General features: G+C 43.7%; 1 long non-coding RNA gene across 1 annotated transcript; it reads left to right on the top strand.

Annotated features, from left to right (window-relative positions):
- The first annotated feature begins 9,153 nt into the window (after positions 1 to 9,153).
- On the top strand, positions 9,154 to 57,726 carry LOC116270796. Its single transcript, XR_004179033.1, has 3 exons — positions 9,154 to 11,566; positions 54,404 to 54,570; positions 57,231 to 57,726. It is a non-coding gene; the product is annotated as an uncharacterized LOC116270796 (long non-coding RNA).
- Positions 57,727 to 69,886: the final 12,160 nt, after the last annotated feature.

The following is a 69,886-nucleotide window of genomic DNA, read 5'->3' as shown; positions in this document are numbered from 1 at the left end:
TGAGACTTCTTTATGGAAACTCTGCCTCTAGGAGAAGTAGCTAAAAGTCTGAAAACTAATATTTGATGTATCATAAGGGGATAGTTATTCAATTCTATTATTAAATTTAAGTTTTTGTGAAACAGAACATCTTCAGTGTGGAAGAGCTACACAGAATCACACTGAATGACTTTAAAGACATTTATTTCAAAGACTGTCATGTATCACACTGGTTAACAGTCACTCTGGATACAATTTTCTTTAAAGAGACCACTTCATTCCACTACAGCCACTTCAACTGCTTCCTCAATGGCTTAGAGAGGTCCAGGGGTGTTAGAGAGTCAGTGGGAAGCCATCCTAGAGATCATCAAAGTCTATCTTCCTCCTTTCTCAGAAAACAAATACCTGATGGTGTTGGTGCTTCCCTTCTCAGAATAGTTGTGTTCCCTCAATCATACACAGTGGATGTTTTATACACAAAATTGTATTCTGATTGCATATACATACTATGCTAATGAATCACCTGCCAATCCATTTGTAGAGTGCTCTGTCTGTAGAGTTATAGAAATATCAGTGTTCGCTCAAGCAGGGCACATAGGGCACAAGATGATCCATTGAGATGGGAAAATATTAGGATTTATATTCATGGTTATGTTTATTTGAAACTAGGAGAAATACTAAGTTTTACTAGTGTTTGCTACGTGGCCTGACCCCAAAGGTCACTCTGGGTCATGTGTCATGGGTGGTAAGCATGGGAGCGTCAAAGTGGTAGTCCATGGCTCTCTCACTGACTTCTTGGCCTTCAGTGTATTACCATGTGCTACAGTTTCCCTGCTATAGGAGGTTATCAACTCATCAACACGGTTCATTTGGCAAAATCTAGATCCTTAAATGATACGATTTTTACAATACTTTAAAATTGGCTGTATATGTTTCCAGATTTTTTCCCCTAAGCATCTACTAACAAATAGTTATATGTATCAGAAAACAAAAAGAGAGCTGGGCAGAGTGGCTCAAGCCTATAATCCCAGCACTTTGGGAGGTCAAGGTGTACAGATCACTTAAAGCCAGGAGTTCAAGACCAGCCTGGCCAACATGGCAAAATCCCATCTGTATAAAAAATACAAAAATTAGCTGGGCGTGGTAGCATGTGCTTGTAGTCCCAGCTACTTGGGAGGCTGAGGTAAGAGGATTGCTTGAGCCCAGGTGGTTTAGGCTGCAGTGAGCCATGATCACACCACTTCACTCTAGCCTAGGAGTCAGAGTGAGACCTTGTCAAAAAAATAAATAAATAAATAAATAATAAAATAAAAAACCTCAAAAAACAGAAAGAGCTTCATAATCTATATACACCTCTTTTCTTCATATGGTTTGGGCATCTTTTCATGTCACTATATATAGCTCTACCTCATTTTTCCCTATCTTATTCCCTTAAATATTTGCATAGAATTCAGCAGTCATCCCTCTCATTACAAGGTTAATTTGTTCCTAAGAAAATTCATAGGGTGAATTTTCATAAATGGAAAAGATAATTACTATTTCAACTGATGGTACACAGTTACCGTACAAGTTCAGAAGCAAAATACACACGATTCTCAAAGTTATAAAAATTTTTTAAAGACCAGTATAAGAGAGACAAAGGAAACAATGCAAGTGATGCCTGAGTCTGTTACTTAAAACCTGCACCAACTATGTCACTGTAGAGAAGACAGCGTGGAGGCTGCTCCTGAGGCTCAGTATCAGTCTTTGCTAATGCAGTGAAATCCTCACAAGCCAAAGAAAAGAAATTTAATGAAAATGAAACTCCTCCTAAAGTTGAAATCTTGAACTTGCATGGGCATATTTTAGGGTGAGACTCTTTCCCACAATATGGATGCATTATAATTTATGACCCAACTGTTCATTATGTGGACATTTGGGTTCGTATTAATCTGCCAGGACTCCCATAACAAAATACCACAGACTGAGTGGCTTAAACAACAGAAATGTATTTTCTGACAGTTCTAGAACCTAGAAATCCAAGCTCAAGGTGTCGGCAGCTTGATTTCTCCTGAGGCCACTTTCCTTGGCTTGCAGATGGCAATCTTTTCAATGTATCCCTGCATGGTCTTTCCTCCCTGTGTGCACCCTGGGTGTCTCTATCCTTAGAAGGATACTAGTCATATTGGATGAGGTCATTACCCATATGACCTCATTCAACCTTAATTACCTCTTTAAAGGCCTTATCTCCAAATACAGTTGCATTCAAAATCATTAGGAGTTAAGATGAATTTTGGAGTGTGCAATTTGGTCCATAACTGAGTTGTTTCTCATATTTTTCACAGATATTCCTCACCTCACACACTCCTCAATCCACTCTAATCTCATTTCCACCCTCAACGCTGCAATGGATACTTCCCTCCTCTGAATGCCACCTGGTCAATTATGATTGTTGCTCCTGTAAACAACTACAGTGTTCTCCTTCTAATTGGTTCCATGATGTTTATCATCCCCCTGCCGCTGCCCAATCCATTCTCCCATAGACATAGTAAAATGCATTTATAATCTAATCACCCCACTCCTTATCTTGATACTCTTCCTTGACTCCTTGCTTTTAAATTAAGATGCAAACAACTTAGGGTGGTGGACAAGCCCTTGCAGGATCAGCTATTGGTCCACCTCATTCATACCCCAACGGCCTCCTCCAACCCACTTCATTCCAGCCACACGGGCTTGCTTTCATCCCATGAGAAGGGTCAAGTCTTCTCCCACTTCAGGGCATGAATTATGTCCTCTGCCAAGAACAACCTCCTCTTTGTCTGGCAAACACCAGCTCATCCTTCACATACATTAAAAGTGAGTTTCTCAGTGAAGCTCTCCTTGACCCCCACTTGTCAGGTTGCCATTGTCCCAGGCTCCCACAGAACTCTGGATTTTCTCTGCAGTGGTTATTACACATTGCAGTCACTGGAGCGACTGTTTCACACGCATCTCCACCACCAGACCAGCAGCTTCTAGAGAGCAGGGGCCACATGGAAGATGCTCATTCCTGCATCCCCAATGCTCAGCCCAGTTCCTGGCACAAAGTAAGTATTCAATAAATATTTACTGAATAAATAAACTTATTGCATTTGGCTGTTTCCTCCATTTGGAAGGCCCTTTTCATTCTCATCCATCTGGCAAGTTGAGGCCAGCCAGCTCCTATATTGCTCTGATTAAACTGTGAATTACTTTCACGGCAGGACCTGTGTTCCCAGTGCCTGGTAAAGGGCATGGTGCACACAATAAGCCTGCCAGTTGAAGCAGAACATTTTTACTTTGCTATGTATCCAGGTCCTACATCACTGCCCTGCTGAAGGTTCTTGAGTCAAGAAGCAGATGAAAAAATTATCAACCTTCTGTCTGATTCATAATGACTATCACTGGTAGTTGTTTTTTGTAGGATTTGTTTACAAATCCTACAAAATAAAATTGACAATGGCTAAGATGGCACCTGTGACGTTTGTTATGAAAAGAACTCAGAAGATTCACATCTTAAAGGTAACACTGGAAATTACAAGAAGCCAAGGAAATCAGATCTGGTTGAAATAATCAATGCAAACTAAAACAAACTGCCCACGTAAAATTTGCTCCCTACTAAACATTTATAGAGGACTGCCATTGACAGGTTTTTGGACCCACAAAATTTTACCAAAGAAAATGGAATTATGGCAGCCAGGTGTCGTGGATCATGCCTGTAATCCCAGCACTTTGGGAGGCCAAGGCAGGCAGATCCCTTTAGCCCAGGAGTTCGAGACCAGCCTGGGCAACATATTGAAAGCCTGTCTCTATAAAATAAAAATAAAAATCAGTCGGACATGGTGGTGCATGCCAGTAGTCCTAGCTAGTTGGGGGGCTAAGATGGGAAGATTGCTTGAGCCCAAAGGTTGATGCTGCAGTGAGCTGTGATGGCGCCACTGCACTCTAGCTTGGGTGACAGGGTGAGACTGTGTCTCAAAAAGGAGGAAAGAAAAGAAAATTGAACTTGCTAGTGTCAATGCCTTTTAGCCAAAGACCACCAGGACACCTGTAGTTGAACACGTTGGGTTGCATTGAGGGAGAGTACATACCGTTACAGAACTATGGGGGGTATCTTCGAAAAGGGATGTGTTATAAAGAACCTATTACTGGATTTGAGCTTTTATGGGTAACTTAAGGAGGGTCTATGAAAGTTGGATTCACCCTAGATTGCATGTGGTCAGGAAGCAGGAGCCAATTCCATGCCTGGGTATCTCAATAAATCTCATCTATAGAAAAGGCAAACTAGAAGAAAGACAAAACTAGTTAGCACGGGGCCGGGCGCAGTGGCTCACGCCTATAATCCCAGCACTTTGGGAGGCTGAGGCGGGCGGATCACGAGGTCAGGAGATGGAGACCATCCTGGCTAACACGGTGAAACCCCGTCTCTACTAAAAATACAAAAAATTAGCTGGGCGTGGTGGCGGGCGCCTGTAGTCGCAGCTACTTGGGAGGCTGAGGCAGGAGAATGGCGTAAACCCGGGAGGCAGAGGTTGCAGGGAGCCGAGATCATGCCACTGCACTCCAGCACTCCAGACTGGGTGACAGAGCCAGACGCCAACTCAAAAAAAAAAAAAAAAAAAAAAAAAAAAAGGAACTAGCAGACTAGCAGTCACTCATTTTCTCCAAGAAGGGTGTTTGATATTTTGTAAGTGGCACAGTGACCGTGTTTTTGTCTGTGCTTAGACAAAATTTCAAAGTAGATTTGCATTTGCTATGTCTCACTCTATCATACTCTCTGTAACCATATCTGAGGTTATTTTGTGATGCTATGTACAATAGGAGGATAACATGGTGGACCTATGATGCCCGGCTAGCTTCTGAATGTCGGGGTTGCCTTTTTTTTTTTTTCCTTTTCAATAAAATGAGCCTGAAATAAGAAATATCACAATGATGGAAACCAAAGTAAAATTCGACATACAAATTTTAAAGAAGTAAAATCTTTATCATGAAACTTATATGTAAAAGAATCAGTGAAGACAATTTCTATAAAATAAAAATGAATACGGATACTATTTATGTTGCATTAAAAAAACTGATCAAAGAATTGGTTTAATGGCAAAGGCTCTGGAAAATTCTTTTGCAACAGTTCATCACCGTTGATATAATCCTAATTAAAATTATCGGACTCCAGTTTTGGTGGAGATGTAAATTTGCTAGTGTCTTTGAAGAGCAATTTTGTCATATTCATGAAAATTAAAATTGCATTTGGCCTTTGACATAGAAATTTTACTTCTGGAAATTTACAGAGAAAGTTGCACGTGTGCACGTACACACAAGGATATTACCACACTACTCTAGTATTGTTTGTAATAACAAAAGATTGAAAAAATATTAATGTCCTCCAGTAAGAAACTGATTAAAATTCAGTATGAGACATCCATTGTAACCAAAGCTAGGCGGCCTTGAAAAAGTCAGTGTCGCTCAGTGACAGGGCTCAGCCCACCCTCATGCAAACCCACCCCGCGGTGTGAGGCCAGGAGGGTGCGGTCACGAGGGGCCCAGGAAGTGTGTCCAATGCTTGAAGCAGCCCCCACGCTGGCGGTCCTGAGTCTGGGTCGCGCCTTGGTGTATCTCTTTTGACGTCTACTACCCACAGCCTGGGGGAGGAAAGTGGCGGCGAGGAGCAACTGCACGCGACTCGGGACCTTGCCCTTCTCCGCGGCCAGCGTCACAATGGCAATCGCAGGCAGCCGGTCACTGACGGCTGGAAAACAAGGACCCGAGCCAGGTTACAGGCTTGGACTTCGAGCAGACCAGGGAGAGTCTCTGCGTCCTCCAGCCCCCGCTTCCCTTCCTGTCGGAGATCCTAGGCCCGCAGCGAAGTCTGCAAGTAGCTTTCCCCGACGCCCACGAGACCGGAAGTGCCTGGGCCCAGGTAGAGGAAGGACCCGCGAGGCCTCCTCTGCGCCCTCCCAGGAGTCCGCGCCGGTTCCGGCGCTTCTCCCGCGTCCTTCACCATGGCAACTTCTGGCGTTCGGAGCGTGGGCCGCGAGCCAGGTGGGTGGGGAGCCGGTGGGCTCTACCCGCCAGCCCACGAGAAGTGACGACGGCGATGGGAGGCCGCAGGGACCTGAGGGCGGAGAGAGGAGTGCAGAAAGTGCCGGGCGGCGGCTTCCGTTTCCTCTGCGGGGTTTCTGGGTGGTCGTGGATGGGAGCTGCCGGAGGCATGGCAGCCGTGCGCCTCTGCTCCGGGCAAGCTCTCCCTGCAGGGCCTGGGCGGCGGCAGGGGGCAGTAGCGGCCCGCGATGCTCGGAGGCTCCCTGGCACGGAGCTCCCGGGCTGGGGCACCTGGATCTGGAGAAGCCGAGGGCCTTGGTCACACTCAGAGCCGACGTCCAGTACGGCCCTTGCTGAGAACTCGAGTGAACAGATCTCTACCCAGCCCCCGCCCCACGCGCGCCCAACCTGGGTCAGCTCGCCCTGCCCTCAGCCACGCAGCTGGTGGCTAAGTGCGGGCTCCGGGTTCGGGCTGCCTTGAGCTCTGTGGCTCCCTCTGAAAGTGGTGATAATGATAGCAGGTATCTTGGAGTTGCTTTGAGTATTAAACCAGTTAATTATACTTAGTACAATTTCTGGACTTAGTTTGTAGCACATGGTAAGTGCTCATGGGCTTGCCTGGGGCAAATTGGTTAACCTCTCAACCTTGCCTCGTTAAAAAGTGGGGATAATAATAGTACCCACTTAATATCATTATAATAATTATAGGAGTTAATATTTGTAAAGTCCCTTGCCTTCAAGAACTTAGGACATTTTTTAAAAAACTGTTAAGCCCCTAGAATGGTTCCAGGCACATAGTAAGCTGCCTCTATTATTACCACAGTCATATTGTTGTTATCACTATGTTAAATAAAATTTATAAGAGGCTATTGGTTTGGACTGAGCCCCTGCACTATGCCCAACAGATCAACCCAATATGGAGTCACTTATGCTGAAGTTCCATGCCACCAGGCTGAAACTAAGTTGCTTATTTGACTTTCCTAGAAATTAGGAGAGAGAGACAGTTAATATAGCCAAATCCCCAAATAAACCAGCTTTAGCTGGCATGATGAGGAAGTCCTCTCTGCTTTAACCTTTACAAGGAAAATAACTTTGAAACAACCAATTCGCTTTTTGTTCTGTGTTTCTGCTTTCTTCAGCCCTTTTCTGTCTATAAAGCCAGCCTCCTCAGCTCAGCTAATCAGAGCACTCATTCTATTTTATAGAACGAGGCACTGGCTGATTCTAGAATGCAAATATAAGCCAATTAAGATTTTAAACTAAATTTCTTGTAATTTTTGTCTTTTGACAACTATTATCATCTGTTTGCATTGTGAGGTTGGAAAGGATTGCATTTGTCCTGCTACAAGGACTTTTAGCCTCTGGCAGGATTACAGAACCATTTGCCTGCATTTCTCCTTTTATTTCTCTAAGTTTTTCAGCTTTTTACATGGTTCTATAGAAGAGGCAGGATCGTGTCCTTAAAAGATCACTGGGCTGTGAGTCAGGTGGACTTTGGTCTTGGTTATGCTACTTGGGCAGGTCACTGTTTCCTCATCCATCTGTAAGCCTCTTTCAACAAAGGGTAGCTGGTATTATCTATTATGCATGTTTAGCCTTTCCGGTAAGGTAATGTATTAGTAAAAATAAATTAGCATCTGTCAGCAACTCTCCAGGGTAGTAAGAGAAGGTGGCAGGTGCTTTGAGGAAGTTACAGATGAGAAGCTATGGGATTCTGAGAAGGGAGAGTAAGCTTCTTAATTTATACTTTAATTTCTAATAAGTAGAAATGTCAAGATGTACGGGGGTCAAATGAGAATGATTCTACCCCTCCACCCCACTAAAAAGTCTGGGAAAGTGAATTTTCCCCTCTGAGGCTTTCTTATTTCTCAGTTGGAAATAAGATGTATGTTGGCAGCTACATTCATTATTGCTTGCAGTGTAATCCGGCCCCTGTATGGATTCCCAGACTTGGGCTCCTGAACTGACTTCTTCCATCAGCAGGAGCAAGAATATCATATTCACCATATTCTTCTCTCTCTCTCTCTCTCTTTTTTTTTTAGACAGTCACACTCTGTCACCCAGGCTGGAGTACAGTGGCGCGATCTTGGCTTACTTCAACTTTCAACCTCTGCCTCCCTGGCTCAAGCAACTCTTGTGCCTAAGCTTCCCAAGTAGTTACAGGCATGAGCCACCATGACCGGCTAAGTTTTTGTATTTTTTAGTAGAGACAGGGTTTCTCCATGTTGGCCAGGCTGGTCTTGAACTCCTAATCTCAAATCTGCCCGTCTTGGCTGCTTCCCAAAGTGCTGGGATTACAGGTGTGAGCCACTGTGCCTGGCCCTTTGTTTTTTGTTTGTTTGTTTGTTTTTGAGACAGAGTCTCACCCTGTTGTCCAGGCTGGAGTTCAATGGCACAGTCACAGCTCACTGCAGCCTCGTCCTCTAGAGCTCAAGTGATCCTTTCACCTCAACCTCCCTAGTAGCTGGGACCACAGGCACACACAACCATGCCCAGCTAATTATATTTTCATTTTTTGTAGGAATGGGTGAGGTGTCCCTATGTAGCCCAGGCTGGTCTTGAACTCCTGGGCTCAACGGATCTTCCCTCCTTGGCTTCTCAAAGTGCTGGGATTATAGACATAAACCGCCGCACCTGGCCTTCTTTTTGTTTTCAGAAACCCTCCCTTCACTATCAGAGGGTGAAGTCCCTATTTATCCTACTTAGGTTAATGCACTAGGTTAGAGTAAGCAGTGTTTCCTAGCAGTTATGGGCACTGGCTTTTATAGTCAGGGGATTTGAACCCTGCTGTGATTCTGAATCAGTGTCTGAGCCTCAGTTTCTTCATCTTCAAAACAAGGACAGTAATACCGAGGGCTGTTGTGATGATAGTGTGAGATCTTGCACTTAAAGAATACAACATGGCCGGGCGCAGTGGCTCATACCTGTAATCCTAGCACTTTGGGAGGCCGAGGCAGGCAGATCACAAGGTCAGGAGTTTGAGACCAGCCTGACCAACATGATGAAACTCCATCTCTCCTAAAAATACAAAAATTACCCGGGCGTGGTGGCACAGATTTGTAATTCCAGTTACTCTGGAGTCAGAGGCAGGAGAATGGCTTGAACCCAGGAGGCGGATGTTGCAGTGAGCTGAGATCGCGCCATTGCACTCCAGCCTGCATGACAGAGACTCCAACTCAAAAACAAAAAATAAAAAACAAACAAAAAAAAGAATCCAGTGGTACTTGCTAGGATAAGTGCTCAAAAAAATGTTGGCTGCTCTTTTTAAAAATATATGTAAATAAATACGGGGTCTTACTGTGTTGCCAAGGCTTGTCTCAAACTCCTGGCCTCAAGCCATCCTCCTGCCCCAGCCTTCCAAAGTGCTGGGATTACAGGCATGTGCCACCACACCCAGCTGGCTGCTCTTTTTTTAGCACTGTCATCATAGTTATTACATTGTTAGTTTACAAAAGGCAGGGTAATCTTTTGTAGTCTTTTTCTTCTCTTTGTTGCGTGGCAGATCTCTTTATTGCCAGCAAATGTTTGTTGAATGAATGAGTGAATCCACCCAGGAAGCTCTAGTAGCAGTGAATTTCACATTGCCCTGACTAATAGCAGCTCTGCGCCAGAAACCATATTCAGTCCCATTACCTTGCTGAATCCTCAAGTTTGATGACTTTGTCTAGCCTTCCAATTTGGTTCCTGAAGCATTGGTGTCATTGATTCACAGTCCAGAAGCTGGGAGTAATGTCTGCTGCAGATTTCTGTATTGTTTCCATAATGAAGCTGACAGCAGCATACTATCTGTAGCCTGTGCTAAGATAGGAGTTGGGTGTCATGCTGACGTCAGACACTGTGTTCTCATTTCCCCAAGGATGAGCTGGCTTCCTTGATGCAGTTTCCTCATCTCGTTAGTGCATTGTTTGATATTATACTTCTGAAACAGCAGGGCTCAATCAGAGTTTAGCATTGCAACTCTATCAGGGTGATAATGTCACAGGGCATCAAGTTCCTTCTTTTGTCCCTTTGTGGCCACTTTCTGAGAAGTGTAGCAGCTGTAGGGGAAGGACAGACCAGGGAAGGTCTTTTTGCTTCTTCTGATCCACTAACTGTATTTGAGTTTTGGGTTAGAGAAGCCTTTAGAAACCTCTAATTTAGTACTTTTTAAACCCTGTTCTGTGGAGGTTTTAGAATTCATAGGACTCCCTCGTCCTGCCAGGAGCTGCTTCTGGGGAAAAGACCTACCTGAACAGATAGAACTTGGGGCATCCTACCTCTGGTTCAACCAAAGCGAGCCCTGTGACATCTCTGGGACACTGAGGGACAAAGTTATTTTTATTCCTCAGTAGAGACTCTGAGAGCCAGTCAGCACCATTGTCGGACTTTGAGCAAGCTATTTATGCATTTGCAGTATTTATTCATTCATTCAGCACATTCTCAGACACTCTACTAGGGGGCTGGTGATAGAGGAAGAAACAAAGATCCTGCCATCAGAGAGCTTACATTCTGGTAGGAGGAGACAGACAGTAAAATATGTGCCATGCAGGGCCTCTCCAAGGATGTAGAACGAACAAGAGGGCTGAAGGAAGTGAGGGGCTGATAAATGGTGGAAGAATGTTCTAAGCAGAGGAAATAGCTGTGCAGAGTCTCTGAGATAGGATGCCAGAGCAGCTGGAGAGGAGGGAGTGATAGAGCCAGTGGAGGTAGACAAGAGGCGGGGGTCTAGATTACCAGGACCTTTGAGTCATGGAGAGGAATTTAGATTTTACTGAGAAGGAGATGTGAGGACGTTGGAGAGGTGAAAGCAGAGGAATGACAGGACTTGATTAATAGGGCCATTCCAGCTACTGGGTAGAGAATAGAACTTAGGGAGTGAGAGTGGAAGCAAAGACCAAATAGGCTTTTAGAAGGGTCCAGGTGTGAGGTGACAATAGCTTCGACTGGCATAGTAAAGAAAGGTGAGAAGTACCTGCACTTGGGATGCATTTTGAAGGCAGACCTTATGCGTTCTGCTAATGAGTTCCATATTATTGAGTGGGAGAGAAAGAGGAATCGACAATGACCGTAGGGCTTGGGCCTGTGCACCTGGATGGAGGGCGCTGTTTACTGAGACAGTAACCACAGACATTTGTCACAGTCACAGTTTGCCAATTCAACTGCTTTTCATGATGGAGGAGGAACCGCTCTAGGTTGGTGTCAGAAGGTCTGAGACCAGGAGAGTGTTTTAGCCGAGGTTTTCTCGTAACAGTCACTTGCCCACAGTCACATAAGTTGGATCTAGAACTAGAGGAAATGATCCAAGGCTGCATAGTGCCTATTAGCATCCACAAAAATCTCTTTTCTGTTTGGCTGCACTTCAGGTTCAGGCAGCTGGTGTATTTTGATGTCTTGGTGGTTCCATGCTGTGAGAAGAGTCTGTGTCATGCAAATTAGCAGCCTTTTCTTTTCTCCCAGGAGCACCCTTCAAGGAGAATTAGACAAATTGGAGTCTACTCGGAAGAGGCTGTTGGGAATGGCCCTGACACCACATCCTGACAGGGATGGCCGATGGAATGGGGAGAAGACTCAGGTGGGGCTTGAGTGTGTCCTCTGATGACTGAAGGGCCTTGGGAGCGAGCATCCTTCCTGCTACTGTGTGTTCGCTGGTTCCGATGATACATAATTTGTGCTTTTCGTAATTCAAGTATTACCTTGTAGATCTTGATGGTGCTGACTACTTCCCCGTGGAGGCGTATGACCTGGAGATGAGGTCAGCATACCCCACCACCACAGTTCCCCAGACCAAAAACTGAAACGGCCTAGGGGGTTTCAGAAGCTTTAAAACTGGGCCTCTTGGGTCTTGACCTACAAGGAGATGAGATAGTTCCCGTGTGGGCATGAATGAAGGTGGCGGCCTTGAGCGAGCTGCAGGAGTCCAGGGGCAAGAGCCTAGAGGAGGCACCTAGGAAGCTTGTGGCAGCTACAGAGGCTATATGTGTGTTGGCTTAGGGCAGAGGCCTGTCCTATGGAGACTTGTCTGTTCTGTCATTTAGGATTATGTGCAGCTGCAAGAAACAGAATACCACTTAAGGTGCCTTCAGAAAAGCAGGGCTTTATTTTTCTCACATGACAAGAGACGTGAATTGGTTTTGGTTCAGTTGCTAAACGTTGCCAGCAAGAATTCAGGCCTCACATCTCCCCTCCCTTGGCAGGCTGGCTTTGGTTCTCATGGCCATGAATTGCCTGCCTCGGCTCTGGGCATTAAGCCTTCGTTCAGGACAGGAAGAAATGGGAGAGGGAGGAAGGGGCAATGCCAGCTGGGTCTTTTTTTTTTTTTTTTTTTTTTTTAACATTTTTGTTCTCTTTTAAGACTTTATTTAAGTAGCTTTAGATTTTTTTTTTCTTAGATTCACAACAAAATTGAGTGGAAGGTACAGAGATTTCTCATACACCTCCTACCCACCCTTCCACACCCACCGTCTCTTCATTATCAACATCCCTGAAGCCAGTGGTGCATTTGTTACAGCTGATGGACCTATATTGACACATCACAGTCACCCCACGTTCACAGTTTACATTAGGGCTCACTCTTGGTGTTGTACATTCTGTGGGTTTGGATAAACCTGTGATGACATACATTCAGCGTTATAGTCTCATAGTCTCATACAGAGTAGTTTCACTGCCCTAAAAATCCTCTTCAATGCTTCCCCTATTCATCCCTCCCTTTCCCCAACCGCTGGCAACCACTGGCAACCACTGATTTTTTCACTGTCTCCATAGTTTTGCCTTTTCCAGAATGTCATATAATGGGAATCATGTAGTTGGCAGCCTTTTCTAATTTTTTTTTCTTCATTTAGTAATATGCGTATTGTAATATGCAATACTTATCAAGCCATGTATTTCTATGGCTTAATAACTCATTTCTTGTTTGTTGGGCTTTTTTTTTTATTTTTTGAGATGAAGTCTCACTCTTGTTGCCCAGGCTGGAGTGCAATGGCACGATCTTGGCTCACTGCAACCTCTGCCTCCCAAGTTCAAGCAATTCTCCAGCCTCAGTCTCTGAGTAGCTGGGACTACAGGCACACGCTGCCACGTACAGCTAATTTTTCGTATTTTGGTAGACAGGATTTCACCGTGTTGTCCAGGCTGATTGTGAACTCCTGAGCTCAGGCAATCCACCCGACTTGGCCTCCCAAAGTGCTGGGATTATAGGCATGAGCCACGGCACCTGGCCGATAACTTATTTCTTTTGAGCTCTAAATAATATTCCACTGTCTAGATGTACCATAGTTTATTCAGTTACCTACTGAAGGACATCTTAGTTGCTTCCACGTTTTGACAATTATGAATAAAGCTGATGTAAACATTTATGTGCAGGTTTTTGTATGGACATACGTTTTCAGTTCTTTCGGGTAAATACCAAGGAGTGAGAGTGTAAGAGTATGTTTAGTTTTGTTAGAAACTGCCAAACTGTGTTCCAAAATAACTGTACCACTTTGCATTCCCACCAGCAATGAATGGGAGTGTCTGTTGCTCCACATCCTCACCTGTGTTTGGTGTCATCAGTGTGCCAGATTTTACTCATTCTAATGGGTGTATTGTGTCGGTCTTTTTTTAAATCAGGAAAGCCAAAACCTTCCCAGAATCCCATCCAAATCCCCACCCCACCAGCCTTCCACTTGGCCAGAGCTATGTCACTATGACCATCCCTAGCTGAAAGAGAGATGGGAAAATGAGTATTTAGTTTTGTAACCCCTCTGGGAGAGGCAGATGGGAGAAAGGGGGAAGAGCCCCCTAGGGCAACACTGTCCAATAGAAATAGAGCCACATACATAATTTTCAATGTTCTAGTAGCCACATGTTTTAAAAGGTAAAAATAGAAACCTAGGTGAATCAATGTTTAAACATTTATTTTATCTAACCCAATATATCCAAAATCATTTCAGCATGTAATCCATATAAAAATTATTTAAGAGATATTTTACACTCTTTTTTTTTTTTGAGATGGAGTCTTGCTCTGTTGCCCAGGCTGGAGTGCAGTGGCATGATCTCGGCTCACTGCAAGCTCTGCCTCCTGGGGTCATGCCATTCTCCTGCCTCAGCCTCCCAAGTAACTGGGACTAGAGGTGCCTGCCACCACGCCTGGCTAATTTTTTGTATTTTTAGTAGAGACGGGGTTTCACCGTGTCAGCCAGGATGGTCTCCATCTCCTGACCTCATGATCCGCCCACCTTGGCCTCCCAAAGTGCTGGGATTACAGGCGTGAGCCACCACGCCCGGCCTACACTCTTTTTTAAAATAAAGTTCTCAGGCCAGGTGCAGTGGCCCATGCCTGTAATTTCAGCACTTCAGGAGGCCGAAGGGGGCAGATCACCTGAGAAGTCAGGAGTTTGAGACCAGCCTAGCCAACATGGTGAAACCCTGTCTCTACTAAAAATACAAAAATTAGCTGAGCATGGTGGCGGGTGTCTGTAATCCCAGCTACTTGGGAGGCTGAGGCAGGAGAATTGCTTGAACCAGGGAGGCAGAGGTTGCAGTGAGCTGAGATTGTGCCATTGCACTCCAGGCTGGGCGACAGAGCAAGACTCTGTCTCAAAAATAAATAAATAAATAAAGTTTTCAAAATCTGATGCATATGTTGCACATACAGCACATCTCAGTTTGGACCAGCTACATTTCGAGTGCTCAGTAGCCACATATGACTAATGGCTGCCATATTAGATAGCACAGGGGTAGATGGCATGTTGGGTAAGAAAGTCAATTCTTGCCACATCCCTTTTGTTGCTGCCAGTGTTGTCTCTAATTATTTCCTTTTCATTCTCCCAACTGATTTCAGAAAATGCCATCCTGTCTTAACCTGCTGAAGAGAAAGAAGAAAGGGGACTATGGGTGTATTCGGGCTAAAGTAATAATTAGGGAGACAGGAGCATTCTGGGGCCAGGCAAGGTGAGAGCAGTGGAATTCAAATTTTCAGAGCCCCAGGGGACTCATGAAGGATGGATGGGAGGAAAAGGACAGCAAGAGGTAGGCCAATTGCTGTCATGAGGAAGAGTAAAATTCTTAAGTCAAAATCAAAATAAAGACTGGGTGTGGTGGCTCATGCCTGTAATCCTAGCACTTTGGGAGGCCCAGGTGGGAGGATCACTTGAGCCCAGGAGTTTGAATCCAGCCTGGGCAACAAAGTGAGATCCCCATCTCTACAAAAAAGTAAAAATTAGCTGGGCATTGTAGCACACACTTGTAGTCCCAGCTACTCAGGAGGCTAAGGCTAGAGGATTGCTTGAGCCTAGGAGGTTGAGGCTGCAGTGAGCCGTGATCAAGCCGCTGCACTCTAGCCTGGACAACAGAGTGAGGCTCTGTCTCAGAAAAGAAAAAACAACAACAACAAAAAGAAAACTATGTTGTTCTCTGATTACAGAAGTGAAACTTTTATAAAATATGAGGAAAACAAAAGCACTGAATAAATATCTCTCTAATGGTAGTGATAGTCCCCGTTAATAGTATATTAATTGTATATTTTATTAATTTTGTTTATACTTGTATATGTATACATGTATATGTAACATCTGTTTTTTTTTACTTTAAAATGTATTATGAACCTTTCCCCGTGTCATTAAGTACTCTTTTTTTTTTTTTTTTTGAGACAGGGTCTCACTCTGTCACTCAGGCTGGAGTGTAGTAGGACAGTTATAGCTCACCGCAGCCTTGACCTCCCAGGCTCAAGTGATTCTCCCACCTCAGCCTCCCAAATAGCTGCGACCACAGGCATGTGCCACCATACACAGAGAATTTTTGTATTTCTTCTAGAAATGGGGTTTCACCATCTGGTCTTGAACTCCTGGGCTCAAGCAATCCTGCCTTGGCCTCCCAAAGTGCTGGGATTACAGGCGTGAGGCACTGTGCCCTGCCTTTAAGTATTCTTTTAAAATAGGATTTGTAATTATTGTGATTAGATGGCATTTCATCCTATGGGTATGCTGTAATTTAATTCAACCAGTCCTCTTTTGTTGGACATTTAGGTTTAATCAAGGTTTGTTTGTGATAGGCAGTGTTACTATAAACATCTGTAATCAGTCTTAGCGCACGTTTCTGATTTGCTGGTTGAGGGGGTATAAATATTTTAGGGCAATTTATACATACTTTCATCTTCTTTCTTTCTTTTTTTTTTTTTTCTTTTTTTGAGACAGAGTCTCACTCTGTTGCCCAGGCAACAGAGTGAGTGTAGTGGCATGAGCTCCACTCGCTGCAACCTCTACCTCTCAGGTTCAAGTGATTTTCCTGTCTCAGCCTTCTGAGTAGCTGAGACTACAGTTGTGTACCACTACACCCAGCTAATTTTTGTATTTTTAGTAGAGACGGAGTTTCACCACATTGGCCAGGCTGGTCTCAAACTCCTGACTTGAGGTGATCCGCCCACCTCGGCCTCCCAAAGTGCTAGGATTACAGGTGTGAGTCACCATACCCAGCCCATATTGTCATCTTCTTGAGACTGTACTAATTGGAACTACCTAACAACGTAGGAAACATTTTTCTCATTTTATAAGAAAAAACTTCCTAACAACCCAAGAGAGAATGGGAGGCAGCAAGCTTTCTGTCATGAGGCCTGCTGGAGTATGGGCTAAAGCTATGGTATCGATTCTTCTTCCCTCACTGACACTGAGCATCAATTATGATGTCCCATAAAGGGGAAAGTTGCCTTCTCTTGCCCTTAGTTGGACATCACAGAGCTAGATTGCTTGGTGGAGGCAGTAACTTAAGAAATAAATAACTGCATTGGGGTCAGCATTGGGCTAATGACCTTTAAGGTTTCCTCTAACCTTAAGGACCTATGTATGATACTTACACATATGAAGTTTCTGTGCTGATTCTAACATAGCCTGTACTCTGCTTGTCTGTGCTCTCAGCAGGTAGGGACGTGGTGAGCTCCTCAAGGGATTTTCCCAAGGTACAAATCTCTTTGGGGTAGACAAGTTTCTCCCAGAGGATGAAAAGTGTGTCCTAAAATGAGCATCATGTTGTTCAGCTCTTCTCTATCGTTGCTGATCTTCCATCTAGTCATTTTATTAGTTGCTGTATTAGTCCATTCTCATACTGCTATAAAGAACTTCCTGAGACTGGGTAATTTATGAAGAAGAGAGGTTTAGTTGACTCACAGTTCCCAGGCTTGGCAGGAAACATGACTGGGAAGCCTCAGGAAACTTACAATCAGGGCAGAAGGCAAAGGGGAAGCAGGCACAATCTTCACCTGGTGGAGCAGGAGACAGCGAGAGAGCAAAGGGGGAAGTGCCACACACTTCTAAACCATCAGATCTCATGAGAACTCACTCACTATCATGAGAACAGCAAGGGGGAAATCACCCCACGATTCAATCACCTCCCACCAGCCCCCTCCTCAATTCGACATGGGATGTGCTGGGGGACACAAATCCAAACCATATCAGTTGCTTAGAGGGGGATGTTGAATTACAGTCCCCAACTGTAATTGTGGGTTTATCTATTTCTCCTTTCAACTCTTATTATTTTTTGCTTTTGATTTTGCTGTTGTTTGGTGCATACACACTTAGAATTGTTATGGCTTCCTGGCAAATTGATTCTTTTATCATTATATAATGTTCCTCTTTGTCTCTAGTAAATTTCTTTGCTCTGAATCTACCTTATCAGATGTAAATGTAGCTACTCCTGATTTTTAAAAATTAATATTATATTCTTTTATCCCACCTATGTTATTGAATTTCAAATGAGTCTCTTATAAGCAGCATATATTTGGATCCTTTTTAAATTCACTCTGTCAATTTCTGTCTTTTGATTGTTGTATCTAGACAAGTTACACTTAAGATAATTACTGATATTAGTGGATATTACTGATATTACTAATTACTGATAAATTACTGATATTACTAAACCTCTTAGGTATGCAATTTTATTATTTGTTTTCTGTTTTTTTTCCTCTAGTTCTTATTACTCTGTTTCTCTCTGTTGTCTTTCTTTGGATTTCTTGAACATCTTTTAAAAATTCATCTTGATTTGTTTACAAGGCTTTCAAATGATCTCTTTGTATAATTCTTTTAGAGGTTGCTGTCAGTATTACGCTATACATATGTGACTTAACCATTTTGAGTGAAATGTGGAAATCTTACTTTCATTTAGATCTATTTACCTTCCATGATTTTAAATATAATTTTCATGAGTATCAGATAGGGTTTTTTGTTGTTGTTAGAATCAGTGACTATGATTGTAAAATTCATGACGAGAATAGTCTATTGTATATGCGCATATTTCTGATTGTTTCCGCTGCTCTTTCTTCCTTCTTGATGTTCCAAGATTCCTTTTTTTTATAATTTCTTTTTATTTGAAGAACTTTCTTCAGCCAGTCTTTAAGGATTTATTTGCTTGTGTCAAATTGTTTTAACTTTCCTTTGTCTGAGAATGGTTTTATTTCCCCTTTATTCATGAAGGGTAATTTTGCCAGATACAGAATTCATGATTGACAGTTCTTTTCTTTCAGCACTTGAACAATGTTGTGCCACTTCCAGCTGGCCTCCATGGTTTCAGATGAGAAATCTGCTGTCATTCATACTGGGTTCCCCTATAAGTGGTGCATAGTTCCTCCCTGGCTGCTTTTAACATGTTTTGTTTGTCTCTAGTTTTCAGAAGTTCAATTATCATGTGTTGTGGTATGGATTTCTTTGGATTTCTCTTTGGGGTTTGCTCAGCTTTTGAATCTGTAGATTTGTGTCTGCCAAATTTGGAAAGTTTTCAGCCATTATTTATTCAAATACTATTTTAGGCCCTTTATTCTCCTCTCCTTCTGGCACTTCAGTAATACAAATGTTGGCTTTTTTGTTATAGTCTCACAAGCCCTGGAAGCTCCGTTTATTCTTTTTTCAGTCCATTTTCTGTATTCTCACATTAGTTCAATTCTTTGGTCTGTCCTAAAGTTCACTGATTCTATTCTGTAATCTCCTCTCTAATATTGAGATTATCTATTGAGATTTCTATTTCTGTTACTGTATTTTTAGTTCTGTAATTTTCATTGGTTCTTTTTTATAATTTCTACTTATTGCTGAGATTTTCTATTTTTTATTTGTTTTAAGAGAATTGGTAATTGATTTTTAAAACATTTTTATGACAACTGCTTTAAAATCCTCTCAGATAATTCTGACATCTAATTCATCTTGGTTGGGATCAGTTGATTGGTTGTTCTTTCTCATCCAAGTTGTGATTTTTCTGGTTCTTGGTATAACAGATGATTTTTTAAATTGTATCTCAGACATTTTGTCTGTTATGTTAGGATATTCAGGGTCCTATTTAAATATTTTATTTTAGTAGGCACTCACTGTATTTACATTTAGCACACAGGTCCTGGCCCACTTTCATGGAGTGTGGTTTACATGATAGTTTCATTTTCAGAGCCTTTACAATGTTATTTGGGTCTGTTTGGTGTATTTGGCACTGCTGGGGCTCTCACAAGTCTTTGCTCATGCTGCCTAAGGGGGCAGAAGGACTTACCCCAGACCAGGGCCACTAGATTTCTCTCCATTGATGAGTGGAGTCTCAGGTCTATGGAGACAAAGAGGCTTCTTAAGCCATGCACTTTTGGCAGAATCTCTTTTTTCTTTTTCTTTTTTTTTTATTTTGAGATGGAGTCTCACTCTGTTGCCCAGGCTGGAGTGCAATGGCATGAACTTGGCTCACTGCAACCTCCACCTCCTGGGTTCAAGTGATTCTCCTGCCTCAGCCTCCCAAGTAGCTGGGACTACAGGCGCCCGCCACCACGCCTGGCTAATTTTTGTATTTTTAGTAGAGATGGGGTTTTACCATATTGGCCAGGCTGATCTCAAACTCCTGAACTTGTGATCCGCCTGCCTCGGCCTCCCAAAGTGCTGGGATTACAGGCATGAGCCACTGCGCCCGGCTGGCAGAATCTCTTTTATTGGTGCCATGGGCTACCTCCTATGTCCCTGGATTGGGGGAATGGAGTTTCAGGCCTATGGGGATAGAGAGGCTTCCTGGACTGGGCTGGGCTGCTTGTTGTGGCTGAGTCCCTCCCACCAGTGCCAGTCCACTACCTTAGTATCTCTTGGTGAGGTATGGAAGTCTCAGGCCCAGCAGGGAAGAAGAGCGCTTCCCTTGGCTGCCTTTTATCGTTTCTTTTTTTTGAAGCAGAACTCCCCCTCTATACCTTGTGTGAGTACTGCCAGGCTCACCTGGTGTTGTTGGAAGGGCTCTTGTTAGATCTGAGGGAGAAATGAGCCCACTGAGCTGCTTTCTGTTGCTAGGTTGGGAATCAGTAATGCTGGGCCCACGCTGCCTTCTGTTTGGTGGGAGGACAGAACACAAGAATTCTTCAGTTACTTTTATAACACTGCCCTGGCCTCCTCCCTCTTCCTTGTTGCTCTGGCCCCTTGTGCAGTAATTGCTTGTTGAGTGACCCTGATGGTTGACTTGATGTTGTGCCTGGCACTTTGTCTGTCCCTGAAGTACTCTAAAATTGTACCGTTATAATGACTTGGGGGAGCCAAGCCCTACTTGTCGTTTCAGAACACATATCTTATGGTTGTGTTGTGTTGTGTTCAGTCAAAACCCTGTATTTGATGGCTAGGCAGGTCTCACTTAAAAGAATAACAAGAAAGCAGAAAAGAAAAGAAAAAAAGAACTGAAAGCTCTTCTTCATTGTTCCATAGGTTCAGAAAAGCACAAAAGCTCTGGGCAGCTCTCTAGTGGGATTTTCTTTTCCTCCCTAGTGTGAATATTCTTAAGAGCCAGGAGGCTTAACAAACTCTGGGTTCTTATGGGAGCAAGTATGGGTATATCAGACAACATTTTTACAATTCCCAGCTACCTTCTTCTGGTCTTGTTGTCCATTATCAATACAGAGCTTCCTTCCTTTAAAATATTCACCTCTAAGGGCAGGCTTTGGGTTTTGATTTTGTTAAGGAAAGGGCTGCGACATGTCCTCTGCCCACATGACCTTCCTCATCTGCCTGAGACGTCATCCTTCAGGTCCAGTCAACATTTTCCTCCTCCTTTGAAGCCGTCCCTAACTGCTCCTGCCCAGTGTCCTCACCCTCCTCTGAAGTCCTAACTGCAGTATCTGAACCACGTAATTTTATACTCTTTTGCTATCTCTCCTGCAAGGGTGTTTGAACTCTTTTTTTCCCTTTTTGTTTTTTGAGACAAGGTCTTGCTCTGTCACCCAGACTAGAGTGCAGTGGCACAATCATGGCTCACTGTAGCCTTGACCTCCTGGGCTCAAGTGACCCTCCTGCCTCAACCTCCTGTGTAGTTGAGACTACAGGCATATGCCACCACCGCCCATATAATTTTTTTTTTTTTTTTCACTTGTCATAGAGATGAGGATCTCACTTTGTTGCCCAGGCTGGTCTCTCATTCCTAGACTCAAGCAATCTTCCCGAAGTGCTGGGATCACAGGCATGAGCCACCACACCCAACCTCATTTAACCCTTGCTTAGTGTTTTAGTTAATTCCATTTAGAATAAAACACAAAATCTTTCCATGCTTTATGAAGGCCTTTATGATCCTGCTACCCTCCACACCCCCTATTCTTCTCTTCCTCCCTCCCTCAGCCTCAGCCACACTGCCTGTCCCGGTCCTTCAGATTCCAAACACACTGTTGAATCCCTAGTGCCTAGAACACGCAATGAATGTCTATTGAATGAATGAATGAATGAATTTAAATAAAGTTTATTATCTTGCCGTAAAAAATGAAGGCTGTGCTTATTTTAGAACTTCGGGAAATATAAAAATGTAGCTTTAAAAAGTCCTATAGGTCAGGCGCGGTGGCTCACGCCTGTAATCCCAGCACTTTGGGAGGCCAAGGCAGGTGAATCACCTGAGGTCAGGAGCTCGAGACCAGCCTGGCCAACATAGTGAAACCCTGTCTCTACTAAAAACACAAAAATTGACTGCGTGTGGTGGTACATGCCTGTAATCCCAGCTACTTAGGAGGCTGAGACAGGGTAATAGTTTGAACCTGGGAAGCAGAGAGGCTGCAGTGAGCCAAGATTATGCCATTGCATTCCAGCCTGGGCAACAAAGCAAGACTCCATCTCAAAAAATATAATTAAAAAGTAAAAATCCCTGTATAATTCCACACTTGAGAGGCAAAACATAATTTATGCTTTTTAAGAAATATTTCTTTCCAGTCCTTTTATTATTTATGGCATTTGGGTTGGTTTGTTTTAATATGGTCTGTTCACAATGTATTTTATGCAGAATTTGACCTTTTTATGTGTGCATACCTTGTTTTTCCTGTTATGTTTATTTATTTATACTGCTCATTATTCAAAAAGAATTTGAGGCCCTATTGTCAGAGGCATTGGAACCAGAACGACTTCATCTTGAATAGGGGCTGGGTAAAATAAGGTTGAGACCTATTGAGCTGCATTCCCAGGAGGTGAGGCATTCTAAGTCACGAATGAGACAGGAGGTCAGATAGATGCAGATACAGGTGACACAGGTGACAAAGACCTTGCTGATACAACAAGTTGCAGTAAAAAAGCCAGTCAAAACCCACTGAAACCAAGATGGCCACAAAAGTGACCTCCGGTCATTCTCACTTCTCATTCTATGGTAATTATAATGCATTAGCATGCTAAAAGACATGCCCACCAGCACTATGACAGTTTACAAACGTTATGGCAACATCAGGAAGTTATCCTATATGGTCTAAAAAGGGGGAGGAGCCCTCAGTTCTGGGAATCGCCCACCCCTTTCCTGGAAAATTCATGAATAATCCACCCCTTGTTTAGCATATGATCAATAACTGTAATCAGTGGAGCAGCCCACGCCTGCCCTGCCTTTGGAGTAGCCATTCTTTATTCCTTTACTTTCTTAATAAACTTGCCTTCACTTTACACTATGGACTCGCCCCGAATTCTTTCTTGCACAAGGTCCAAGAACCCTCTCTTGGGGTCTGGATCAGGACCCCTTTCTGGTAACACTATGAGATATAGAAGTACATACAGTATTTCTTTCTGTTGCCTGCAGCTTGCAGTCCTGTGCTTTGCTCCTACCAAGTGTTTATGGAGTGAACAGGGAATTGAGTCTGGGGAAGCTTGTTTTCCAGTGGAGGGCAGGTGGATGTGTGATTTTGTCTGACTTTTGGAAGCAGCCAGGACCTCCCACTGTTACCATGGTGTATCTTTGGAACTGAGTTCTGTCTCTGGTCATTTATTTCTTCCCATCTGTCTTTGTCTCTCCTTTCTGGAGGGGAACATGTCTGAAGGCCTGGTCTACAGTGGCCTCCCTCTAGACCAGAACAGATTCATTCCATCCTGCAGATGTGTATTACTCAAAGTGCTGTTTGCACGCAAAGAATGTGAAGTTCCAGCCCAACGACTGAACTGTATTGACTCCTTCTCCTCTCCCATCCCATAGAGGCATGGCCCAAACTGCTGTAACCCTTCACCCTCCCAAGCTCTAGTACCCTTGGCTTGGAGGTTGCAAAAAGGATGGCATGCATAGGTTTCTTAGAAGCCAGGGCCCTAAAATCGTGCTTGTGGTGACAGGTGTGATTATACCACATTTCCTCCTGCCACAGGGTCATTGTACAAGCTGTTCCCTTCACTAATACATTTCACACTGTCACATACATACACATACCTACTCCCCCATCAGATCTCAGCTCTGATGTGGCATCTTCAGGGAAATGTTCCCCAAACCCTGCATTTCATCATGTGACCTGTTAAATGGTCTCATAGGAAAGCACTGTATAACCTTCTTCCTTGCACTCATCAGTTTATAAGTATGCATTATTGTATGTCTTGTTCTCCCATTAGACTGTAAGCTCAATAACAGGAGGGACCATATCTACTTTTTTTTTTTTTGAGACAGAGTCTCGCTGTCAGGCTGGAATGCAGTAGTGTGATCTTGGCTCACTGCAACCTTTCTCCTCCTGGGTTCAAGCGATTCTCCTCCCTCAGCCTCAGTCCCTCAGTAGCTAGGACTACAGGTGCCATCCACCACACCCAGCTAATTTTTGTATTTTTAGTAGAGATGGGGTTTCACCATGTTGGCCAGGCTGGTCTCAAACTCCTGACCTCAGGTGATCCACCCGCCTCAACCTCCCAAAGTGCTGGGATTACAGGTGTGAGCCACTGCACCCGGCCATATCTACTTTTGTTCACGGTGTCTCCAGTGCTTATCCCAATGCCTAGAGCATGGCAGCGCTCAGTTAACGTTTTTTGAATAAATGAATGAAGAATGGACATTTGGATTGAGGCAGTGAAGAGTACTGGTTAAGAGAGTGAGCTTTGGAGCCAGATATTCAGAGTGCAAACCCAGATACGTGACCTTGGATAGTATCATTACCTCTCTGCACCACTGTTTCTCTGCCTATAACATGGAAATAACAATACCACCCTTCTCATAGCATTATTGTGAAGTTCAAGTGAGGAACTCTGTGTAAAGAGCTTCAATCAAAGCCATAGTAAGTCCTCAACATAGATTAACAGTTATTATTTTCTACTCTTTTGGTCAATAGAAATCTTACTGTAGTAAATATTATTTTACATATTTTGATCCACTTTTTATGAGTATTCAGTAGATGAAATTCCTACAAGTTGAATTGTTGCATCAGAAGGTTCATTTATTTGGAATTAATTTTTGTGTCTAGAGTGAGAGACAGTTCATATTTAACTCTAATTACAGAAAAAGTATATTTTAAAAAACAGAGTGAGAGAGAGGTTTAATTTTTCACTTTTCCCAGTGGAGAGGTGTGGGAGGCCAAGACCTCTGTTAGTTCATTAAATATTTAATTTTTTTTTTTTTTAAGACAGGGTCTCACTTTTTTTTTCAAATTGTTTCTTTTTTTTTTTTTTTTTTTTTTTGAGACGGAGTCTCGCTCTGTCACCCAGGCTGGAGTGCAGTGGCGCGATCTCGGCTTACTGCAAGCTCCGCCTCCCGGGTTCACGCCATTCTCCTGCCTCAGCCTCCTGAGTAGCTGGGACTACAGGCGCCCGCCACTGCGCCCGGCTAATTTTTTGTATTTTTAGTAGAGACGGGGTTTCACCGTGGTCTCGATCTCCTGACCTTGTGATCCGCCCGCCTCGGCCTCCCAAAGTGCTGGGATTACAGGCGTGAGCCACCGCACCCGGCTCTCACACTGGTCTTGAACTCCTGGGCTCAAGCAATCCTCCCTCGTCAGCCTCCTAAAGTACTGGGATAACAAGCATAAGCCACCACACCTGGGCACCCCTGTTAGTTTCTGGGTCTGCAGAAATTAAGACACTTAACATGTAGTTAGCGGTGGCAAGCATTTACTTATCTCCTTAAAGGGAAGATGTCACAACCCCCTAGGGCCCACCTATGGCTCAGTCTCACCGAGATTGCAGAGATTAGACAGCCAGGACTGAATTAGAGGAGTCTGCTGTATCTCCCCTGCTTTCAAACCCAGGATTATGGGGAGTCATATCATTAATACAATAGCTTCCAGCTCTGCCTCACATGACAGTGTCACTATTCCTTAACCACCCTGTGAGCTACACTTGATTTCTAGATGTCTTCATGTCTGGATCCTTATTAACAGATTTTTACCTGTGCTCTAAGCCTAGAGCTTTTCAGTTTAACATAAGGGATTTCCATGCAATAGAGATTTCCAGCTTGGGGCCTCTTCAGTAGCAGGGCAGGCCATGGCTTCTCACGCTAGCTAGTTACCCCAATACCATTTACAAATTTCTCATAAATACAAGGGCCTATTTCTGGTCTCTGTTCTGTTCCTTTCATTCTGTAGAAGATCTTTCTTCATTTCATTCTCACTGTTTTTGTTTTCCAAAAAACCCTTGGCTACAGTCTCATTCAGGCAAACTGGAGAATTAACGTGTCCAAACGTGCCCTCAACCCCTGCAAACATGCTTGTTTACATGCGTGTGCATGCATGCCCACACACACTCACACACACAACACTCACACACACTCATGCTTCCACTAGAATTTTCATTGGAATTATATTGAACCTTTGGAATAATTTGGAGAGAATTGATTTCTTTTCAGTACCAAATTTCCCATGGAACATGGAATATCGTTCCTTTTATTCAGGCCTTCTGTTTTATGTTCTTCAGTACAATTTTATACTTCCCGTATGTAGGTCTCATGCATTTGGTATTCTTTGTTGCCATTGTCAGTAGGGCCTTATTTATTATATTTTTTCAGTTGGTTATTACTGAATATAGGAACACCATTTTTTACTTTTGCTACTTACTCACAGGAAGAGGTGAACTGAGAACATTTGAGACAGATGGCTAAGCCGATTTTAGTTGCCATGTTACAGGCAGAGTGCTAAATCAGATCCTATAAACAACTCCTAGGAAGGGATTAGAATGACCTATGGGTTGTTCACAGGACGTGAAGTACACACAATGGGCCAATAACACCTTTACCTGGTGTGGTTGCTAAATAGCATTGAATACAGATTTAGCTTTTAACTTATAAATATTATTCCTGAGCCATCCAGATTGGTTTGCAGAATAATTTATAGCAGCCTAGGCAAGGTGGTATTGAAGTATCTTTTTAGATGATCCACTTTTATCTGTTTTAGAAGGTTTGGCTTTTCTTAGAGTGCCTTCCTTACAGCATGTATTACCAGTTTCATGCTGCTACTAGCCTAGGGCTAGCAGCTACACAAACTATCTTTTGATCTTTGGTCTTTGTCATCAAGATAAGATCTTGTACTGCTTATTTATTTATTTATTTTGAGGTGGAATCTCACTCTGTCACCCAGTCTGGCGTGCAGTGGTGTGATCTTGGCTCACTGCAACCTCCGCCTCCCAGGCTCAAGCGATTCTCCTGCCTCCACTTCCCAAGCAGCTGGGATTACAGGCTCCCGCCACCATGCCCGGCTATTTTTTGTATAGGCTGGTCTCGAACTCCTGATCGGAAGTGATCTGCCTGCCTTGGCCCCCCAGAGTGCTGGGATTGCAGGGGTGAGCCACCACACCTGGCCTTTTTATTTTTAATACAACCATTTTCTAGAGATATAATTCATATACCATACAGCTCACCTAATGAAAGCATACAATTCCATGGTTTTTAGTGCATTCACAGAGTTGAACACCCATCACCACAACTGAGTTTAGGACATTTTCCTTGCCCTAAAGAGAAACTCTGTACTGATAAGTAGTCAGTCCCATTTCCCCCAATCCTCCTCAGCTGCCGGTAACCACACATCCACTTTCTGTCTCTGTGGATTTGCCTATCCTGTCCATTTCCTATAAAAAGAACAATACACCATGTGGTCTTTTGTGTCTGACTCTTTTCACTTCTCACAATGTTTTCAAAGTTCATTTGTGCTGTAGCATGTATCAGTACTTCATTCCTTTTTATTGCTGAATAATATTCTACTATATGGATACATTACATTTGACTTATTCATCAGTGGATGGACGTCTGAGTTATTTATACTTTTTGACTATTATGAATAATACTACTATGAATATGCATATACAAGGTTTTCTGTGGACATATGCGGACATTTCTCTTTGGTATATACCTAGGAGTGAAATTGCTGAAACATATGGTAACTCTATGTTTAAACTTTTGAGGAACTGCCAAACTGTTTTCCAAATCAACTGCACCATTTTACATTCCCACCAGCATTGCAAGAAGGCTCTGATTTCTCCACAACCTTGCCAATCCTTATTATTATTTGTGTTTTTGGTGATAGCTGTCTTAGTGGGTGGAAAGCGATATCTCCTTGTGGTTTTGATTTGTATTTTCCTGATGGCTGAGACTTACTGTTTCTTGACTCAATTTTTTTTCTTTTTTTTTTTCGACAGAGTCTCACTCTGTTGCCCAGGCTGGACTGCAGTGGCACAATATCAGCTCACTGCAACCTCCACCTCCCAGGTTCAAGTGATTCTCCTGCCTCAACCTCCCAAGTAGCTGGGATTACAGACACCCACCAGCACATCCGGCTAATTTTTGTATTTTTAGTAGAGATGGGGTTTTACCATGTTGGCCAGGCTGGTCTCATACTCTTGACCTCAGGTGATCCACCCACCTCTACCTCCCAAAGTGCTGGGATTAAAGGCATAAGCCACCGCGCCCAGCCTACTCTAACATTTAAGAGATCTCATTTGCCTTTCCTTGGAGCTATCCTGGCTAGATTCGTGATAGGGGTTTCACACTTATTTTTTCTCTGTAGATTCCAGAAACCCACACATGTAGACAACATGCCATATGATTATTGTTATTCTTGCCGAAGGGGTGAGGCCTAAACAGAACCTCAGGAGGAAAAAATAATCTAGAATGTGTACAGCATATGTCCAAAAAAGAAAATTGGTTGTTTAGATATCTCAATCAATCATACACTCTTGTTACAGGCATTACAAAACTCAAACTAAATCAGGAAACAATTTTTTAATCTGGAAGCCATTATTTATCACTAACTCCTAGTGATTCACGTGAAGAAAAATTAAGGGGTCCTATTTGACATGAAAATGCTGCCTGTAGTCTTGTTAAGTTCTCTATGAGCATATGCTGATTGACTTAATATGGCAGTGTTAAGAATGGATGGGAAAGAAGGAAGTATAGTGTGTACTTATAATAAAGATTGTGGCCAGGTGCGGTGGATCATGCCTGTAATCCCAGCACTTTGGGACCCTGAGGTGGGTAGATCACTTGAGGTCAGGAGTTTGAGACCAGCCTGGCCAACATGGTGAAACGCCGTCTCTATTAAAAATATAAAAATTAGCTGGGCATGGTGGCAGGTGCCTGTAATTCCATCTACTTGGGAGGTTGAGGCAGGAGAATTGCTTGAACCCAGGAGGTGGAGGTTGCAGTGAGCTGAGATAGCACCACTGCACTCCAGCTTGGGTGACAGAGCAAGACTCTGTCTCAAAAAAAAAACAAAAAACTCTAAGCTAAGGCTACAAGTGCCAACAGAACTCAGCTGTCTCAGAGAATTATCTATAAGGAGATAAGAAAAGAGAAAATACATAGCAAATTATCAAAGATAAGAGAAAGAAATGGAAGAAAAAGCCAATGCTTTTGTCAATGTGGGGGCCTCTAAAACCTGAGCTTCAAAGATTAAAGAGAACTGGAGGCTCAGAAAGGCTTAGCTGTGGCAAGCGGTATAATACACTGGCTCCCCTGTATTCAGTGCTTGCTGTATGTAAGGCAGGAGGCCAAGTGTGGTACATTAATTCTTGCATTTATTCCTCATAGCCCCCTATTTCACAGGTGAGGAAAACAAAGTTCAGAGACATTATGTAGCCTTCCAAAGTCCACAGGTGGTATTTGAAACCGAGTCTTTCTGGATTTTAATGACTCAGAACTAAGGGTGTTTCTGCAAGGTAATGGAATATAGCAGGACTATTCTAGTCTGAGTAGAAATAGAAGAAGAAAGTAGAGATTTCTTAGTAAACTGCCAAAAGAAAGACACAGATTACAGGCAACCCTAGACTCAGATAACTATCTGAGAGAATTAAGACTAAGGGTTCTCTAAGAAAAGGCTAAGACTTACAAAGACTTAGATGGTCTCTATAATTATATGGGAAACTCAGTGACCGACTTATCCACACACGCATGAAACTGTGTGTGAGTAGCATTCTTGCCATACCTTTCATAGCCCAATAAGCTCTCCCTTCTGGAGCTGAGTGGGGTTGTTATTTTCAAGACTGGCGTTGTTATATTTTCCTGGGAGGAGTGAGACATTGTCAGAGAGAATCAAAAGGAAAGATGACATGACTACTGTCAAAGCTGTAAGAAGGAGACCAGTCCCTTGGATGACAGAGGTGGACAATGAAAGTCTTGCGAGGCCTTGTCTTTTACTCCAGCTGGTAATATGGCCTTATAAGGTGTGGCTGCAACAAAAATTCTAACTTATAACACAAAAAGGCCATCCAACCCCCACGTCTCTCAAAGAAGCATCACTTAGTATTCTGAGACTTTGGCAGTTTTCAGAGCAGAGCCAGCATAAGGAACCATTGCTTGTCCTAGTAGCTCCTCCCTGAGACACACCTTTATGACTGAGACCTCCTGGAGACAGAGCCTGGCTGGGAGAATGAGCAGTTTCCTGAACTGGACAGCTTGGGGATTATAGAGATCAAAAGTCCTGGGTGCATCACTATTCATTCATTACATGTTGAAAGGGGCTAGTTTGGACTCTGGCCAGGGGTGGAAAATTCTTCCTGCACCTCCTTTTACAGGCTTTGTGTCAATCAGCCTTTGTTTCCTCGGGTGGGATTTGTCTCAGGAGAATCCCAAACCATTCCACTATGGAACAATCACAAAGGCATAGACTGTCAGAATTAATAGGCACTTAGATGCCCATGTAGTCATCACCAAGCATTTTGCCAAAGCTCAGAAATCAGCAGCTTGGTTTGAGGCACGCTACAGAGTCAGTAAGATCCATGTTATGGGACAGGCGTAGCCGCAGGAGCACCCCTCGCTTGCACCACACCTATTTTTTTTGAAACAGCGTCTCGGTCTGTCACCTAGGCTGGAGTGCAGTGGCACAATCTCGGTTCACTGCAACCTCCACCCAGGTTCAAGTGATTCTCATGCCTCAGCCTCCTGAATAGCTGGGATTACAGCATGCCTCACCAGGCCTGGCTAATTTTTGTATTTTTAGTAGAGACAGGGTTTCACCGTGTTGGCCATGCTGGTCTTGAACTTCTGACCTCAAGTGATCTGCCTGCCTTGGCATCCCAAAGTGCTGGGATTACAGGCGTGAGCCACTGCACCACACCTTTTTAATGAGAAACTCTGGGCTTTTAAAAAATGAACATTTAAGTTATATCTTCATTAGGAATTGTGACAGAGAGGCACTGGTGGATGGTGAGGAGAACAGAGAGACCATGCAGATTTAGATTTTGAGTCTATCTCCCACCTCAGCCCCACCTGAAGGAAGACGTGTTGAGGATCTCTAAGACCACCCACAGGTTTGGTAATTTGCTAGAAAGAATTACAGGGTGTAGCATATAGTTATACTTGTGGCTAAGATTTATTACAGGGAAAGGGTACAAAGCGAAATCAATGAAGGGGAAAGGTATGTAGGGGAGTCCAGAGAAAACCAGGAGCTTCCACGTTCCTCTCCCAGTAGAGTCACAAAGGATGTGCTGAATTCCTCCAGCAACAAATTATGACAACACACAGCAAATGTTGTCTACTAGGCTGGGCACAGTGGCTCACGCCTGTAATCCCAACACTTCGGGAGGCCAAGGCGGGCAGATCACCTGAGGTCAGGAGTTCAAGACCAGCCTGGCCAACATGGTGAAACCACCTCTACTAAAAATACAAAAATTAGCTGGGCATTGTGGCACACGCCTGTAATCCCAGCTACTCGGGAGGCTGAGGCAGGAGAATTGCTTGAACCCGGGAGGCAGAGGCTGTAGTGAGCCGAGATGGCACCACTGCACTCCAGCCTGGGTGACAGAGCAAGACTCCGTCTCAAAAAACAAAAACAAAAACAAAAACCAAAAAGTTGTCTACCGGAGAAACTCATCAGACTCAGTGCCCAAGGTTTCTACACGGGGGTTGGTTGCATAAACACCCTCTGCCTAGCTTGTACAAACACTCCATACTTCCAGAAGGAAAACTGGTATTCAGTATAAACTATGTTGTTTGCACAAGTATGGCCTAGGCCTAATGAGCCACCCTTATCATTTAATTTCATATCAGTATAGGGAACTCTTTACCAGGCAAGTTCGCAGAAGTCAGCCAAGATCCAGCCTTTCGAGGCAGGCCTTTCTCAGGATAGCAATCTCAGGCCCTCTATGTGGATGCTTTACTACACAGAAAGACAATCTCATTTCATTCTTCATTGTTAGAACTTAGTAAATTGCCATCAATAAGATAAATGGAATTGTTTATTATGAAAAACCTTACACTCACTTCTCTAATAGGTCACCTCTATCTGAATGTCCTAAGATACTTCAAACCTAGCATGTCCAACACTGAACTCATTATCCTCCCCACATTCTGGCTGTTTCTTTTGCACACAGGTTCCTAGTGAACAGCTCCCCCATCTCTCCTATTGCTGAAGTTATTCTTAATATCTACCTTTGTTATACCCCCGGAACTTAACAAGTTGCCAAGTCCTAGACTTTTTACTGCTTAAACATCTCTCGGTCTTCTTCCTTAGCCCTACTGGCACTTCCTTAGTTCAATTTTGTCATCTTGCTGTAGGACAGTGGCTTTGTAATAGGCCTTTCTCTCTCTTTTTTTTTTTTGAGATGGAGTTTTGCTCTTGTTGCCCAGGCTGGAGTGCAATGGTGTAATTTTGGCTCACTGCAACCTCTGCCTGCTGGGTTCAAGAGATTCTCCAGCCTCAGCCTCTTGAGTAGCTGGGATTACAGGTACCCGCCACCACACCTGGCAAATTTTTTGTATTTTTAGTAGAGACAGGTTTTCACCATGTTGTCCATGCTGGTCTCGAACCCCTGACCTCAGGTGATCCGCGTGCCTCGCCCTCCTGAAGTGCTGGGATTACAGACATGAGCTAACTTGCCCTGCCAGTAATGGGTCTTTCTCTATGTAATTGGTCCTCTGTATCTGCAAGTTCCATACCACACCCACAGATTCAACAAATTTTGGATCAAAAATCTTTGAAAAATAAAACACAATACAAAATAACAATATATTTACGTTGAGTTAGGAGAAAACAATTATTTTTAATAGAAAAGTATTTTTTTAATTAAGTAACAACACAATAAAAAATTATACAAATTTTAAAAATATAGTATAGCAACTATTTACATAGTTTACATTGTATTAAGTATAATAAGTGATCTAGAGATGATTTAAAATGGAGGAGAGGCTGTGTGTAGATTGTATGCAAATCCCATGCCATTTTATACAAGGGACTTGAGCATCCATGGATTTGGATACCCATAGGGATCCTGGAACCAATTCCTCCCTTCACCCCCTCCCTGCACATACCAAGGGACAACTAGAGTCACTCTTTTTTCCCCACTCATCATCTATGCTGTACTGCTAGCAGTTTTTTCCTCAGTTTTTCTTTTTCTTAAAAACTATTTTTTAGCTTTCTGAGATTCACTAAACTATTTTTTTTTAGACAGAGTTTCGCTCCTGTTGCCTAGGTTAGAGTGCAATGGCGTGATCTCGTCTCACTGCAACCTCTGCCTCCCGGGTTCAAGCGATTCTCCTGCCTCAGCCTCCCGAGTAACTGGGATTACAGTGCGTGCCACTACACTCGGTTAATTTTTGTATTATTATTATTTGTTTTTAGTAGAGATGGGGTTTCAGCACATTGGCCAGGCTGGCCTTGAACTCCTGATCTCAGGTGATCTGCCTGCCTCAGCCTCCCAAAGTGCTGGGATTACAGGCGTGAGCTACCGTGCCTGGCCAAACTATTTCTTTTATTTAAAAAAGTAATAAATGCATGTGGTAGAAATCCAAATAGTACTGAAAGATACGCAATAAAAAGTAAGTTCTCAGCCAGGAGTGGTGGCTCACGCCTCTAATCCCAGCACTTTGGGAGGCCAAGGTGGGCAGATCACCTGACATCAGGAGTTTTGAGACTAGCCTGGTCAACATGCCAAAACTCCATGTCTACTAAAAATACAAAAATTAGTGGGTGTGGTGGCAGGTGCATGTAATCCCATTTACTCAGAGGCTGAGGCAGGAGAATCACTTGAACCCAGGAGGTGGAGGTTGCAATGAGCCCAGATCGTGCCTCTGCACTCCAGCCTGGGCAGCAAAGCAAGACTCTGTCTCAAAAAAAAAAAGTAAGTTCTGTCATGGTTCTCCTCCCCAGAGATCCTTACTGTTGACATTTGTTGTCTCTCCTTCTAAAAGTGTTCTCTGCCTGTAAAAGCATATCTGAAAACACACATGCTTTCCACACCTCACACATGAGTGGGAATCCACTGTGCACACTAGTCTGCACTTGGCTGTTTTCATTGAATATGTTACCTTAGAGAGCTTTTCTCATCTGTACATGCTGGTCTCTCATTCTATTAGTGCACTGTAGTATTCCAGTGGATGAATGTAATTTATTTAACCAGTTTTCGTTTGATGGATATTTAAGTTATTCCTAGGTTCCTGCTATTCTGAAGAGTCACCTTTTGAAAACGCAAATGTGCTGGGTCCATCTCTGGCCCAGGCATCTTAAATGACTTCCTGCTGTTTACAGCTAGGCCTCCAGCTGGGGAGTCATGGATGCGAGCAGGTTGCCAGGGATACCCGAGGCCTCAAGAGAAATAATGGGATGTGTTCCTGGAGTTCTATGTAAAAATGTTAATTGAACTGCTAAGTGGTTAAAATGTTTTATATGGAGTCAACACAATTCTATTATGGTGTCAAATATAGAGTTCTCATGAATTTTTCAGATGGTAGTGGGAGACTTCAAAAGAAATTTGTGGAGGTTTTTTAAAGCTACACTCCAGATTCCCCTAAAGGCTCATGTTTTCCTTTGCTGCCTGAAGGACATCAGTGGAAAGATCTGAGCACCCAAGTCCACAGGATACAGCCAGAACTTACTGGCATAGATTTGAGAGCCCACGTTTGATGCACATAGAACTACTTGCTATTTTTCCTCTTCCCTTTGCCTGGAAGGTTTCTGTCCTTTTCCATCTGGTATACTACTCATCCCAAAAGGCAGTAAGTACAGCCTACTGCTGAAAAGTATGGACTTTGGAGCCAGTCTGCCTGGGTTTGAATTCTGACCATGTCATGTTTCTAGCTGCGTGATCTCGGGCAAGTTACTTAGCCTCTCTGAGACTCAATGATTTCATTGTAAAATGTAGATACTGAAAGTAACTGGTAAGACTGTGTGAGTTATAAGTGGGTTAATACACATAAAGTGCTTAGAACAGTGTTTGGTACGTGGTTAGCATTTGATGAAGGTATTGTTGTTAATGTTATTGTTTTTATTATTCAAGGTCTAGTTTCCATGATTCTCCCAGGTACCTTCTTCTGCCTTCCCATAACATCTGCTTACAGTACTCAGCACAATATTCTGTACTTTCTCCTCCCCTTAAGGGACATGCTCTTTTGCAGAGGAGACCCTATCTTATTTATCCTTATATCCCTTGTGTGGGATGCATACTAGACAATCAGTTGCTGTTGAATAGATTTTAACTGAATGAGATAATAATTATAATAATAACAATCTGAATTATTATATCTGTCTGTCCATTTGATTATGCAGTGACCAATGATTTGTGGTCCTAGAGGGGCTTTTCACAGACCCCAACACGGTTTGTAAATAAAAACTTCACTGTAGAAACCATTGACACTAAACCAGTGCTTCTCAAACTGCGTTCATGCTTTATGGGTGTTTTCTAAACACAGGTTCCCTAGGTTTGGGAAATTCTAGGTTACATAAAAGTAAACAGGTATCTTAGAGCCTTTTCTAGGCTCATGTCCATAGAGGAATGAGTGGAATGTGGGATTCGGTTAGTAAGTTTCTTAACCTTTTTTGACCAAAACACCCTTTTTTTTTTTTTTTTCCACAGAAGGTGAAAACATCTAGTGGGTTAATTCTATGGAATATAGTTATTGATAAGTTGCACTAACTTAGCTTCATTCTCTCTTCCAACTGATTTGCCTAGAGCCTGGGAGTGTCACTTAAACATGCCATTTCCTGCCCTGGTCTCAGGCCCTGACAGCATCTCAGCTTCCCTCCTGAAACCCTTATCAAGAAACAATTGTGCAGCTCACCAATCCGTTCAGTCAGGATATATTGAGTTTCTGCTATGTGTACTGACTATGGGGAAAACAGGATTCTTGCCCTCGAGGAACTAGCTGGGGACTCGGGACAGATTCAAACACATACAACATGAGGCCCGGTATGTTAGATGGGCAGAGAGCCGGGACACTGCTGGCTGCACAGGGAGATGGGGGCTGGAACATTTTTGAGAAGGATGAGGCTTTGATTTCTCCGGTCCAGTCCTCTCAGTGTCTAGGTGGGTAGGTGGGGAGATTAAAGTCTAGAGAGTGGTAGGTGTTTTGTTTTGTTTCGTGAGCTCAAACAGGTAGTCAGGGGCAGACTGGGAGCAATATTGTGTTTTTCCACTGCATCGCCTGCCTCTGAGGCTCAAGTGTGGAAATCAGAGAATCCATTCACACAAAAAGACGAAACCAGGGAACACTTTCTTCCTTCTAGCTGCCTGTGGGTCCTTGAACTTGTTCAAGGCCGTTCTAGGTTGGATATCTTTTCCGCTTCCATTTTCCTATCAATGACTCAAGACCGTGTCTTATTTTTATATACATTTGTTTTCTCATAGCTTCCTTCTCTAATCATTTCTTGGAGAAGATGTTTGTGGCTTACAACATGCTGCAGTCAAAGCAGGGCACACTTTGGAAGCCAGAGGGCTAGGTTCGGCTGGCTGCGGTTTGCCAGTCTGGTAATTGCCAGTGGGAGGAAAGTGACACAGTGAGAGCAGGGCCTTCAGAATGCCAAAGAGTTTGCGGTACTGCGGTTCCTGGTGTTCTGTGCAGATATTAAGCTAACAGGAATGTAATACAAACACAGCAGATTGGAACGAAGTAGGCCACCCACTCTCGCTCCAGGCTCCTCAGTAGCTGCCCTGCCTGCTCGTCCGGGGGCCCAAGTCTCACTCGGTGCCAAGGAACTAGCGTCAACTCCCCAAGAACAGCACTGCTCACTTCCCCTAGCAATTCCTCCCTGCTTTCAGAATGAAATCTACATCCATTCTCTGAGCCTCCCTGGTCTTCTGTCCCTATCACAACTTCTCTTCTGACCTCCCTGTCTGCTCTTTCTGCTTTGTCAAGAACATGCCCCAGCTTTCCCTGTCCTGAGCGTTTCCTGGCACTGTCTTCTGCCTCTGTTTGTTGAAATCCCAAGACTTTTTCAAGGCCCATGAGCCATTCACGATTGTATTCAGCTGCATATAAGAGAAGTGCTATTTGGCTGAACCAAAGAGGGATTCATTTATCTCATGCAACAAGAAGTGTAGGGACAGGCAGTCTAGGGCTGGCGTGGCAGCTCAGGAATGATTCCATCCAGGAACCTGGTTCTTTCCATCTGCTCACTGCTCTTCCTTCCTTCCTTCCTTTCTTCCTTCCTTCCTTCCTTCCTTCCTTCCTTCCTTCCTTCCTTCCTTCCTTCTTTCTTCTTTCCCCCCTCCCTCCCTCCCTTCCTTTTGAGACAGGGGTCTCATTCTGTCACCCAGGCTGGAGTGCAGTGGCACCATCATCATGACTCATTGCAGCCTTGTCCTCCTGGGTTCCAGCAATCCTCCCACCTCAGCCTCCCAAGTAGCTAGAACTACAGGCTCGCTGCAACCTCCGCCTCCCAGGTTCAAGCGATTCTCCTGCCTCAGCCTCCCGAGCAGCTAGGATTACAAGAACCCACCACCATGCCCGGCTAATTTTTGTATTTTTAGTAGAGATGGAATTTCACCATGTTGGTCAGGCTGGTCTCGAACTTCTGACCTCAGGTGATCCACCTGCCTTAGCCTCCCAAAGTGCTGAGATTATAGGTGTAAGCCACCACTCCTGGCCTCCATAGCTATGTTTGGATTTAAAATGAATTGAATTAAATGGGAGAATGATAGTTTGGCTATCAGAAAGGGTGTTGGATCTAGAATTACAAAACATGAATTTGAATGATATGACTATGTGACTCTGTATGAATCACACAGACCTCAGTTTCTTCATCTATAAAATTAGGAGACTCAATGAAATGGTCTCAAAATTTTCTTCCAGCTTTAAGAACTTGAGGACTCTTATGAATGGAATCAATTGGCTGCATTAGGGAATTCCAAGGAGGTGGAGCCCATTCAGGTCCAATGACAGCCAATAAAACAGCGAATGGAGAAATCCAGGCACTTCTCACTCAATCCTATAGTTTATGGGCCCAAGACAAGCCTCGAGGGGCAGAAAGGTGAGAGTGGGAAAGTAATAGAGAACTGGGCCAGACCAGCATGGATCAGGAGGCTGGAGATGAGAGGTCAGTCCTGGTGTAAGTAAACGAGTGCTCTTTTAAGAGGTCACCTTTCAGGAAGCAGGAACCCTCCATTGCCCAGACATTGAAGCCCTACTGAACCTCACCTCCTAATGACAAGAGAAGGGCTTTCATTATGACTTTGGCACAGTGGCTTATGCCTGTAATCCCAGCATGTTGGGAGTCTGAGGAGGGAGGATCGCTTGTGTTCAGGAGTTTGAGACCAGTTTGGGAAACGTAGAGAGACCCTGTCTCTACAAAAAATTAGCCGGGCGTGGTGGTACATGCCTGTAGTCCCAGTTACTCAGGAGGCTGAGGCAGGAGGATTACTTGAGCCCAGGAGGTTGAGGCTGCAGTGAGCTGTGATTCTGCCACTGCACTCAACCTGGGAAACAGAGTGAGACCCTGTCTCCAGAAAAAAGAAGAGTTCCTTTAAGTTTAGGGGAGGTAGAGCCCCCACATCTGGCATCACATATGAACTGGAATGAATAGCCAGTGTGTCTGTCTCATATTCCTATTTGGGGATAGAGCAAGACTTATGGGTTGAAGACCCAAGCCTTCCCTTGTGTTACTTTGAGCAAGTTAATTGTCCTCTCTGGACCTTAGGTTCTCCTCTGTAAAAGACAAGCATTAGTATATAACACTGGTGTTTAAATTCTTTAGAACTGGAACAAAAACAGAACAAAAGCTTGTATACGTTCCCGAAACAGCAAGCCATCTTCTTGGCAAGGAATACTTCATGATCTGTGGCGTCCCCGAAGCTTCTCTGAAGACTTGGGGCCACCGTGTAAAAATGACTACACTGGTGACCTTGAGTTCCCTCCCAGCTCTCTGACCCTGTGTCTTTCCTGGTCCCCCCCCCGCCCCCACATTTCTTATCTACTGAAGACTGACCCCAAGTATTGGTGTTTCTTTTAGACATGACTGAGTTAAGAAGGTCTTGCCATTACTCGATCACAAGCTGGCAGGTTTCACCCCTGTACTTTGCTTGATTCAGATTATTCCTCATTCTCTTTATTGAAGTTTTAATTTTCCCTTCCCCACCCCAATACAGGGCTTGGTTCTCAGCCCCTTTTGTCCTTACCATACACATTCATTCATGAGATGCTATGACAAATTCAGTAATTCCTATCCCTTGTCTCCAAGTTTAATGAGTCATGAGCAGTGAAGCTGATGCTAAAAAGAAATGTCACACCTGGATGGACTGTTGATTCTACTCAATGCCTAATCTCAGAAGTGGAAGTTGCTGACTTCAATATTTTGTTTTTGTGGTCTCTTGAGGGAAAGACCTTTTGATGCTGGCTTCACAAGTGACCTGCCAGTCCAGTTTCACTAGCACTTACCAAGTGGTAGGTAACACAGCCAAAATCTGTGATTCTGTCTTGACCCCAGGAGGCGGAGCTTGCAATGAGCCAAGATCTCACCACTGCACTCCAGCCTGGGCAACAGAGCAAGACTCTGTCACAAAAAAAAAAAAAAAAAAAAAAAACCCACAAAATTTGTGATTCTTTATCCTCCTGTTTCAACTTAATAGTAATGGTGGCAATAACTACAATACTCAGCTATCATTTATAAAGTGTTTACAAGGCGCCAAGCACAGAGCTAGGTGCTCCACGTATATTATCCTTCATTTTCATAACTTTAGAAGGTATTAATAGACATTGTTGACCTTACTTTGCAAATGTGTTAAGTCTCATGGAAATTAAGTTCTTTGCCCAAAGTTGCCTGGCTAATAAGAAGCAGAGCCTAGATTCAAACCCGAGTCTGTCTCTTTCCAATATTCATGTTCTTTCCACCTCTCCATGAAGAGATAGTATGCCTTTTTTGGGGTGTTGAAGATTTGTGACAATTTTGATAAGTAAAAGCAAAAAGGGAAAGACAAGAGAAAAAGCTATTAACTTAAAATCTGTTACAACTATACTAGGAAGTTAAATGAGAATAAATTATAAAGTCAAATCTAATTTCTGAGGGGAAGCCACAGATTGACATAGATACAAACATGTTTATGTGACCCTTAGGTAAATCGTTCAAACTCTCTGAGCCTCAGTGTTGTTATCTACAAATGGTAGAATCAAGGCACCCTCCTACAAGTGGCGGCTCATCAACCCACTTGGAAAATGTAGGCATCTTCTCAAAATTTTCTTTCTCTCTCTTTCTTTCTTTCTTTCTTTTCTTTCTTTCTTTCTTTCTTTTTTCTTTCTTTCTTTTTCTTTCTTTCTTTTTCTTTCTTTCTTTCTCCTCTCTTTTTTTCCTTCCTTCCTTCTTTCCTTCCCGCCCTTCCTTCTTTTCTTGATTTCCTTCTTTCTTTCTCTTTTTTCCTTCCTTCCTTTCCTTCTTTCTCTTTCTTTCTTTCTTTCTCTCTCCTTCCTTCCCTCCCTCCCTTCTCCCTTCTTTTTCCCTTCTTTCCTTCCCTCCCTTCTTTCCTCCCTCCCTCCCTCTCCTCCTCCTCCTTCTTCTTCTTTTCTTTTGTTTCTTTCTTTCTCTTTCTTTCCTCTTTTGTTCTCTTCCTTTCTTCCTCCCTTCTTTCATTCCCTTCCTCTCTTTCTCTTTCTTTCTTTGTTTCTTTTTTCGTTCTTTCCCTCCTTTCTTTTCTTTCTTCTTTCCTTCCTTCCTTCCTTCCTTCCTCATTCCTCCCTTCTTTCCTTCCTTCCCTTTCTTTCTCTCTTTTCTCTCTCTCTCTTTCTTTCTCTCTCTCCCCTTCCTTCGTTCCTTCCCTCCCTCCTTCCTCCTTTCCTTCCTTCCCTTTCTTTCTTTCTGTCTTTCTTCTTTTCTTCCTTCCTTTCCTCCTTCCTCCCTTCTTTCCTTTCCTTCCCTCTCTGTCTCCCTCTTTCTTTCTCTGTTTCTTCCTTTTTTCTTTCTCTTCCTTCCTTTCTTTCCTCCTTCCTTTCCTCCTTCCTCCCTCCTTCTTCTTTCTTTCTTTTCTTTCTTTCTTTCTTTTCTTTCTTTTTTCTTTCTTTCTTCTTTTTTTTTTTTTTTTTTTTTTTGAGATAGGATCTGTTGCCCAGGCTGGAGTGCAGTGGCATGATCATGGTTTACTGCAGCCTTGAATTCCTGGGCTCAAGTGATCCTCCCACCTCAGCCTCCTAAGTAGCTGGGACTATAGGTGCATGCCACCATATCTAGATAATTTTTTAAAATAAATTTTGTAAAGACAGGGGTCTTGCTATGTTCCCCAGGTTGGTCTCAAACTCCTGGGCTCAAGTGATCCTCCTGCCTCAGCCTCCCAAAGTGCTGGGATTACAGGTGTGAGTCACCGCACCCAGCTCAAAGATTTTCTTAAATGAATGTAAGGTTGAGGATGCATGATTATAATGGCTAATTTAGATCTAAAAAATGCTTTGCAGTTTACCAAGTTCACTTATGTCCATTCTCATATAATTCTCCTGATAATCCCTTGAGGAAGGAATCCTCATAACTAGAATCTTAGCTAACCAACAGATCAATGAATGTTGATTGCTTTCTGTATGCCAGTTTATTCTTGAATCTGAATAGGATACAGAGTTGACTAAAATAGGGATCCCATGTGATTTTTGTTTTATTTTTATTATTTTCCCACAATGAATTTATCACTAGAAAAGATTATCTTGGCCAGGTGCGGTGGCTCACACCTGTAATCCCAGCACTTTGAGAGGCCAAGGTGGGTGGATCACCTGAGGGCAGGAGTTCAAGACCGGCCTGGCCAACATGACGAAACCCCGTCTCTACTAAAACAAAAATTATCTGAGCATGGTGGCGGGTTCCTGTAATCCCAGCTACTCGGCAGGCTGAGGTGGGAGAATCGCTTGAACCTGAGAGGTGGAGGTTGCAGTAAACTGAGATTGTGCCACTGTACTCCCAGCCTGGGTGACAGAATGAGACTCTGTCTCAAAAAAAAAAGAAAGAAAAAAAAAAAGATTACCTTGGCCAGGCGCAATGGCTCACACCAGTAATCCCAGCACTTTGGGAGGCCGAGGCTGGGGGATCATTTGAGGTCAGGAGTTTGAGACCAGCCTGGCCAACATGGTAAAACCCTGTCTCTACTAAAAATACAAAAATTAGCTGGGGATGGTGGCAGGTGCCTGTAATCCCAAGTACTCAGGAGGCTGAAGCAGAAGAATTGCTTGATCCCAGGAGGCAGAGGTTGCAGTGAGCCGAGATGGCGCCATTGTACTCCAGCCTGGGCGACCAGAGTGAAATTCTGTCTCAAAAAAAAAAAAAAGAAAGAAAGAAAAGAAAGAAAGAAAAGATTATCTTTTCTCTCAGCCAAAGAAAGACAAGACAAGAAAAAAAAAAAAAAAGACCATGCCCCTTCAAGGAAATCAAGTCTAGTGGAAAAGGCAGATGTGCACAGTAAACCAACACACAAGGCAGATCAGATCATGGAAAGTTTTTATCAGAGAAATACTAACAGATGGGTCAATTAATTTGGACTCTAGGAGCAGGAGGCCTTTAAATGCTCTGTGAATCCCTGTCCAGCCTGCCTCACAGAGTGGTGTCAAAGTTCCATAAAATTAGACTTAAACTTCTTAAGTCTTGCACATCTGTAAAGGATTGATTGTGATGATTTTCGTTCATGTTTCCTAGCAGAGTTGGGAGTTTGGGGAATTCTGTTTTGCTGGGACAATTGTGTTGTGCCAGGGATGTCTCAGGATTGTCTTCTGATTTTGTGAGTCTTTGAATTCACATTAGGTATGGCAGCCTGGAAGCCACTAAGTTCAGTTCTACCACTATATTGACTTTTACCCCCGTTTCCTTCTTCGTCCCTTTCCCTCCACCTTCTTGTATTGTACTATCTTCTTCCTTCTTCTCCCTTCCTATACATCTCTTTCATCCTTTTTTACCTTTTTTCATACTATGTTGGGGTCTCCAAGACCAAGACCATCCCCAAGTTCACTGCTTCACTAGGAGATGTCAGAAGACTCAGCATATAGCTGTATTCACAGCTGTGACTTTTTTTTTTTTGAGATAGGGTCTCACTCTTTTGTGGTGTGTGTGTGTGTGTGGTGTGTGTGTGTGTGTGTGTATGATGGGTCCTAGTGATAATTTTGCTGTAAAGATGCCTTGTCCAGAAAAGAGTTGGCATAGCAGGCCTGAGGCTGCCACTTTTAGAAAAACCTGCTCACGAGTTTGGCTTTTTTCTTTTTTGGAGTGCAGTGCTGTGATCTTGGCTGACTGCAACCTCCGCCTCCCAGATTCAAGAGATTCTCATGCCTCAGCCTCCCGAGTAGCTGGGACTACAGGCGTATGCTGCCATGCCAGCTAAGTTTTGTATTTTTAGTAGAGATGGGGTTTCACCACATTAGCCAGGCTGGTCTCAAACTCCTGACCTCAGGTGATCCACCTACCTCATCCTCCCAAAGAACTGGGATTGTAGGCACAAACCACTGTGCCCGGCCACAGCTGTTACTTATTACAGGGAACAGGTACAAAGCAAAATCCATAAAGGGAGAAGGGGATGGGGCAAAGACAGAGGAAACCAGGCCCAAGCTTTTAGAAGTCTTTTCCCGGTAGACTCACACAGGACATGCCTAATTCTTCCAGCAACAAATTGTGACAACACATATCAGATGTTGTCTACCAGGGAAACTCATTAGAGACTCAGTGCCCAAGGTATCTTCTGGGGGATGGCCACATATGTACCCTCCACCTACCATATACAAAAATTCTGGATTTCCAGAAAGAAAACAAGTGTTCAGCATAAACCACGTTGTTTGTACAAATGGTTTAGTGCAGTGAGCCACTCTGATCGCTTGGGGAACGGTGAGAACCCTCCCCAAGTCTGTGTTCCCAAATGCCCATCAAAAGTCAAACTTGGCTGGGTGCAGTGGCTCACACCTGTAATCCTGGCATTTTGGGAGGCCAAGGCCAGTGGATTGCTTGACTCCAGGAGTTCTGAGACCAGCCCGGGCAACATGGCAAAACCTCATCTCTACAAAAAATGCAAAAATTAGCTGGACGTGGTGGTGCATACTTGTAGCCCCTCCTCCTCAGGAGGCAGAGGTGGGAGGATTGTTTGAGCCTGGGAGGTGGAGATTACAGTCAGCCAAGATGACACCACTGCATCCCGTGCCCCACCCCCCAAAATAAGCCAAACTTGTGAGCAGGTCTTTCTAAGAATGGCAGTCTCAGGCCTGCTATGCCAACTCTCTTCTGGACCAGGCATTTTTACAGCAAAATTATCACTAGGACCCACCAGTGGGATGAGACCAGCCTGCGGTACTGATCCTGTCAGTTATATGCCTTTTAGGAGCCCTGTACTTAGCCAGTTAAAACAAATCCCATCAGCCATAAAGATCTTTAAGGGTAAACTGTAAAGTCTTTTTATGAACCCTTTTTACCTTGCCCAAGGCAGCAATTCAGACACAGTGCAGCTCTGTCCAGTCAGTTGAAGCTGACCTGAATCCCTTCCAGGGCTAAGGCAGTGTCGTCACAGGAGAATACACACACAAGAAGTCCAGCCCCAGAGGCCACATGTTGTACCCCTGGAAACAAACAGTTGACAATTACTGGGGCACCCCAAGCTGCATACATTAGCGGAACAGGTTGACAAGGCCCCAAGTGTGACCTCCCATCGCAGTGCTCCCACCCTAGGCTTCCAGTTTCATCCAATTAAATCAGTTCAGTCCTTGGTTTCAGAGGGACTGCCTGAGGCTGTCAGTTACCAACGGTTTGCTTGTCTGTGACGCGAGTTCGCCTGCTTCCTGAGTGCGCAGGACCTCTGGGGGTGTTCTGTGCAGGAAGTGGAGGGGCTGGGTCGCCCCCTGCTGCTCAGCGTGTCAGAGTTCAGAGCTCTCCCAGAATTGGGAAAGACAGCACCTGGAGTTTTCCCTTCAGGAAGAAAGGAGAGCTTCCAGAAGCACTTCTGAAAGGCAAAGGACATTAAAGCCCTCACTGACCCCCTGCACCTCCCAGGGTACTAGGGTTTCTGTCAACTCTCTGTTGTTTCAAAATCGGTGTGCCGCATTCAGCCATCATAACTTTACATTTTAAAAACCATCCCCTGCTGTCATCCAGACCTCTCACCTGGAAGGGTTGTATGCAAGGGGGACAAAAGCATTTTCATCAAAAAACATTTTTATATAACTTAACCAGAAAGATACATCATGTTCAGGAATGGGTCAAGGATGGAATCCTGAATTTTCAAAGATTTTCAAAATGGGTTTATATAACCTCCCATCCCTTTTATCCTGAGCAGCCTGGAAAAGATCACTCACCTACCGGGCACAGCTGCACTTAGTAACCAAAATGCCTCCCTAAGGTGCGTGTCCCAGGTCAGAGAGGCATGGAGCCAGGCTATCGGTCCACTGTTGCAAACTGCAACTAGTCCTGCAAGTTGAACACACCAATCACCAGCAGTGAAGCATCTCCAAGAGGGCATCGAGGGTCTGTCAGGCCTCTGAGCCCCAAGCCAAGCCATCGCATCCCCTGTGACTTGCACGCATACGCCCAGATGGCCTGAAGTAACTGAAGAATCACAAAGGAAGTGAAAATGCCCTGCCCCCGCCTTAACTGATGACATTCCACCACGAAAGAAGTGAAAATGGCCGATCCTTGCCTTAAGCGATGATATTATCTTGTGAAATTCCTTTTCCTAGCACATCCTGGCTCAAAAAGCTCCCCCACTGAGCACCTTGTGACCCCCACTCCTGCCCGCCAGAGAACAACCCCCCTTTGACTGTAATTTTCCTTTACCTACCCAAATTCTATAAAACGACCCCACCCTTATCTCCCTTTGCTGACTCTCTTTTCGGACTCAACCCGCCTGCACCCAGGTGAAATAAACAGCCATGTTGCTCACACAAAGCCCGTTTGGTGGTGTCTTCACACAGACGCGCATGACAGGGTCCTCCTATCAGGAGTGAGCGAAGGGCCCTGGTCCCTGTGATGTGCCCTCCCTGACCTGCAGCTTTCAGCAGTAATCCCAAGTCAAACTGCAAGTGGTCTCTGTATGAGAAATACAGAGCCTATCTGCCACCTGATTTCAGATGGTCCCAACAGAGGATAAGCCATTTCCTGTGGACATTTGTATGGGATCCAGATGATCCAGCCAGAATGTTCTCATAATTTAGGGCCCCAAAGAGGTGTCCAGTATCTATGCCAATCCCGGAGTCAAAGTCAAGCCTGTGCCTCCTTTCAGCTCAGCACAGCTGGAGGAGAGGCTGAACCAGCCCATGGCAGACAGCATCAGGTTTCAGCTCCATGGAACCCAGGCAATTAGGGGCAGAGGATGCAAGATTCCAAAAAAACCAAGGGTATTTCTTTGACTGCAAAAAAGGCAAGACACTGGAGGGCCAAATCGCTGTGTTCCAAGTCCGAATAATAAGCAAGGCTTTCCTAAACCCTTTGTCTCCATGCCATTCTTAGAGTCTAAGTTGACCCACAGCAGGCTGGAAAATTATCATCCTGTAAGGATCAGATTTCACAACATCTGATATGATTTATAGGAGCTCATTAGCAATTAAAGCCTGGTTTTTAAAATTCCGAAAGTTGTTTTTATCTGGTGAGTGACTCTGTTTTCATGTTGATTGCCTTTTCCTAGGGGCTCTGATCGACAAACATGGTAGTAAAAATCCTCACTATGGGGACTTACTCTATTTCTAATACTCAAAACAGTTTGATTTGCTCACCAGTGGCAAAAACCAAGAAAGTTGTGTCCCATAAATATATATATATATATATATATATTTTTTTTTTTTTTTGCAGCTTTTCCCAGTTGGGATGATCACTCTAGCATTTATGAAATTACAAAGCCTATAATACTTCTCATCCATTCTTACCATACATCCAGATGCAATAGCCACAAATAGAAAGCCATCAAAAACAATAAACTGTTTTCTTGTTGCATATTTACTCAAACCGTTAGCAGTAAATTCATCATTTACAGCTGCCAGGAGCTCTGGCTGGCTGGCGTGCAAGAAGGGAAAGGTGTATAGAAATGGCTGCACCGCCTCCCCCCCACCCCATCTGCTTCCTCTCTGCTGTATCTAAGTGTTGCTCCTGGGAATTGCTTTCTTTTCCTCCCACCTGGAGAAGAGAGTGATGTAATTGTTTTTGTTTTTGTTTTTTTTTCTTTTGAGACGGAGTCTCGCTCTGTCACCCAGGCTGGAGTGCAGTTTCGCAGTCTCGGCTCACTGCAATCTCCACCTCCTGGGTTCGAGCCATTCTCCTGCCTCAGCCTCCCGAGTAGCTGGGACTACAGGTGTGCACCACCATGCCCAGCTAAGTTTTGTATTTTTAGTAGAGACAGGGTTTCCCCATGTTGGCCAGGCTGGTAAATATTTACCATCTTAGGCCCAAAGCTAAACTTTTGGGATGGCTGGGGCCCTTTTTCCTTCCACCTGGAGGATAGAACAAAATGAAAGACCTTGAGCAGACTGAACATTTTTCCCCTCACTTTAGCCAGCGCTGTCAAAACAGCCAGGATGTCCAGCAAGCCAATTCTTCTGGGATTGGGGCGATCATTTTCAAATTTCATCGGTAACTTTTACCTCTTGCAACAGACAAGTGGTAACTCAGCTGGGGTTTCACATCATTCATATCCACAGATCTTCTGCTCCTTCATCCTTCCTTTTCTCAAACAACACTTTCACCATATTTCAGAGCCCAGGTCCTTCTAGTGAGGTCCACTTATGATGCTGTGTGCCGGGGGTTCCCAGGACCACCTCAGGTTCAGTGACTCACTAGGAAGGTTCCCAGGACTCATCATGTCATTGAACTCACAGCTATGATTTATGACAGGATACAAAGCAAAATCAGCAAAGGGAAAAGGTGCATGGGCCAAAGTTTGGAGGAAACCAGGTGCAAACTTCCAGTTTTCTCCCAGCGGAGTCACGTAAGGATGCACTTAATTCCTCCAGCAACAAACTAACAACATCTGTGAAACGCTGCCTTCCAGAGAAGCTTGTCTGAGCCTGGGGTTCCAAGGCTTTTATCTGATCAGTCATGTAGGCACCTCTGCCTGGCACATACTAGAATTTCCAGACTCCCAGAAGGAAAGCAGGTGTTCCGAATAAACTAAACAGTTTAGCGCAGTGAGTCACTGTTATCACTTAGAAAATAGTGGAAACCCTTCCAAAATCTTAAGTTCCCAGAGATCAGCCCAGGGCCAACCTTACCAGTAGGGCTTTCTAACGTTAACAATCTCCAGCATAATATGTTAACTCTTTTCTACACACATCTTTTTTTGTTGTTGTCGTTGTTGAGACAGAGTCTTGCTCTGTTGTCCAGGCTGGAGTGCAGAGGCTCGATCTTGGCTCCCTACAACCGCCGTCTCCCGGGTTCTTGTGCCTCAGCCTCCCCAGTAGCTGGGATAGCACATGTGCACCAACATGCCCAGATAATTTTTTGTATTTTTAGTAAAGAAAGGGCTTCACCACGTTGGCCAGGCTGGTCTCAAACTCCTGAGCTGAAGTTATCTGCCTGTCTCAGCTTCCCAAAGTGCTGGGATTACAGGCATGAGCCACTGCGCCCAGTCTTCTACACACATATCTAAAAAGAAAGGAAAGTGAATGGGAAAATAGAGAAGAAAAGAGAAAAATAACATTAAAAAAGAGTGAGGCTGAAAAGGAAAAGAAGAAAACGTTATCTGAGGATCTTAAAAACATTGCAGAGAAAACAAATTGTTGTATAATAATGTCATAGGAAGTAAAAATAAATACACAATATCATGGAATGTCCTGAACTTGTACTTTGAGGAGATCATTCTAGTCCCAAAGTCTGGATGCAAGATAGCCCCACCAACGTATTTAGCAAACCCTATGTTTTTGTTTTTGTTTTTTGAGATGGAGTCTTGCTCTGTCGCCCAGGCTGGAGTGCAGTGGCGTGGCCTCGGCTCACTGCAACCTCTGCCTCCCGGGTTCAAGCGGTTCTCCAGCCTCAGCCTCCCGAGTAGCTGGGATGACAGGTGCTCACCACCAGGCCCAGCTAATGTTTGTGTTTTTTAGTAGAGACTGGGTTTCACCATATTGGCCAGGCTGGTCTCGAACTACTGACCTCAGGTGATCCACCTGCCTTGGCCTCCCAGAGTGTGGGATTACAGGCATGAGCCACCGCACCTGGCTGCAAACCCTATGTTTTAACTTTTTTCTTTCTTTCTCTTTCTTTCTTTCTTTCTTTCTTCTCTTTCTTTTTTCTCTTCTTTTTTTCTTTTTCTCTTTCTCTCTCTCTCTCTCTCTGTCTTTCTCTCTCTCTCTCTCTCTCTCTCTTTCTTTCTTTTCTTTTTCTTTTCAGAGATGGGATCTGGCTATGCTGCCCAGACTGGTTTCAAACTCCTGGGTTCATGCAATCCCCCTGCCTTAGCCTCCCAAAGTGTTGGGATTATAGGCATAAGCCACTAAACCCAGCCTATTTTAACTTTTTAAAGTAGCAAAATTCTTTATTCAAAATGAAGCCTTACTGAGAAGCGCAATTAAGACTCAGAAATTGAGCCACTGTGAGCCTAGTGGGTCTGGGGTCATACCCTGCTTCCCTATACTCTTGAGGTTCCATGAAGCACAAGTGAAAATCACTGATGTAGTACCATCTCTCTTATTTTTCAGATGATAAAATCAAGGCCCAGCTAACTAAAGTTTCATAGTCTTAGAAACAGAACCCATTTATTTGGAATCCCAGCTCATTTGTTCTTTTATTTTTATTTTTTATTTTTATTTTATTTTTATTTTATTTTTTATTTTTGTGAGACAGAGTCTTACTTTGTTGCCCAGGCTGGAGTGCAGTGGTACAATCTCAGCTCAATGCAGCCTCTATCTCCTGAGTTCAAGCAATTCTCCTGCCTCAACCTCCCGAGTAGCTGGGGATTGCAGATGTCCGCCACCATGCCCAGCTAATTTTTATATTTTTAATAGAGACAAGGTTTTGCCATGTTGTCCAGGCTGGTCTCAAACTCCTGACCTCAGGTGATTCACATGCCCCCACCTCCCAAAGTGTTGAGATTACAGGTGTGAGCCACTGCACCCGGCCTCATTTTGTTCTTGTGCTATTTTCAGTAAATTATGAGTGTCCCTTGAAGAAAATGGGTGAAAGCCAACATCTCCTGGTAATCTCCAGTTAAGTACATTTATTCTTAAAACAGACTGTTTTAAAAAAAGACAAATGATCTGGCTTTTAGAAAATTCTCCAAAGTAAGCCATGCTGTTGCATCTCATTGTGGACAGTCAGCCTGTTCTTTTTGTTTAGAGATAGGGTCTTGCTCTGTTTCCCAGGCTGGAGTCCTGTGGTGCAATGATAGCTCACTGTTGCCTTGAACTCCTGGGCTTAAGCGATCCTCCCACCTCAGCCTCCCAAGCAGCTGGGACTACAGGCACACACCACCACAAGGGACACTAATTTTTTTTTATTTTTGTAAAGACAGGGTCTCACTATGTTGCCCCGGCTGGTCTCAAACTCCTGGGCTCAAGTGATCCTCCTGCCTTGGCCTCCCTAAGTGCTAGAATTACAGACTTGAACCACTGCACCCAACCCAGACTGTTCTTTAGGGTCCAGCAGCTCATTCTCCTTCAAGCCTTAAGTTCTCTGGCCATCGTGCTCTCCCTTCTACCCTTGTGAGAGTTTGTACCTTTTCTCCATGACAGCTATCTAGCCTGGCTTTGGGCTGAGGTTGTGCACATTCTTATTTTACTTCAAAGGCAGGTACTGTAGCTCATTTATGCCCTACTCTGTGCAATGCCTAGCCGAGCACCTTCAAGGTCCAGCTAATGTTCACTGAATTTTATTGAAATGGATGGGCTTCGCCAGACCCATTGTGTTAATTGGAGAGAGGAGGTTAGAGTCTAGTGAACACTGAGAAGTTGCCTCAAAAAACATCTCTTTCACCTGCTGAGTCTGTGGATGATATTTTTAAAAATTAAGAAAAAAACATCTCTTCTATGTCTTATTTAATTTCACAGCCTGGAAGCCGTTTATAAAATTGATGAGGAAAAAAAAATAGGCTCATTATCTTCTAGTCGTTCTCGTTGGGTTTCATGTGTTTTTGTTGCCCTTTCATAGCGTCTCTCATCTCGAGTTATATCCCTTTCTGGTAGTGGGATGTTCTAGTGTTGCTGCAAAGTGTATGCTTTGACCAATGTAGTGTTTTGCTTTATTCTACTTGATATAAAAAATATTTGTGATTTGCAGCTGGGTGCAGTGGTTCACATGGGTAATCTCAGTATTTTGGGAGGCTGAGGTGGGTGGATCACTTGAGGTCAGGAGTTCAAGACCAGCCTGGCTAACATGGTAAAACCCCATCTCTATTAAAAATACAAAAATTAACCAAGTGTGGTGGCAGATACCTGTAATTCTAGCTACCCAGAAGGCTGAGAGGGGAGAATCGCTTGAGCCCAGGAGGCAGAGGTTGCAGTGAGCCAAGATTGTGCCACTGCACTCCCGCCTATGCAACACAGCAAGACTCTGCCTCAAATTTTTTAAAAAATGTGATTTTGCTTTAGAGCTCAATTAACTACAATGTGATATTAGATTTGGAATAGACATCAGAAGCCACTGAGTCGAGTGTCCTGCCTGGGTCCCTTCTCTGACACCTTGATAGTTAGACATTGGTAGTTAGACAGCTCACCTTTCTGTTTGTCCACTGTGGACAGGGAACTGACTTACTGCGGTTGCAGCACATTCTAGGGGTTGATAAACTCCAGCGTTTGGAATAACCTCGCTTCCATTAAGCTGTAGATGGCCTTCTGTGCTACAGCCCCCAGGTCTTTACTCTGTCTTCTGGGACTGCACAGGATATACTGCGTCTCTTATACAATCTTTCTTTGGCATTAGGATATGCAGCTTCCCACTAGCCAATTTTGCTTTTAAAATAGGACATTCAGTAAAGAGCCTGTGTGTTTTGCCAAGGTGGGTAGAGTGGTGTTGGGGGACAAATGCCTTGTGACACATTCAGTTCAACCTAGTTGTGACCTACCGTACATTGAAATGTTTAAATAAAATAATTTTAAAGACAAGATTCCATGACTCCATTTATATGGAATTCTAGAGAAGACAAAACTATTGTGAAATTTCTAAAGCAGATCAGTGGTGGCCACAGGGTGGGGAGAGGATTGGCTATAAAGAACAAGGGAACTCTTTAGAGTAATGGAAATACTGTTTATCATCACTGGAGTAGGGGGTATACTACTACATTACTATATATACATATATTTTGAGAGAGTCTTGTTCTGTCACCCAGGCTGGAGTGCAGTGGCCTGATCTCGGCTCACTGCAGCCTCCACCTCCAGAGTTCAAGCAATTCTCGTGCCTCGGCCTCCTGAGTAGCTGGGACTACAGGCATGCGCCACCATGTCTGGCTAAGTTTTGTGCGTGTGTGTATTTTTAGTAGAGATGGGGTTTTGCCATGTTGGCCATGCTGATCTCAAACTCCTGGCCTCAATGATCTGCCTACCTTGGCTTCCCAAAATGCTGGGATTACAGGTATCATCCACTGCGTCCAGCCTACTACATGTTTCTTAAAACTCATTGAATTCTGCACTTGAAATTGGTGAATTTTATCATTTGTAATTTACAGTGCAATCAATAATATGATTTGTAACTCAACAGAGAGAACGAGAGAACAGGAACACCCTTCTCTCTCTCTTGCCATAAATTGTTTTCCTATTATTTGAAATGTAGCTATGGAGCCAAAACAGGTTCTGACTTGCTTTTTTTAAATGTAGATTTTATTGAAGTATAACATACATCCAGAAAAGTGCACAATCATTAGTATATGGCTCAATAAATTTACACAAAGTGAACATATTAGTTAACTATCAACTAGATAAAAAAAAAACTCTAAGATCCCTAGTGTCCTTCCTTGTGTCCCTTCCAGTCATTGGTTCATCTCCCCAAGTGTAATTGTAACAGGTTCATTGCCCAATGCACACAGCAAGTCAATCTACACCGAGAGACACTGGGTTGCAGCAGAGAAAGAGGTTTAACCATAGGGTCACCAAATGAGGAGATGGGAGGAAACCTCAACTTCCTCTCCTCGAGGACTTATGATTTTTAACGGTTTGGGAGTGGGCCAAAGTTTGGAGACTGCTGATTGATTGAGGAGTGCAGGGTCAAGCCATGGGGCAGGGAGATGAAGAAGCTGTAGTCTCATGCTGACTCCATTCCTCTGTAGGGGTCTTCAAACAGGTTGCTGGAATTCAGGGTCTGAAAAGCATCTTAAGTGATCCTCAAACAAAAGCCATATGATTCTAATGTCAGAGATCTTATCTATAGGAACAATAAGGATGACATGGGGAAATGATTCTTAAACAGTCTTATGATGCTAATGTCAGAATTCCTATTGATAGGAACAATAACGATGCAAATGGTCAGTATCTAGCAGTACGTGAGCTTTAGCAAGAAGAAAGTGGGCCAAAGCGTAGCCTGACTAATGCTTAATTATAAGTATATTTCTGGCCAGTGCCTGGCAGGTAATTGTTGTCAACCCTGTGGGGATCATTTCACAAGGGTAACCGCTATCGTGACTTCAAACACCATAATTTGTTTTACCTGTTCTTGAACTTCATATGAATGAAATCATGTAGCATCTTCTCTTTTTTGTTTGGCTTCTTTTTTCATTATGATCTATGTGAAATTCATCCATGATGTTGTGCAACTTTGTTCATTCTCTTTTTTTTTAGACAGAGGCTTACTCTGTTGCCCAGGCTGGAGTGCAATGGCACCATCTCGGGTCACTGCAATCTCTGCCTCCCGGATTCAAGCGATTCTCCTGCCTCAGCCTCGCGAATAGCTGGGATTAGAGGTGCCTGCCACCACACCCGGCTAAATTTTTGTATTTTTAGTAAAGATGGGGTTTCGCTATGTTGACCAGGTTGGTCTTGAACTCCTGACCTCGTGATCCACCCACCTCAGCCTCCCAAAGTGCTGGGATTACAGGTGTGAGCCACAGCACCCGGCCTCTTTTTCTAATTTTATTTTATGTTTTTTTTTGCAGACGAGTCTCACTCTGTCACCCAGGCTAGAGTGCAGTGGCACAATCTCGGCTCACTACAGCCTCCTCCTCCCAGGTTCAAGCGATTCTCCTGCCTCAGCCTCCCAAGTAGCTGGGATTAGAGGTGCCCGCCACCACTCCTGGCTAATTTTTAGTTTTAGTAGAGATGGGGTTTCACCATGTTGGCCAGGCTGGTCTTGAACTCCTGACCTCAGGTGATCTGCCTGCCTTGTTCTCCCAAAGGGCTGGGATTACAGGCATGAGCCACTGCACCTGGCCTCTTTTTTCATTTTAAATATCCATTAAATTTACTCATTGTTGTGTGGTATTCTAGTTCCATAAATAAACAATAATGTTTTAATCCATTCTTATGTTGATGGAAATGTGGATTGTTTCCAGTCTTTGGTTTTTTATGAAAAGTATTGCTATGAACAATACTTTTTGTATTGTTGTGCCTGTTTTATTGTGCTGGGATTACAGGCGTGAGCTATAGCACCCAGCCTACAGCTTCTTTATTATTTCTTTCTTTTTTCAGAAAAACGTATTGGAGATGTAGGAGATGATGAAATCACATCTAGGATTAACGTCCTAGAAGGAGCCTTGGAGAACTGTGAATACCCTAATAATACATTCTTTTGCAGGGCACATCCTGTGTCTTTAGCTTTGGATTCTGTTTCTACCACTAATGAGAACAAAATAGAGAAGGAGGAGCCAGGCATACAGCCGAGTTCGATCTCACACACCAAGAAGAGGAAACCAAGGCCTGGAGAGATAAGGCCACCCAGCCTTATCAGATCCTTTTACCAAGGTATCCAGAAACAGCAGCAGAGACTAAAAATACACTTTACTGGAACCCAGACAGGTTTTCTCCAAGTCAAGCTAACGCAGCCTCCATCAATAGAGCCAGTGAGAAAACGTTGACTATCAAAATTCTGCTCTTCCTTCAGGGTCCATCTCAGCTGCAGTCTCCTTCATGAAACCTTTCTGATCTTTCCAGCCAGAGCCAATCTTCTTCATGAAACCTTTCTGATCTTTCCAGCCAGAGACAATCTTCTCTTTCATGAAACTTTTCTGATCTTTCCAGCCAGAGTCAGTCTTTTCCTATTACTTCTGTCCTGGATTGGGTTGTAGCATTTACCTCGTTCTCTCTTGGACTATTTGTACACATGTCTCGTCTCCTGAGATATGTGGTAAACTCCTGAGAAGACAGGCTTGGCTTGTTTCTTTTTGTTAGGGATGGTGAGAGGGAGGCTGGTATAAATGAGTTGCTCAGTAAAAGACCAAATTGAATTGTGTTGCTGCTAAGGAGAAAGGGCCTGAGGAACTCTGTGTTTCCTGAAGCAACTGACAGGCATATTCATATTGAATTTACAGATGTCTTTGTTTCACAGTAGTACACATTCGACAATGGGATCACGGGCCCCAGAGTCTTTGTGGATAAAGAGACCCTGGAATGCACTTGCTTGGTAGGATGCCCAAGGATGTGACGGCTGCTCTCCCTGCCACACCCAGAGTTGGTGGCTAACCCCTTTCCTGCTTCTGTGTCACTTCGTGGTTCCAGTGTAGACTCAAGAACTACTCTGGGGCAGTCTTGGAACTCTTAAGTTAAGCTAGGGTGGAGGAATGAAGAGGAACTGAAAGAGGAAGAATGCCATGGCATGGGAAGGCTAAGGTCTCCTGTCTCCTTCTTCCTTCCTGCTTCTTGCCCGGGGGGCCCAGGCCCCTAGCTGGCAGCCACAGCAGCATGACAGTACCAGCAAGGGCGTGTGCACGCATCTTTCCTCAGCTTCCTTTGCAGTCGATCTGTCCTGTCCTGCCCTCTCCTCCACCACTCACCCTCCCTGCACGCGAGGTGACTGCAGAGTGGCAAGGCACAGGGTGTGGCCAAAACGTGTCCTGTCACCACTTGGGCAGGGCTCAGCCTTGGAAAACACAGAGGTACTTGAAGTCCCCAGGGCTTTCATACACCAATATCCAGGAGTTGTACATTATATGCTCTTTAAGGGAGCAGTCCCGACCTCAGGAAGAATTTCTTTGGACTTGGAAATATGAATAAAATAAAATCTTCTCTGGCCGGGCGCGGTGGCTCATGCCTGTAATCCCAGCACTTTGGGAGGCCCAGGTGGGCAGATCATGAGGTCAGGAGTTTGAGACCATCTTGGCTAACATGGTGAAACCCCATCTCTACTAAAAATACAAAAAATTAGCTGAGCATGGTGGCAGGTGCCTGTAATCCCAGCTACTCAGGAGGGTGAGGCAGGAGAATCGCTTAAACCTGGGAGGCGGAGGTTGCAGTGAGCGGAGATTGCGCCACTGCACTACAGCCTGGGTGACAGAGTGAGACTCCATCTCAAAAAAAAAAAAAAAAAAATCTTTTCAACAACCTGTTCAGTGGTCCCCATGAAGGACTGAGAAGGCCTGGGGTGAACAGGAATTAAAAGAAATTAAAGATTGTGTAAGCAAAAAACTCAGTTGTATGTAAGAAAACCCGTTTCCCCTGAGGAAGAGAAAGGGCTGCAGTCCTTTAAAATTAACTGCCTGTTTTTCTCTCTGTGGCTAGTGAGCCTTAGCTCTCCCTTCCCCAGTCATTGTGAAGACCCTGTTTCTCTAGCTGTGCAGCTGCAAGGTCACTGGACAGATAATCTCAAGTCATAAAACATGTTGTTCCTTGGAAAGTAAAAAATAATGTAATGCATGTCTGAATTGAATAACCGTCTTATTTCTCACTTCTGTGATACGCTTCTCCCTGCACAGATCTCTCCCCGCCCCATGAAATGCTTAAAAGGTAGCTTGACTCTTTGTTTGGGGCTCAGTCCTTTGGATGTTAATCTGACTGGGTCGATGCACCTAAGTAATTAAATAATTCCTCCTCAACCCCTTGGTCTCTCTGATTCCTTAAATTATCCCACAGCAAGGGAAGAGCTATGGAAGGGCTATGTCCTTCCTGATTCCTGATCCTTAGAGGGAGAGGAGGTTAACAGGGAAGGAGAAAGGGGAAAAGGCGTACAGACTCCTAAATATATATAATTTTTAGCTCATTAGGACCATATTGTCAAGTTTTTTGTGTATATATATTTTTAATAGAGATGGGGTCTCACTATGTTGCTCAGGCTGGTCTCAAACTCCTGAGCTAAAGCAGTCCTCCTGTCTCAGCCTCCCAGAGTGCTGGGATTATAGGCGTGAGCCACTGTGTGCCTGGCCCATATTGTCAAATTAATGGAAAGGAAACACAGAACCAGAAAAACCAAATAACTGGTTAGAAGCAAAACTTGAACTAGAACCCAGATCATAGAATCTAGGAACTGCAAGAGAAATGGGGATGAGGCATAGCAGATTATTGATCACTTACACATGTCAGACACTGTGTAGGGTTTGTGTATGTGCTTCCTCATTTCCTCTGTGTAATTATCTTATTAAATCAATATCACATCATTTTACAGGTTCGGTCTGTTTTTTTTTCTTTTTAAGGAAGTGCGAACCATTTTGCCTGGCACAGTACTTGACCCGGGGGGCACAATGAAGATCAGGTTCAAGATCAAGGTGGTCCCTGCCCTGTGGTGCTTTTATGGAGGAGAGTTAGGTAAGCAGGCAGTTATCATGCCTTCTGTGGTTATAATAGAAGCTCAGAATGCTTTGGGAGAACTGCAGTGGGTCCTGCCTCAGGCTGGGAAAAGTCAGGGAGGGCTTCCTGAAGAAGCTTTCAGGCCTTGGAGTGAGCAGAGAATGGGATGTGAGGATAGAGGTGGGTGGGTAGGGAAGATGAGAAATGAGACCAGAGGGGTAGGCAGGTTCAAGACTTCAGAGCACCTGGTTAGACGTTTGCATTTCACCTAAGATGGAGATTCAAGGTGGAGGGCATTGGAAGGTTTTAAGTGATGGGATGACAAGATGAGATGTCCTTATTCTTTTTTGTTTTTATTTTTCTTTATGATTATTATCATTATTATTTTTTGAGACAAGAGTTTCACTCTTGTCACCCAGGCTGGAGTGCAACAGCATGATCTTGGCTCATTGCAACCTCTGCCTCCTGGGTTCAAGCAATTCTCCTGCCTCAGCCTCCCAAGTAGCTGGGATTACATCGGCCTGCCACCATGCCTGGCTAATTTTTATATTTTTAGTAGAGACGGGGTTTCACCATGTTGGCCAGACTCGAACTCCTGACCTCAGGTGATCCACCCACCTTGGCCTCCCAAAGTGCTGAGATTACAGGCGTGAGCCACCACACCTGGCCTTTTTTATTTTTATTTTTATTTTTTAAAGACAGGGTCTCTCTGCTGCACAGTCTGGAGTGCAGAGTGTGATCATGGCTCACTACAGCCTCAACCTCCTGGGCTCAATTGATCCTCTGTCCTCAGCCTCCTGAGTAGGTAGGACTGCAGGCATGCATCACCATGCCTGGCTAATTTTTTATTTTTTATTTTCATAGAGATGGGTCTCCATATGTTGCCCTGTCTGGTCTCAAACTCCTGGCCTCAAGTGATCTTAGGCCTCAGCCTCCCAAAATGCTCAGGTTACAGGTGTGAACCACCACACCCAGCCAGATGTCCTAATTCTTTTTTTCACATTTGAATGTGCATGCCGTTTATTTTAAAGTCAACTTTAATGAGGATTCTCTTATGAATAATAAAATGTATTATATTACATTTTAAGCATATACTTCAATTTTTTTTATTATACTTTAAGTTCTAGGGTACACGTGGGCAACGTGAAGGTTTGTTACATAGGTATACATGTGCCATGTGGGTGTGCTACACCCATTAACTCGTCATTTACATTAGGTATATCTCCTAATGCTATCCCTCCCCCCTCCCCCCTCCCCCTACCCCATGACAGGCCCCAGTGTGTGGTGTTCCCCACCCTGTGTCCAAGTGTTCTCATCGTTCAGTTCCCACCTATGAGTGAGAACATGTGGTGTTTGGTTTTCTGTCCTTGTGATAGTTTGCTCAGAATGATGGTTTCCAGCTTCATCCATGTCCCTACAAAGGACATGAACTCATCCTTTTTTATGGCTGCATAGTATTCCATGGTACATATGTGCCATATTTTCTTAATCCATTCTATCATTGATGAACATTTGGGTTGGTTCCAAGTCTTTGCTATCATGAATAGTGCCACAATAAACATACATGTGCATGTGTCTTTGTAGCAGCATGATTTATAGTCCTTTGGGTATATACCAAGTAATGGGATGGCTGGGTCAAATGGTATTTCTATTTCCAGATCCTTGAGGAATCACCACACTGTCTTCCACAATGGCTGAACTAGTTTACAGTCCACCAACAGTGTAAAAGTGTTCCTACTTCACATCCTCTCCAACACCTGTCGTTTCCTGACTTTTTAATGATCGCCATTCTAACTGGTGTGAAATGGCATCTCATTGTGGTTTTGATTTGCATTTCTCTAATGGCTAGTTATGATGAGCATTTTTTCATGTGTCTGTTGGCTGCATAAATGTCTTCTTTTGAAAAGTGTCTGTTCATATCCTTTGCCCACTTTTTGATGGGGTTGTTTGATTTTTTCTTGTAAATTTGTTTAAGTTCTTCGTAGCTTCTGGATATTAGCCCTTTGTCAGATGGGTAGATTGCAAAAAATTTCTGATGTCCCAATTCTAAGGGAAACTTTGGTTTCGGTGTGGAGGGCAGGCTGGAGTGGGCAGGACTAGAGGAGGGAGATGAGCTGGGAACGGCAGTGATTCACAGCAGTGAGAATAGCAGCTAAGCCAGGACAATGTCAAGAGAAACGGAGAGAAATGGATGCACTGAAGACATAGATTTAGGAGTTAGAAACCATCAGGACATGGTGACTGATGGTTCTGAGGGGTGGGGAGTTAGAGGGATCCAGGATGACGCCCAGGTTTTGTCTTGGGCTGTGTCATCCTCACGGTGCCACCATCTACTCAGTTGTCCAGATGAGATAACTGAAGCTCACAGAAGTAAATTGTCGCAGGTCAATCAACTTGTAAATGGTAGAGCTGGGGCTCAACACCAGCCCTGATTGATATCTTCCTAATTCCACCAATTCCAGTATTTTTCTGTTTATAAGTGTCTGAACAACAGCCATGAACAGCTTTGGCCAACGTGCACGACTGTGCTTTCTGGAGCCATGGGCTTCTGCAGTGGTTAATGGAGATTTATTCTGAGCTTTAGTAGTTCATTTGAAAGCAATGTTAAGAATCTCCCCTACCTAATCCCCTAAAGCTCTGCACTATCCCAAAAGGCAACGTGGGTTAATGAAGGAAGCACTCACCTCCTAACCCAGGGTTAGGAGACCTGGGTTCAAGTCCTGGTCCTGCCAGGTCACATACCTTCTCTGGGCCCCAGTTTCCCAATCCTTGAGTGAAGAGGTTGGGTCAGATGACCTCTAAAAGCCATTTTAGCATCAGTTTCTAAAATCTACGTGTCTGGGGAGCAGGAATGTGCTTAAATACGTTACAGGCTAGAGGCATTCTGAAGGCCATTTGGTTTGATTTCTAAGTGATACGTTAGCCTCCTCTAAAGTGGTCCCAGCTGTGGCCTATGGGACACGGGCCCCACAACACATTGATCAAATCAGAATTCTTGGAGCAGGGCTGCAGAGAAGTCTCTTGGAATGCGCACCAGTGATCCCAGTGTGTAGTGAGGTTTGAGAACCACCGTCTTGGAGGATGCTGGGAGATCGCCAAGATGTATGTTACCACAGAAAGCCAGTGAGAATGACTGGGGGCCTCTGTGGAGGAGAAATCAGCCCAGGGAAGAGCCAGATATTCCAGAGCAGGGAGGGAAGCGCACAGTCAGCTGAGAACTAATTCTGACTCAGTCTCTACAATGTGTTCCTGGTGCCACAGGAAAAAAGTAGGTGGGGAAAGAAGCAAGAGTTCTCGCCTTTTCCGTCTGCAAGCCTGTCTCCTTCAGTGCCTTGAAAGCACCTGCCATCTCTTGGCTCCTCCCAGCACTTTGGGAAGCCAAGGTGGGAGGACGTTTTGACCCACAAATTCAAGACTGGCTTGGGCAACACAGCGAGACCTCATCTCCACAAAAATAATAAAAAATTAGCCAGCCATGGCGGTGAGCACATATAGTCCCAGCTACTCAGGAAGCTGAAGTAGGGGGATCACTTGAGCCCAGGAATTGGGGGTTATGATGAACTATGATCAAGGCATTGCATTACAGCCTGGGCAGCAGAGCAAGACCCTTGTCTAAAAACAAACAAACAAACAAGAGATGGGGGAAGACTCTGCGAAAGCCATACTTCATGAGATAGAGCCCTCTCCTCTTGTTTTTTTTTTTTTTTTTTTTGAGAGAGGGTCTCACTCTGTCACCCAGGCTGGTGTGCAGTGATGCAATCTTGGCTCACTGCAGCCTCCACATCTCAGGTTCAAGCAATCCTCCTGCCTCAGCCTCCTGGTTAGCTGGGAGTACAGGCACATGCCACCATGCCCAGCTAAATTTTTTTGTATTTTTAGTAGAGATGAAGTTTTGCTGTGTTGCAAGGGCTAGTCTCGAACTCCTGGGCTGAAACAATCTGCCTGCCTCAGCCTCCCAAAGTGCTAGGATTACAGGCATTAGCCACCACGCCCAGCCTTAGAGCCTTCTGCTCTCAACAATACCTTCAAGGTCATCAGTATCTGTCAACAAGCACTTACTGCATGCCCACCCTGTGCCAGAAACCACACCCCACCGCAGGATGCCAACAGGAAAGACGCAGACTTTGCCCTTTAGCCTCCAGACCAGAGGAGGCGGCAGATGAGCAAACATGTAATCACAGTGTCATGTGAGAGGCTCTGGGAACCCAGACAGTCCTGAAAGCTTAGGCTGGGCACTCCAGGAAGACTTCCTGGGGGAGATAGCATTGAGTTGTGTAGGACAGGTTTGAATTATCCAGGGAGAAAGGGGTGTGTGGATGTGAAAGGAGGGAGGTGGTGATGTCATTATACTGTTTTATATGGCCCAACACCCTTATCCATTCGTTATTTCATTTGGTGTTAATATGATGCTGGCTAGAAAGTTCATAGATTATTTTCATTCAAGGGACTAGTGTCAAGGGGCTAGGATGGAAAACTTCCTCATCATTACAAGAGAATCAGAGGCCCTCATTTGACAAGCACAGTGGTGACTGAAGGAATCTTCTCTATCGCTGATATCTCTATCTGTGATCTCTCTCAGTCTCCCTGTAAATTTGGGAAATAGATGGAACTGTCTCCATTTTATAAAAGAGGAAGCCGGGGTTTAGAGAGATTGACTTCATCGACATTCGTGTGCTTGATGACTAAGCAAGGACTCAGAATTTGAAAATACTTTCTGGATTAAAGTGAAAAATGGATGAATAAATAGTCCTCCCAAAGTAGGGCTTTCTTTTCTCACACCTGCCTGCTATATACAGATTTAAGGGAGGGGTTATTATTATTACGTACCTTATTCACTCCCTGCTTAATCCCAGCTGTTTCACTATCACAACCCAGGAATATTAATGACAAGTAGATAGTTTTAGTTTGGCAATGGATAATTACAATCATGCCATTTTAGCAAGCTTCTCTTGTGACCACTTGACTCTATTTATCTTTTTTTTTTTTTGAGACAGGGTCTTGCTCTGTTGTCCAGGCTGGAGTGTAGTGGCACTCTCACAGCTCACTGCAGCCTCGACCTCCTAGGCTCAAGAGATCCTTCCACCTCAGCCTTCCGAGTAGCTGGAACTACAGACGCATGCCACCATGGCTAATGTTTGTACTTTTTGTAGAGATAAAGTTTTGCCATGTTTCCCAGGTTGGTCTTGAACACCTGAGCTCAAGCTATCTGCCTGTCTCAGCCTCCTAAAGTGCTGGGATTAGAGGGGTGAGCCACTGTGCCCAGCCTGACCACTTGACTCTAACCTGGAAGACATCACAGTAGATCTAATCATGTCCAGGCTTAAGCATAAGGCCAGCCTGACTTTTCCAGTGGGGTTTTGAGCAGCAATTAGAGAGACGGGAAGTGGGCTTTGCCGGAGCTCCCTAGGCTTTGCCTGCAGTGCTGGTGGATTCTAACAGATACAGTGGCTCCCAGGTAGAAGGGCACGTGTGCTCAAGGTAATTTATTTCCAGTGAATCAGAGTAGATTGTGGAAACTTGTGAAGGATCTGTCCTAATTCAGAATATTGGTCTGTGAATTGGCTTTTAGAAAAATCAACTAGTTTTAGAAATTTTCTTGTAACTAAAATAGAGTCTGCTCTGGTACGAGGAGAAAAATCATGGCTGCAAATTTGAGATGAAAGGGAAAACCACCATTAGAGTTCTGGAGTTGCCAGGATTTCCTAAGGACTTACGTTATTTCCTTTCTCTTTGAAGGTCTTGCATTGCTTTGTTTGTTTGTTTGTTTGTTTTGAGACAGGGTCTCACTCTGTCACCCAGGCTAGAGTGCAGAGGTGTGATATAGGCTCACTGCAGCCTCAACTTCCTAGGCTCAAGTGATCCTCTCGCTTCAGTCTCCTGAGTAGCTGGGTGTGCAACACCACGCCCAGTTAATTTTTGTATATTTTGTAGAGACACGGTTTCGCCAGGTTACCCTGGCTGGTTTCAAACCCCTGAGCTCAAGCAATTGGCCTGCCTTGGCCTCCCAAAGTGCTGAGATTACAGGTGTGAGCCATTGCTCCCCATCAGGCCTTGTCTTTGGTTTCCAAACCTACCTTGTACATTTGGTTTTTAACAAATGACAACAAAGTTCCCTGAACCATAGTCAAATACACGTGAACACATTGGCCTGTGCGCATTCTTCCCACACCGATCCTGTGCTCAGCTGACCTTTGGAGGGCCCATGCCCTCTCAGGGATTGGGGAGCCCCTGGAAAGGTCAAGGCCACGCCCTTGCCCTGGAACAGCACAGCCTAGTGGCAAACTGCTGGACAGCACCAGCAGGCTGTGAAGTAAAGAGAGCAACTAAAGCAGGAGAGGGAGTCCAGGAAACCTTAGAGGATATCATCTTTGAGCCTGGAGTTCATCAGCCAGAGGAGGTAGCGATGATCTGATAGTCCATGATTCTGCAGTGCTCTGTACAGACAGCCACACGTCTTTCCTGTCCTTAGATAAAATAACTATTGTTCAGCTAGCCCATGATCTTTAACTACAATGCAATAAAATTAGAAATGGCAAAATAGTTAAAAATAAGCCATGGAGGTCAGGCGCGATGGCTCACGACTGCAATCCCAGCACTTTGGGAGGCTGAGGCAGGAGAATTACTTGAACCTGGGACGCAGAGGTTGCGGTGAGCCAAAGTTGCGCCACTGCACTCCAGCCTGGGTGATAGAGTGAGACTTTGTCTCAACAACAACGACAACAAAAAACATAGAAAAATATCTTCAAGATACTCAGTTTGCAAGGCTGGGCACAGTGACTCATGTCTGTAACCCCAGCATTTTGGGAGGGCAAGGTCGGTGGACCACCTGAGGTCAGGAGTTCGAGACCAGCCTGACCAACATGTTGAAACTCTGTCTCTACTGAAAATACAAAAAATTTAGTTGGGGATCATGGCAGGGGCTTGTAATCCCAGCTACTTGGGAGGCTGAGGCAGGTGATTCGCTTGAACCTGGGAGGCCAAGGTAGCAAAAGGAATGCAGAATAGTATTAATTATTTTTAAATTAAGTATTATTTTTAATTATTAAAAATATTATAAAATATTATTATAGTGTAATGTGTTTATGTTATGTAAATTATTATATAAACACAATATTATTTATATAATATAAAATATTAATAATTATCAGTTATTTTTAAAATTAAGTATTAACTTATTTTTAGACACATTTTAGACACAAAAATTTGTAATTAATACTTAATTTAAAAAATAATTAGGGGCATTCCAAGATGGCTGAATAGGAACAGCTCTGGTCTGCAGTTCCCAGTGTTATCAATGTTGAAAACAGGTGATTTCTGCATTTCCAACTGAGGTACCTGGTTCAACTCATTGGGACTGGTTGGACAGTGGGTGCAGGCCACGGAGGGTGAGCTGAAGCAGAGCGGGGTGTTGCCTCACCCGGGCAGCACAAGGGGTTGGGGGATTTCCCTCTCCTAGCCAAGGGAAGCCATGACAGGCTACCTGGAAAAATGGGACACTCCTTGCCCAAATACTGTGCTTTTCCCAAGGTCTTAGCAACTGGCAGACAAGGTGATTCTTTCCTGTGCCTGGCTTGGTGGGCCCCATGTCCACGGAGCCTTGCTTCACTGCTAGCACAGCAGTCTGAGATCGATCTGTGAGGCAGCAGCCTGGCTGGGGAAGGGGCGTTGGCCATTGCTGAGGCTTGAGTAGGTAAAAAAAGTGGCCGGGAAGCTTGAACTGGGCAGAGCCCACCACAGCTCAACAAGGCCTACTGCCTCTAGACTTCACCTCTGTGGGCAGGGTATAGCTGAACAAAAGGCAGCAGACAACTTCTGCAGACTTAAACATCCCTATCTAACAGCTCGGAAGAGAACAGTGGTTCTCCCAGCATGGCATTTGAGCTCTGAGAATGGACAGACTGCTTCCTCAAGTGGGTCCCTGACCCCCATGTAACCTAACTGAGATATATCTCCCAGTAGGGACTGACAGATACCTCATATAAGCAGCTGCCCCTCTGGGACGAAGCTTCCAGAGGAAGGATCAGGCAGCAATATTTGCTGTTCTGCAATATTTGCTGTTCTGCAGCCTCCACTGGTGATACCCAGGGGAACAGGGTCTGGAGTGGAACTCCAGCAAACTCCAGCAGACCTGCAGCTGAGGGACCTGACTATTAGAAGGAAAACTAACAAACAGAAAGGAATAGCATCAACATCAACAAAAAGTTCATCTACACCAAAACCCCATCTGTAGGTCACCAACATCAAAGACCAAAGGTAGATAAAACCACAAAGATGGGGAGAAATCAGAGCAGAAAAGCTGAAAATTCTAAAAACCAGAGCACCTCTTCTCCTCCAAAGGATGGCAGCTCCTTGCCAGCAATGGAACAAAGCTGGATGGAGAATGACTTTGATGAGTTGACAGAAGTAGGCTTCAGAAGGTTGTTAATAACAAACTTTTCCGAGCTAAAGGAGGATGTTCAAACCCATTGCAAGAAAGCTAAAAACCTTGAAAAAAGATTAGATGAATGGCTAACTAGAATGAACAGTGTAGAGAAGACCTTAAATGACCTGACAGAGCTGAAAACCATGGCACGACAACTTCATGACACATGCACAAGCTTCAGTAACCAATTGGATCAAGTGGAAGAAAGGGTATCAGTGATTGAAGATCAAATTAATGAAATAAAGTGAAAAGACAAGGTTAGAGAAAAAAGAGTAAAAAGAAATGAACAAAGCCTCCAAGAAATATGAGACTATGTGAAAAGACCAAGTCTGCGTTTGATTGGTGTACCTGAAAGTGATGGGGAGAATGGAACCAAGTTGTAAAACACTCTTCAGGATATTATCCAGGAGAATTTCCCCAACCTAGCAAGGCAGGCCAACATTCAAATTCAGAAAATACAGAGAACACCACAAAGATACTCCTCAAGAAGAGCAACCCCAAGACACATAATTGTCAGATTCACCAAGGTTGAAATGAAAGAAAAAGTGTTAAGGGCAGTCAGAAAGGTCGAATTACCCATAAAGGGAAGCCCATCAGACTAACAGTGGATCTCTTGGCAGAAACTCTACAAGCTAGAAGAGAGTGGGGGCCAATATTCAACATTCTTAAAGAAAATAATTTTCAACCCAGAATTTCATATCCAGCCAAACTAAGTTTCATAAATGAAGGAGAAATAAAATCCTTTCCAGTCAAGCAAATGCTGAGAGATTTTGTCACCACCAGGCCTGCCTTACAAGAGATCCTGAAGGAAGCACCAAACATGGAAAGAAACAACCAGTATCAGCCACTGCAAAAACATGCCAAATTGTAAAGACCATCGATGCTATGAAGAAACTGCATTAATTAACGGGCAAAATAACCAGCAAACATCGTAATGACAGGATCAAATTCATACATAACAATATTAATTTAATTGGGGCTAAATGCCCCAATTAAAAGACACAGACTGACAAATTGGATAAAGAGTCAAGACCCATCAATGTGCTGTATTCAGGAGACCCATCTCACGTGCAAAGACGTATATAGGCTCAAAATAAAGGGATGGAGGAAGATCTACCAAGCAAATGGAAAGCAAAAAAACAAAAACAAAAAAAACAAAAAACAGGGGTTGCAATCCTAGTCTCTGATAAAACAGACTTTAAATCAACCACAATCAAAAGAGACAAAGAAGGCCATTACATAATGGTAAAGGGATCAATTCAACAAGAAGAGCTAAGTATCCTAAATACATGTGCACCCAATACAGGAGCACCCAGATTCATAAAGCAAGTCCTTAGAGACCTAGAAAGAGACTTAGACTCCCACACAATAATAATGGGAGACTTTAACACCCCACTGTTAATATTAAAGAGATCAACGGGACAGACGGTTAACAAGGATATCCAGGGCCTGAACTCAGCTCTGCAACAAGCAGACCTAATAGACATCTGCAAAACTCTCCACCCCCAAGCAACAGAATATATATTCTTCTCAGCACCACATCACACTTATTCTAAAATTGACCACATAATTAGAAGTAAAGCACTCCTCAGCAAATTTAAAAGAACAGAAATCACAGCAAACCGTCTCTCAGACCACAGTACAATCAAATTAGAACTCAGGATTAAGAAATTCACTCAAAACTTAACAACTACATGGAAACTGAATAACTACTGGGTAAATAATAAAATGAAGGGAGAAATAAAGATGTTCTTTGAAACCAATGAGAATAAAGACACAACATACCGGAAATTCTGGGACACATTTAAAGCAGTGTGTACAGGGAAATTTATAGCACTAAATGCCCACAAGAGAAAGCAGGAAAGATCTAAAATCGACACCCTAACGTCACAATTAAAATAACTACAGAAGCAAGAGCAAACAAATTCAAAAACTAACAGAAGGCAAGAAATAACTAAGATCAGAGCAGATCTGAAAGAGATAGAGACATAGAAAACCCTTCAAAACATCAATGAACCCAGGAGCTGGTTTTTTGAAAAGATCAACAAAATTGGTAGACCACTAGCAAGACTAATACAGAAGAAAAGAGAGAAGAATCACATAGATGCAATAAAAAATGATAAAGGGGATATTACCACTGATCCTGCAGAAATACAAACTACCATCAGAGAATAATATAAAACACCTGTATGCAAAAAAATAAAAAAATAAATTAAAAAAAAACTAGAAAATCTAGAAGAAATGGATAAATTCCTGGACACATACACTCTCCCAAAACTAAACTGGGAAGAAGTTGAATCTCTGAATAGACCAATAACAGGCTCTGAAATTGAGGTAATAATCAATAGCCTACCAACTAAAAAAAGTCCAGGACCAGACAGATTCACAGACGATTTCTACCAGAGGTACAAAGAGGAGCTGGTACCATTCCTTCTGAAACTATTCCAATCAATAGAAAAAGGGAATCCTCTCTAACTCATTTTATGAGGCCAATATCATCCTGATACCAAAGCCTGGCAGAGACACACACACAAAAAAGAGAATTTTAGACCAATATCCCTGATGAACATCCACGCAAAAAATCCTCAATAAAATACTGGCAAACCGAATCCAGCAGCACATCGAAAAGCTTATGCACCACGATCAAGTTGACTTCATCCCTGGGATGCAAGGCTGGTTCCACATATGCAAATCAATAAAAGTAATCCATCACATAAACAGAACCAACAGCGGAAACCACAATTATCTCAATAGATGCAGAAAAGGTCTTCGACAAAATTCAACAGTGCTTCATGCTGAAAACTCGCAACAAACTAGGTATTGGTGGAACGTATCTCAAAATAATAGCAGCTGTTTATGACAAACCCACAGCCAGTATCATACTGAATGGGCAAAAACTGGAAGCATTCCCTTTGAAAACCAGCACAAGACAAGGATGCCCTCTCTCACTACTCCTATTCAACATAGTGCTGGAAGTTCTGGCCAGGGCAATCAGGCAGGAGAAAGAAATAAAGGGTATTCAATTAGGAAATGAGGAAGTCAAGTTGTCCCTGTTTGCAGATGACATGATTATATATTTAGAAAACCCCATCATCTCAGTCCAAAATCTCCTTAAGCTGATTAAACAATTTCAGCAAAGTCTCAGGATACAAAATCAATGTGCAAAAATCACAAGCATTCCATTCCTATACACCATTAACAGATAAACAGAGAGCCAAATCGTGAGTGAACTCCCATTCACAATTGCTACAAAGAGAATAAAATACCTAGGAATACAACTTACAAGGGATGTGAAGGACCTCTTCAAGGAGAACTACAAACCACTGCTTAATGAAATAAAAGAGGACACAAACAAATGGAAGAATATTCCATGCTCATGGATAGGAAGAATCAGTATCTTGAAAATGGCCATACTGCCCAAAGTAATTTATTGATTCAATGGCATCCCCATCAAGCTACCAATGATTTTCTTCACAGAATTGGAAAAAACTACTTTAAAGTTCATATGGAACCAAAAAAAAGCCCACATTGCCAAGACAATCCTGAGCAAAAAGAACAAAGCTGGAGGCATCATGCTACCTGACTTCAAACTATACTAAAAGGCTACAGTAACCAAAACAGCATGTACTAGTACCAAAACAGATATATAGATCAATGGAACAGAACAGAGGCCTCAGAAATAATGCTACACATCTACAACCATCTGATCTTTCACAAACCTCACAAAAACAAGAAATGTGGAAAGGATTCCCTATGTAATAAATGGTGCCGGGAAAACTGGCTAACCATATGTAGAAAGCTGAAACTGGATCCCTTCCTTATACCTTATACAAAAATTAATTCAAGATGGATTAAAGACTTAAATGTTAGACCTAAAACCACAAAAACCCTAGAAGAAAACCTAGGCAATACCATTCAGGACATAGGCATGGGCAAGGACTTCAGGACTAAAACACCAAAACCAATGGCAACAAAAGCCAAAATTGACAAATGGGATCTAATTAAACTAAAGAGCTTCTGCATGGCAAAAGAAACTACCATCAGAGTGAACAGGCAACCTACAGAATGGGAGAAAATTTTTGCAATCTACACATCTGACAAAGGGCTAATATCCAGAACCCACAAAGAACTCAAACAAAT

Source organism: Papio anubis, chromosome 16 (assembly GCF_008728515.1).
Source record: "Papio anubis isolate 15944 chromosome 16, Panubis1.0, whole genome shotgun sequence".
In the NCBI taxonomy this organism is placed as follows: domain Eukaryota; kingdom Metazoa; phylum Chordata; class Mammalia; order Primates; family Cercopithecidae; genus Papio; species Papio anubis.
Note: the sequence above shows the minus strand (reverse complement) of the source record. Positions and strands in the feature narration are given on the sequence as shown.